The sequence below is a fragment of the Pongo abelii genome, chromosome 15 (genome assembly GCF_028885655.2).
Source record: "Pongo abelii isolate AG06213 chromosome 15, NHGRI_mPonAbe1-v2.0_pri, whole genome shotgun sequence".
Classification (NCBI taxonomy): domain Eukaryota; kingdom Metazoa; phylum Chordata; class Mammalia; order Primates; family Hominidae; genus Pongo; species Pongo abelii.
This window is the reverse complement of record NC_072000.2, coordinates 21,589,674-21,661,273: the sequence shown is the minus strand read 5'-3', so window position 1 is coordinate 21,661,273 and position 71,600 is coordinate 21,589,674.

The following is a 71,600-nucleotide window of genomic DNA, read 5'->3' as shown; positions in this document are numbered from 1 at the left end:
CAAAACTATTCTATCAAAAGGAAGGTTCAACTCTGTGAGTTGAATGAATGCGTCATGAAGAACTTTCTGAGAATGCTTCTCTGTAGTTTTTAGGTGAAGATATTCCAAAACCCAGCACAGGCCTCGAAGTGCTCCAAATAACCACCTGCAGATTTTACCAAAAGAGTGTTTCAAAACTGCTCTTTCTATAGGTAAGTTCAAGTCTGTGAGTTGAATGCACTCAACAAAAAGAAGTTTCTGAGAATGCTTCTGTTCAGTTTTTATGTGAAGATATTTCCTTTTCCAGCATAGGCCTCAAATGGCTCCAAATATCCACTTGCAGATTCAACAAAAAGAGTGTTTCCAAACTTCTCTATCAATTGGTAGGTTCAACTCTCTGAGTTGAATGAACTCATCAGAAAGAAGTTTCTGAGAATGCTTCCATCTATCTAGTTTTTATATGAAGATATTTCCTTTTCCAGCATAGGCCTCAAAGAACTCCAAATAAACACATGCAGATTCTACAAAAGGAGTGTTTCAAAACTGTTCTATCAAAGGGAACGTTCAAGTCTGTGAGTTGAATGCACTCATAACACAGAAGTTTCTCAGAATGCTTCTGTCTAGTTTTTAGGTGAAGAGATTTCATTTCCCAGCATAGGCCTCAAAGCGCTCCAAATATCCACTTGCAGATTCTACGAAAAGTGTGTTTCAAAGCTGCTCTTTCAAAAGCAAGGTTCAAGTCTGTGTGTTGAATGCACTCATCAGAAAGAAGTTTCTGAGAATGCTTCTGTCTAGTTCTTAGGTGAAGATATTTCCTTTTCCAGCAGAGGCCTCAAAACGCTCCAAATATCCTCTTGCAGATTCTACAAAAAGAGTGTTTCAAAACTATTCTATCAAAAGGAAGGTTCAACTCTGTGAGTTGAATGAATGCGTCATGAAGAAATTTCTGAGAATGCTTCTCTGTAGTTTTTAGGTGAAGATATTCCAAAACCCAGCACAGGCCTCGAAGTGCTCCAAATAACCTCTTGCTGATTTTACCAAAATAGTGTTTCAGAACTGCTCTTTCTATAGGCAAGTTCAAGTCTGTGAGTTGAATGCACTCAACACAAAGAAGTTTCTGAGAATGCTTCTGTTCAGTTTTTATGTGAAGATATTTCCTTTTCCAGCATAGGCCTCAAACGGCTCCAAGTATCCACTTGCAGATTCTACAAAAAGAGTGTTTCCAAACTTCTCTATCAATTGGTAGGTTCAACTCTGTGAGTTGAATGAACTCATCACAAAGAAGTTTCTGAGAATGCTTCCATCTAGTTTTTATATGAAGATATTTCCTTTTCCAGCTTAGGCCTCAAAGAATTCCAAATAAACACATGCAGATTCTACAAAAGGAGGGTTTGCAAACTGTTCTATCAAAGGGAACGTTCAAGTCTGTGAGTTGAATGCACTCATCACACAGAAGTTTCTCAGAATGCTTCTGTCTAGTTTTTAGGTGAAGAGATTTCATTTCCCAGCATAGGCCTCAAAGCGCTCCAAATATCCACTTGCAGATTCTACGAAAAGTGTGTTTCAAAGCTGCTCTTTCAAAAGCAAGGTTCAAGTCTGTGTGTTGAATGCACTCATCAGAAAGAAGTTTCTGAGAATGCTTCTGTCTAGTTCTTAGGTGAAGATATTTCCTTTTCCAGCTTAGGCCTCAAAGCGCTCCAAATAAACACTTGCAAATTCTACAAAAGGAGTGTTTCAAAAGAGTTCTATCAAAAGGAACGTTCAAGTCTGTGAGTTGAATGCACTTATCATACAGAAGTTTCCTGGAATGTTTCTGTCTAGGTTTTATGTGAAGACATTTCCTTTTCCAGCATAGGCCTCAAAGCGCTCCAAATATCCACTTGCAGATTCTACAAAAAGAGTGTTTCAAAACTGCTCTATCAAAAGCAAGCTTCAAGACTGTGAATAGAATGAACTCATCACAAAGAAGTTTCTGAGAATGCTTCTGTCTAGTTCTTACGTGAAGATATTTCCTTTTCCAGCTTAGGCGTCAATGCGCTCCAAATAAACACTTGCAAATTCTACAAAAGGAGTGTTTCAAAATAGTTCTAGCAAAAGGAACGTTCAAGTCTGTGAGTTGAATGCACTTATCATACAGAAGTTTCCTGGAATGCTACTGTCTAGTTTTTATGTGAAGACATTTCCTTTTCCAGCATAGGCCTCAAAGCGCTCCAAATATCCACTTGCAGATTCTACAAAAACAGTGTTTCAAAACTGCTCTATCAAAAGCAAGCTTCAACACTGTGAGTAGAATGCACTCATCACAAAGAAGTTTCTGAGAATGCTTCTGTCTAGTTTTTATGTGAAGATATTTCCTTTTCCAACATAGGCCTCAAAGCGCTCCAAATAAACACTTGCAGATTCTACAAAAGGAGTGTTTCAAAACTGCTCTTTCGAGAGGAACGTTCAAGTCTGTGAGTTGAATGCACTCATCACACAGAAGTTTCTGAGAATGCTTCTGTCTAGTTTTTATGTGAAGATATTTCCTTTTCCAGCATAGGCCTCAAAACGCTCCAAATATCCTCTTGCAGACTCTACAAAAAGAGTGTTTCAAAACTGTTCTATCAAAAGGAAGGTTCAACTCTGTGAGTTGAATGAATGCATCATGAAGAACTTTCTCAGAATGCTTCTCTGTAGTTTTTAGGTGAAGATATTCCAAAACCCAGCACAGGCCTCGAAGTGCTCAAAATAACCACTTGCAGATTTTACCAAAAGTGTGTTTCAAAACTGCTCTTTCTATAGGTAAGTTCAAGTCTGTGAGTTGAATGCACTCAACACAAAGAAGTTTCTGATAATGCTTCTGTACAGTTTTTATGTGAAGATATTTCCTTTTCCAGCACAGGCCTCAAACGGCTCCAAATATCCACTTGCAGCTTCTACAAAAAGAGTGTTTCCAAACTTCTCTATCAATTGGTAGGTTCAACTCTGTGAGTTGAATGAACTCATCACAAAGAAGTTTCTGAGAATGCTTCCATCTAGTTTTTATATGACGATATTTCCTTTTCCAGCTTAGGCCTCAAAGAACTCCAAATAAACACATGCAGATTCTACAAAAGGAGAGTTTCAAAACTGTTCTATCAAAGGGAACGTTCAAGTCTGTGAGTTGAATTCACTCATCACACAGAAGTTTCTCAGAATGCTTCTGTGTAGTTTTTAGGTGAAGAGATTTCATTTCCCAGCATAGGCCTCAAAGCGCTGCAAATATCCACTTGTAGATTCTACGAAAAGTGTGTTTCAAAGCTGCTCTTTCAAAAGAAAGGTTTAAGTCTGTGTGTTGAATGCACTCATCAGAAAGAAGTTTCTGAGAATGCTTCTGTCTAGTTCTTAGGTGAAGATATTTCCTTTTCCAGCTTAGGCCTCAAATCGCTCCAAATAAACACTTGCAAATTCTACAAAAGGAGTGTTTCAAAAGAGTTCTATCAAAAGAAACGTTCAAGTCTGTGAGTTGAATGCACTTATCATACAGAAGTTTCCTGGAATGTTTCTGTCTAGTTTTTATGTGAAGACATTTCCTTTTCCAGCATAGGCCTCAAAGCGCTCCAAATATCCACTTGCAGATTCTACAAAAAGAGTGTTTCAAAACTGCTCTATCAAAAGCAAGCTTCAACACTGTGAGTAGAATGCACTCATCACAAAGAAGTTTCTGATAATGCTTCTGTCTAGTTTTTATGTGAAGATATTTCCTTTTCCAGCTTAGGCCTCAAAGCGCTCCAAATAAACACTTGCAAATTCTACAAAAGGAGTGTTTCAAAAGAGTTCTATCCAAAGGAACGTTCAAGTCTGTCAGTTGAATGCACTTATCATACAGAAGTTTCCTGGAATGCTTCTGTCTAGTTTTTATGTGAAGACATTTCCTTTTCCAGCATAGGCCTCAAAGCGCTCCAAACATCCACTTGCAGATTCTACAAAAAGAGTGTTTCAAAACTGCTCTATCAAAAGCAAGCTTCAACACTTTGAGTAGAATGCACTCATCAGAAAAAAGTTTCTGAGAATGCTTCCGTTCAGTTTTTATGTGAAGATATTTCCTTTTCCAGCATAGGCCTCAAAACACTCCAAATATCCTCTTGCAGATTCTACAAAAAGAGTGTTTCAAAACTGTTCTATCAAAAGGAAGGTTCAACTCTGTGAGTTGAATGAATGCATCATGAAGAACTTTCTGAGAATGCTTCTCGGTAGTTTTTAGGTGAAGGTATTCCAAAACCCAGCACAGGCCTCGAAGTGCTCCAAATAACCACTTGCACATTTTACCAAAAGAGTGTTTCAAAACTGCTCTTTCTATAGGTAAGTTCAAGTCTGTGAGTTGAATGCACTCAACACAAAGAAGTTTCTGAGAATGCTTCTGTTCAGTTTTTATGTGAAGATATTTCCTTTTCCAGCATAGGCCTCAAACGGCTCCAAATATCCACTTGCAGATTCTACAAAAAGAGTGTTTCCAAACTTCTCTATCAATTGGTAGGTTCAACTCTGTGAGTTGAATGAACTCATCACAAAGAAGTTTCTGAGAATGCTTCCATCTAGTTTTTATATGAAGATATTTCCTTTTCCAGCTTAGGCCTCAAAGAACTCCAAATAAACACATGCAGATTCTACAAAAGGAGTGTTTCAAAACTGTTCTATCAAAGGGAACGTTCAAGTCTGTGAGTTGAATGCACTCATCACACAGAAGTTTCTCAGAATGCCTCTGTTTAGTTTTCAGGTGAAGAGATTTCATTTCCCAGCATAGGCCTCAGAGCGCTGCAAATATCCACTTGCAGATTCTACGAAAAGTGTGTTTCAAAGCTGCTCTTTCAAAAGCAAGGTTCAAGTCTGTGTGTTGAATGCCCTCATCAGAAAAAAGTTTCTGAGAATGCTTCTGTCTAGTTCTTAGGTGAAGATATTTCCTTATCCAGCTTAGTCCTCAAAGCGCTCCAAATAAACACTTGCAAATTCTACAAAAGGAGTGTTTCAAAAGAGTTCTATCAAAAGAAACGTTCAAGTCTGTGAGTTGAATGCACTTATCATAGAGAAGTTTCCTGGAATGTTTCTGTCTAGTTTTTATGTGAAGACATTTCCTTTTCCAGCATAGGCCTCAAAGTGCTCCAAATATCCACTTGCAGATTCTACAAAAAGAGTGTTTCAAAACTGCTCTATCAAAAGCAAGCTTCAACACTGTGAGTAGAATGCACTCATCACAAAGAAGTTTCTGAGAATGCTTCTGTCTATTTCTTACGTGAAGATATTTCCTTTTCCAGCTTAGGCCTCAAAGCGCTCCAAATAAACACTTGCAAATTCTACAAAAGGAGTGTTTCAAAAGAGTTCTAACAAAAGGAACGTTCAAGTCTGTGAGTTGAATGCACTCATCACACAGAAGTTTCTGAGAATGCTTCTGTCTAGTTTTTATGTGAAGATATTTCCTTTTCCAACATAGGCCTCAAGGTGCTCCGAATAAACACTTGCAGATTCTACAAACGTAATGTTTCAAAACTGTTCTGTCAAAAGGAACGTTCAAGTCTGTGAGTTGAATGCACTCATTGCAAAGAAGTTTCTCAGAATGCTTCTGTCTAGTTTTTAGGGGAAGAGATTTCATTTCCCAGCATAGGCCTCAAAGCGCTCCAAATATCCACTTGAAGATTCTATAAGAAGAGTGTTTCCAAACTGCTCTTTCAAAAGGAAGCTTCAAGTCTGTGAGTTGAATGCACTCCTCACAAAGAAGTTTCTGAGAATGCTTCCGTCTAGTTTCTATATGAAGATATTTCCTTTTCCAACATAGGCCTCAAAGTGCTCCAAATAAATCCTTGCAGATTCTACAAAAGGAGTGTCTCAAAACTGCTCTTTCTATAGGTAAGTCCAAGTCTGTGAGTTGAATGCACTCAACACAAAGAAGTTTCTGAGAATGCTTCTGTTCAGTTTTTATGTGAAGATATTTCCTTTTCCAGCATAGGCCTCAAACGGCTCCAAATATCCACTTGCAGATTCTACAAAAAGAGTGTTTCCAAACTTCTCTATCAATTGGTAGGTTCAACTCTGTGAGTTGAATGAACTCATCACAAAGAAGTTTCTGAGAATGCTTCCATCTAGTTTTTATATGAAGATATTTCCTTTTCCAGCATAGGCCTCAAAGAACTCCAAATAAACACATGCAGATTCTACAAAAGGAGTGTTTCAAAACTGTTCTATCAAAGGGAACGTTCAAGTCTGTGAGTTGAATGCACTCATAACACAGAAGTTTCTCAGAATGCTTCTGTCTAGTTTTTAGGTGAAGAGATTTCATTTCCCAGCATAGGCCTCAAAGCGCTCCAAATATCCACTTGCAGATTCTACGAAAAGTGTGTTTCAAAGCTGCTCTTTCAAAAGCAAGGTTCAAGTCTGTGTGTTGAATGCACTCATCAGAAAGAAGTTTCTGAGAATGCTTCTGTCTAGTTCTTAGGTGAAGATATTTCCTTTTCCAGCTTAGGCCTCAAAGCGCTCCAAATAAACACTTGCAAATTCTACAAAAGGAGTGTTTCAAAAGAGTTCTATCAAAAGGAACGTTCAAGTCTGTGAGTTGAATGCACTTATCATACAGAAGTTTCCTGGAATGTTTCTGTCTAGTTTTTATGTGAAGACATTTCCTTTTCCAGCATAGGCCTCAAAGCGCTCCAAATATCCACTTGAAGATTCTACAAAAAGAGTGTTTCAAAACTGCCCTAACAAAAGCAAGCTTCAACACTGTGAGTAGAATGCACTCATCACAAAGAAGTTTCTGAGAATGCTTCTGTCTAGTTCTTACGTGAAGATATTTCCTTTTCCAGCTTAGGCATCAAAGCGCTCCAAATAAACACTTGCAAATTCTACAAAAGGAGTGTTTCAAAAGAGTTCTATTGAAAGGAACGTTCAAGTCTGTGAGTTGAATGCACTTATCATACAGAAGTTTCCTGGAATGCTTCTGTCTAGTTTTTATGTGGAGACATTTCCTTTTCCAGCTTAGGCCTCAAAGCGTTCCAAATATGCACTTCCAGATTCTACAAAAAGAGTGTTTCAAAACTGCTCTATCAAAAGCAAGCTTCAACACTGTGAGTAGAATGCACTCATCACAAAGAAGTTTCTGAGAATGCTTCTGTCTAGTTTTTATGTGAAGATATTTCCTTTTCCAACATAGGCCTCAAAGCGCTCCAAATAAACACTTGCAGATTCTACAAAAGGAGTGTTTCAAAACTGCTCTCTCGAGAGGAACGTTCAAGTCTGTGAGTTGAATGCACTCATCACACAGAAGTTTCTGAGAATGCTTCTGTCTAGTTTTTATGTGAAGATATTTCCTTTTCCAGCATAGGCCTCAAAACGCTCCAAATATCCTCTTGCAGATTCTACAAAAAGAGTGTTTCAAAACTATTCTATCAAAAGGAAGGTTCAACTCTGTGAGTTGAATGAATGCATCATGAAGAACGTTCTGAGAATACTTCTCTGTAGTTTTTAGGTGAAGATATTCCAAAACCCAGCACAGGCCTCGAAGTGCTCCAAATAACCTCTTGCTGATTTTACCAAAAGAGTGTTTCAGAACTGCTCTTTCTATAGGCAAGTTCAAGTCTGTGAGTTGAATGCACTCAACACAAAGAAGTTTCTGAGAATGCTTCTGTTCAGTTTTTATGTGAAGATATTTCCTTTTCCAGCATAGGCCTCAAACGGCTCCAAGTATCCACTTGCAGATTCTACAAAAAGAGTGTTTCCAAACTTCTCTATCAATTGGTAGGTTCAACTCTGTGAGTTGAATGAACTCATCACAAAGAAGTTTCTGAGAATGCTTCCATCTAGTTTTTATATGAAGATATTTCCTTTTCCAGCATAGGCCTCAAAGAACTCCAAATAAACACATGCAGATTCTACAAAAGGAGGGTTTGCAAACTGTTCTATCAAAGGGAACGTTCAAGTCTGTGAGTTGAATGCACTCATCACACAGAAGTTTCTCAGAATGCTTCTGTCTAGTTTTTAGGTGAAGAGATTTCATTTCCCAGCATAGGCCTCAAAGCGCTCCAAATATCCACTTGCAGATTCTACGAAAAGTGTGTTTCAAAGCTGCTCTTTCAAAAGCAAGGTTCAAGTCCGTGTGTTGAATGCACTCATCAGAAAGAAGTTTCTGAGAATGCTTCTGTCTAGTTCTTAGGTGAAGATATTTCCTTTTCCAGCTTAGGCCTCAAAGCGCTCCAAATAAGCACTTGCAAATTCTACAAAAGGAGTGTTTCAAAAGAGTTCTATCAAAAGGAACGTTCAAGTCTGTGAGTTGAATGCACTTGTCCTACAGAAGTTTCCTGGAATGCTTCTGTCTAGTTTTTATGTGAAGACATTTCCTTTTCCAGCATAGGCCTCAAAGCGCTCCAAATATCCACTTGCAGATTCTACGAAAAGAGTGTTTCAAAACTGCTCTATCAAAAGCAAGCTTCAACACTGTGAGTAGAATGCACTCATCACAAAGAAGTTTCTGAGAATGCTTCTGTCTAGTTTTTATGTGAAGATATTTCCTTTTCCAACATAGGCCTCAAAGCGCTCCAAATAAACACTTGCAGATTCTACAAAAGGAGTGTTTCAAAACTGCTCTTTCGAGAGGAACGTTCAAGTCTGTGAGTTGAATGCACTCATCACACAGAAGTTTCTGAGAATGCTTCTGTCTAGTTTTTATGTGAAGATATTTCCTTTTCCAGCATAGGCCTCAAAACGCTCCAAATATCCTCTTGCAGATTCTACAAAAAGAGTGTTTCAAAACTATTCTATCAAAAGGAAGGTTCAATTCTGTGAGTTGAATGAATGCGTCATGAAGAACTTTCTGAGAATACTTCTCTGTAGTTTTTAGGTGAAGATATTCAAAAACCCAGCACAGGCCTCGAAGTGCTCCAAATAACCACCTGCAGATTTTACCAAAAGAGTGTTTCAAAACTGCTCTTTCCATAGGTAAGTTCAAGTCTGTGAGTTGAATGCACTCAACAAAAAGAAGTTTCTGAGAATGCTTCTGTTCAGTTTTTATGTGAAGATATTTCCTTTTCCAGCATAGGCCTCAAACGGCTCCAAATATCCACTTGCAGATTCTACAAAAAGAGTGTTTCCAAACTTCTCTATCAATTGGTAGGTTCAACTCTGTGAGTTGAATGAACTCATCACAAAGAAGTTTCTGAGAATGCTTCCATCTATATAGTTTTTATATGAAGATATTTCCTTTTCCAGCATAGGCCTCAAAGAACTCCAAATAAACACATGCAGATTCTACAAAAGGAGTGTTTCAAAACTGTTCTATCAAAGGGAACGTTCAAGTCTGTGAGTTGAATGCACTGATCACACAGAAGTTTCTCAGAATGCTTCTGTCTAGTTTTGAGGTGAAGAGATTTCATTTCCCAGCATAGGCCTCAAAGCGCTCCAAATATCCACTTGCAGATTCTACGAAAAGTGTGTTTCAAAGCTGCTCTTTCAAAAGCAAGGTTCAAGTCTGTGTGTTGAATGCACTCATCAGAAAGAAGTTTCTGAGAATGCTTCTGTCTAGTTCTTAGGTGAAGATATTTCCTTTTCCAGCTTAGGCCTCAAAGCGCTCCAAATAAACACTTGCAAATTCTACAAAAGGAGTGTTTCAAAAGAGTTCTATCAAAAGGAACGTTCAAGTCTGTGAGTTGAATGCACTTATCATACAGAAGATTCCTGGAATGCTTCTGTCTAGTTTTTATGTGAAGACATTTCCTTTTCCAGCATAGGCCTCAAAGCGCTCCAAATATCCACTTGAAGATTCTACAAAAAGAGTGTTTCAAAACTGCCCTATCAAAAGCAAGCTTCAACACTGTGAGTAGAATGCACTCATCACAAAGAAGTTTCTGAGAATGCTTCTGTCTAGTTCTTACGTGAAGATATTTCCTTTTCCAGCTTAGGCATCAAAGCGCTCCAAATAAACACTTGCAAATTCTACAAAAGGAGTGTTTCAAAAGAGTTCTATTGAAAGGAACGTTCAAGTCTGTGAGTTGAATGCACTTATCATACAGAAGTTTCCTGGAATGCTTCTGTCTAGTTTTTATGTGAAGACATTTCCTTTTCCAGCGTAGGCCTCAAAGCGCTCCAAATATGCACTAACAGATTCTACAAAAAGAGTGTTTCAAAACTGCTCTATCAAAAGCAAGCTTCAACACAGTGAGTAGAATGCACTCATCACAAAGAAGTTTCTGAGAATGCTTCTGTCTAGTTTTTATGTGAAGATATTTCCTTTTCCAACATAGGCCTTAAGGTGCTCCGAGTAAACACTCGCAGATTCTACAAACGTAATGTTTCAAAACTGTTCTGTCAAAAGGAAGGTTGAAGTCTGTGAGTTCAATGCACTCATTGCAAAGAGGTTGCTCAGAATGCTTCTGTCTAGTTTTTAGGTGAAGAGATTTCATTTCCCAGCTTAGGCCTCAAAGCGCTCCAAATAAACACTTGCAAATTCTACAAAAGGAATGTTTCAAAAGAGTTCTATCAAAAGGAACGTTCAAGTCTGTGAGTTGAATGCACTTATCATACAGAAGTTTCCTGGATTGTTTCTGTCTAGTTTTTATGTGAAGACATTTCCTTTTCCAGCATAGGCCTCAAAGCGCTCCAAACATCCACTTGAAGATTCTACAAAAAGAGTGTTTCAAAACTGCCCTATCAAAAGCAAGCTTCAACACTGTGAGTAGAATGCACTCATCACAAAGAAGTTTCTGAGAATGCTTCTGTCTAGTTTTTATGTGAAGATATTTCCTTTTCCAACATAGGCCTCAAAGCGCTCCAAATAAACACTTGCAGATTCTACAAAAGGAGTGTTTCAAAACTGCTCTTTCGAGAGGAACGTTCAAGTCTGTGAGTTGAATGCACTCATCACACAGAAGTTTCTGAGAATGCTTCTGTCTAGTTTTTATGTGAAGATATTTCCTTTTCCAGCAGAGGCCTCAAAACGCTCCAAATATCCTCTTGCAGATTCTACAAAAAGAGTGTTTCAAAACTATTCTATCAAAAGGAAAGTTCAACTCTGTGAGTTGAACGAATGCGTCATGAAGAACTTTCTGAGAATGCTTCTCTGTAGTTTTTAGGTGAAGATATTCCAAAACCCAGCACAGGCCTCGAAGTGCTCCAAATAACCACCTGCAGATTTTACCAAAAGAGTGTTTCAAAACTGCTCTTTCTATAGGTAAGTTCAAGTCTGTGAGTTGAATGCACTCAACACAAAGAAGTTTCTGAGAATGCTTCTGTTCAGTTTTTATGTGAAGATATTTCCTTTTCCAGCATAGGCCTCAAACGGCTCCAAATATCCACTTGCAGATTCTACAAAAAGAGTGTTTCCAAACTTCTCTATCAATTGGTAGGTTCAACTCTGTGAGTTGAATGACCTCATCACAAAGAAGTTTCTGAGAATGCTTCCATCTAGTTTTTATATGAAGATATTTCCTTTTCCAGCATAGGCCTCAAAGAACTCCAAATAAACACATGCAGATTCTACAAAAGGAGTGTTTCCAAACTGTTCTATCAAAGGGACCGTTCAAGTCTGTGAGTTGAATGCACTCATCACTCAGAAGTTTCTCAGAATGCTTCTGTCTAGTTTTTAGGTGAAGAGATTTCATTTCCCTGCATAGGCCTCAAAGCGCTCCAAATATCCACTTGCAGATTCTACGAAAAGTGTGTTTCAAAGCTGCTCTTTCAAAAGCAAGGTTCAAGTCTGTGTGTTGAATGCACTCATCAGAAAGAAGTTTCTGAGAATGCTTCTGTCTAGTTCTTCGGTGAAGATGTTTCCCTTTCCAGCTTAGGCCTCAAAGCGCTCCAAATAAACACTTGCAAATTCTACAAAAGGAGTGTTTCAAAAGAGTTCTATCAAAAGGAACGTTCAAGTCTGTGAGTTGAATGCACTTATCATACAGAAGTTTCCTGGAATGTTTCTGTCTAGTTTTTATGTGAAGACATTTCCTTTTCCAGCATAGGCCTCAAAGAGCTCCAAATATCCACTTGCAGATTCTACAAAAAGAGTGTTTCAAAACTGCTCTATCAAAAGCAAGCTTCAACACTGTGAGTAGAATGCACTCATCACAAAGAAGTTTCTGAGAATGCTTCTGTCTAGTTCTTCCGTGAAGATATTTCCTTTTCCAGCTTAGGCCTCAAAGCGCTCCAAATAAACACTTGCAAATTCTACAAAAGGAGTGTTTCAAAAGAGTTCTAGCAAAAGGAACGTTCAAGTCTGTGAGTTGAATGCACTTATCATACAGAAGTTTCCTGGAATGCTTCTGTCTAGTTTTTATGTGAAGACATTTCCTTTTCCAGCATAGGCCTCAAAGCGCTCCAAATATGCACTTACAGATTCTACAAAAAGAGTGTTTCAAAACTGCTCTATCCAAAGCAAGCTTCAACACTGTGAGTAGAATGCACTCATCACAAAGAAGTTTCTGAGAATGCTTCTGTATAGTTTTTATGTGAAGATATTTCCTTTTCCAACATAGGCCTCAAAGCGCTCCAAATAAACACTTGCAGATTCTACAAAAGGAGTGTTTCAAAACTGCTCTTTCGAGAGGAACGTTCAAGTCTGTGAGTTGAATGCACTCATCACACAGAAGTTTCTGAGAATGCTTCTGTCTAGTTTTTATGTGAAGATATTTCCTTTTCCAGCATAGGCCTCAAAACGCTCCAAATATCCTCTTGCAGATTCTACAAAAAGAGTGTTTCAAAACTGTTCTATCAAAAGGAAGGTTCAACTCTGTGAGTTGAATGAATGCATCATGAAGAACTTTCTGAGAATGCTTCTCTGTAGTTTTTAGGTGAAGATATTCCAAAACCCAGCACAGGCCTCGAAGTGCTCCAAATAACCACTTGCAGATTTTACCAAAAGAGTGATTCAAAACTGCTCTTTCTATAGATAAGTTCAAGTCTGTGAGTTGAATGCACTCAACACAAAGAAGTTTCTGAGAATGCTTCTGTTCAGTTTTTATGTGAAGATATTTCCTTTTCCAGCAGAGGCCTCAAACGGCTCCAATTATCCACTTGCAGATTCTACAAAAAGAGTGTTTCCAAACTTCTCTATCAATTGGTAGGTTCAACTCTGTGAGTTGAATGAACTCATCACAAAGAAGTTTCTGAGAATACTTCTCTCTAGTTTTTATGTGAAGATATTTCCTTTTCCAACATAGGCCTTAAGGTGCTCCGAGTAAACACTCGCAGATTCTACAAACGTAATGTTTCAAAACTGTTCTGTCAAAAGGAACGTTCAAGTCTGTGAGTTCAATGCACTCATTGCAAAGAGGTTGCTCAGAATGCTTCTGTCTAGTTTTTAGGTGAAGAGATTTCATTTCCCAGCTTAGGCCTCAAAGCGCTCCAAATAAACACTTGCAAATTCTACAAAAGGAGTGTTTCAAAAGAGTTCTATCAAAAGGAACGTTCAAGTCTGTGAGTTGAATGCACTTATCATACAGAAGTTTCCTGGAATGTTTCTGTCTAGTTTTTATGTGAAGACATTTCCTTTTCCAGCATAGGCCTCAAAGCGCTCCAAATATCCACTTGAAGACTCTACAAAAAGAGTGTTTCAAAACTGCCCTATCAAAAGCAAGCTTCAACACTGTGAGTAGAATGCACTCATCACAAAGAAGTTTCTGAGAATGCTTCTGTCTAGTTTTTATGTGAAGATATTTCCTTTTCCAACATAGGCCTCAAAGCGCTCCAAATAAACACTTGCAGATTCTACAAAAGGAGTGTTTCAAAACTGCTCTTTCGAGAGGAACGTTCAAGTCTGTGAGTTGAATGCACTCATCACACAGAAGTTTCTGAGAATGCTTCTGTCTAGTTTTTATGTGAAGATATTTCCTTTTCCAGCAGAGGCCTCAAAACGCTCCAAATATCCTCTTGCAGATTCTACAAAAAGAGTGTTTCAAAACTATTCTATCAAAAGGAAAGTTCAACTCTGTGAGTTGAACGAATGCATCATGAAGAACTTTCTGAGAATGCTTCTCTGTAGTTTTTAGGTGAAGATATTCCAAAACCCAGCAGAGGCCTCGAAGTGCTCCAAATAACCAACTGCAGATTTTACCAAAAGAGTGTTTCAAAACTGCTCTTTCTATAGGTAAGTTCAAGTCTGTGAGTTGAATGCACTCAACACAAAGAAGTTTCTGAGAATGCTTCTGTTCAGTTTTTATGTGAAGATATTTCCTTTTCCAGCATAGGCCTCAAACGGCTCCAAATATCCACTTGCAGATTCTACAAAAAGAGTGTTTCCAAACTTCTCTATCAATTGGTAGGTTCAACTCTGTGAGCTGAATGACCTCATCACAAAGAAGTTTCTGAGAATGCTTCCATCTAGTTTTTATATGAAGATATTTCCTTTTCCAGCATAGGCCTCAAAGAACTCCAAATAAACACATGCAGATTGTACAAAAGGAGTGTTTCCAAACTGTTCTATCAAAGGGACAGTTCAAGTCTGTGAATTGAATGCAGTCATCACTCAGAAGTTTCTCAGAATGCTTCTGTCTAGTTTTTAGGTGAAGAGATTTCATTTCCCAGCATAGGCCTCAAAGCGCTCCAAATATCCACTTGCAGATTCTACGAAAAGTGTGTTTCAAAGCTGCTCTTTCAAAAGCAAGGTTCAAGTCTGTGTGTTGAATGCACTCATCAGAAAGAAGTTTCTGAGAATGCTTCTGTCTAGTTCTTAGGTGAAGATGTTTCCCTTTCCAGCTTAGGCCTCAAAGCGCTCCAAATTAACACTTGCAAATTCTACAAAAGGAGTGTTTCAAAAGAGTTCTATCAAAAGGAATGTTCAAGTTTGTGAGTTGAATGCACTTATCATACAGAAGTTTCCTGGAATGTTTCTGTCTAGTTTTTATGTGAAGACATTTCCTTTTCCAGCATAGGCCTCAAAGAGCTCCAAATATCCACTTGCAGATTCTACAAAAAGAGTGTTTCCAAACTGCTCTATCAAAAGCAAGCTTCAACACTGTGAGTAGAATGCACTCATCACAAAGAAGTTTCTGAGAATGCTTCTGTCTAGTTCTTCCGTGAAGATATTTCCTTTTCCAGCTTAGGCCTCAAAGCGCTCCAAATAAACACTTGCAAATTCTACAAAAGGAGTGTTTCAAAAGAGTTCTAGCAAAAGGAACGTTCAAGTCTGTGAGTTGAATGCACTTATCATACAGAAGTTTCCTGGAATGCTTCTGTCTAGTTTTTATGTGAAGACATTTCCTTTTCCAGCATAGGCCTCAAAGCGCTCCAAATATCCACTTGCAGATTATACAAAAAGAGTGTTTCAAAACTGCTCTATCAAAAGCAAGCTTCAACACTGTGAGTAGAATGCACTCATCTCAAAGAAGTTTCTGAGAATGCTTCTGTCTAGTTTTTATGTGAAGATATTTCCTTTTCCAACATAGGCCTCAAAACGCTCCAAATATCCTCTTGCAGATTCTACAAAAAGAGTGTTTCAAAACTGTTCTATCAAAAGGAAGGTTCAACTCTGTGAGTTCAATGAATGCATCATGAAGAACTTTCTGAGAATGCTTCTCTGTAGTTTTTAGGTGAAGATATTCCAAAACCCAGCACAGGCCTCGAAGTGCTCCAAATAACCTCTTGCTGATTTTACCAAAATAGTGTTTCAGAACTGCTCTTTCTATAGGCAAGTTCAAGTCTGTGAGTTGAATGCACTCAAAACAAAGAAGTTTCTGAGAATGCTTCTGTTCAGTTTTTATGTGAAGATATTTCCTTTTCCAGCATAGGCCTCAAACGGCTCCAAGTATCCACTTGCAGATTCTACATAAAGAGTGTTTCCAAACTTCTCTATCAATTGGTAGGTTCAACTCTGTGAGTTGAATGAACTCATCACAAAGAAGTTTCTGAGAATGCTTCCATCTAGTTTTTATATGAAGATATTTCCTTTTCCAGCATAGGCCTCAAAGAACTCCAAATAAACACATGCAGATTCTACAAAAGGAGGGTTTGCAAACTGTTCTATCAAAGGGAACGTTCAAGTCTGTGAGTTGAATGCACTCATCACACAGAAGTTTCTCAGAATGCTTCTGTCTAGTTTTTAGGTGAAGAGATTTCATTTCCCAGCATAGGCCTCAAAGCGCTCCAAATATCCACTTGCAGATTCTACGAAAAGTGTGTTTCAAAGCTGCTCTTTCAAAAGCAAGGTTCAAGTCCGTGTGTTGAATGCACTCATCAGAAAGTAGTTTCTGAGAATGCTTCTGTCTAGTTCTTAGGTGAAGATATTTCCTTTTCCAGCTTAGGCCTCCAAGCGCTCCAAATAAACACTTGTAAATTCTACAAAAGGAGTGTTTCAAAAGAGTTCTATCAAAAGGAACGTTCAAGTCTGTGAGTTGAATGCACTTATCCTACAGAAGTTTCCTGGAATGCTTCTGTCTAGTTTTTATGTGAAGACATTTCCTTTTCCAGCATAGGCCTCAAAGCGCTCCAAATATCCACTTGCAGATTCTACGAAAAGAGTGTTTCAAAAGTGCTCTATCAAAAGCAAGCTTCAACACTGTGAGTAGAATGCACTCATCACAAAGAAGTTTCTGAGAATGCTTCTGTCTACTTCATACGTGAAGATATTTCCTTTTCCAGCTTAGGCCTCAAAGCGCTCCAAATAAACACTTGCAAATTCTACAAAAGGAGTGTTTCAAAAGAGTTCTATCAAAAGGAACGTTCAATTCTGTGAGTTGAATGCACTTATCATACAGAAGTTTCCTGGAATATTTCTGTCTAGTTTTTATGTGAAGACATTTCCTTTTCCAGCATAGGCCTCAAAGCGCTCCAAATATCCACTTGCAGATTCTACAAAAAGAGTGTTTCAAAACTGCCTTATCAAAAGCAAGCTTCAACACTGTGAGTAGAATGCACTCATCACAAAGAAGTTTCTGAGAATGCTTCTGTCTAGTTCTTACGTGAAGATATTTCCTTTTCCAGCTTAGGCAACAAAGCGCTCCAAATAAACACTTGCAAATTCTACAAAAGGAGTGTTTCAAAAGAATTCTATTGAAAGGAACGTTCAAGTCTGTGAGTTGAATGCACTTATCATACAGAAGTTTCCTGGAATGCTTCTGTCTAGTTTTTATGTGAAGACATTTCCTTTTCCAGCATAGGCCTCAAAGCGCTCCAAATATGCACTTCCAGATTCTACCAAAAGAGTGTTTCAAAACTGCTCTATCAAAAGCAAGCTTCAACACTGTGAGTAGAATGCACTCATCACAAAGAAGTTTCTGAGAATGCTTCTGTCTAGTTTTTATGTGAAGATATTTCCTTTTCCAACATAGGCCTCAAAGCGCTCCAAATAAACACTTGCAGATTCTACAAAAGGAGTGTTTCAAAACTGCTCTTTCGAGAGGAACGTTCAAGTCTGTGAGTTGAATGCACTCATCACACAGAAGTTTCTGAGAATGCTTCTGTCTAGTTTTTATGTGAAGATATTTCCTTTTCCAGCAGAGGCCTCAAAACGCTCCAAATATCCTCTTGCAGATTCTACAAAAAGAGTGTTTCAAAACTGTTCTATCAAAAGGAAGGTTCAACTCTGTGAGTTGAATGAATGCATCATGAAGAACTTTCTGAGAATGCTTCTCTGTAGTTTTTAGGTGAAGATATTCCAAAACCCAGCACAGGCCTCGAAGTGCTCCAAATAACCACTTGCAGATTTTACCAAAAGAGTGATTCAAAACTGCTCTTTCTATATATAAGTTCAAGTCTGTGAGTTGAATGCACTCAACACAAAGAAGTTTCTGAGAATGCTTCTGTTCAGTTTTTATGTGAAGATATTTCCTTTTCCAGCAGAGGCCTCAAACGGCTCCAATTATCCACTTGCAGATTCTACAAAAAGAGTGTTTCCAAACTTCTCTATCAATTGGTAGGTTCAACTCTGTGAGTTGAATGAACTCATCACCAAGAAGTTTCTGAGAATACTTCTCTCTAGTTTTTATGTGAAGATATTTCCTTTTCCAACATAGGCCTTAAGGTGCTCCGAGTAAACACTCGCAGATTCTACAAACGTAATGTTTCAAAACTGTTCTGTCAAAAGGAACGTTCAAGTCTGTGAGTTCAATGCACTCATTGCAAAGAGGTTTCTCAGAATGCTTCTGTCTAGTTTTTAGGTGAAGAGATTTCATTTCCCAGCTTAGGCCTCAAAGCGCTCCAAATAAACACTTGCAAATTCTACAAAAGGAGTGTTTCAAAAGAGTTCTATCAAAAGGAACGTTCAAGTCTGTGAGTTGAATGCACTTATCATACAGAAGTTTCCTGGAATGTTTCTGTCTAGTTTTTATGTGAAGACATTTCCTTTTCCAGCATAGGCCTCAAAGCGCTTCAAGTATCCACTTGAAGATTCTACAAAAAGAGTGTTTCAAAACTGCCCTATCAAAAGCAAGCTTCAACACTGTGAGTAGAATGCACTCATCACAAAGAAGTTTCTGAGAATGCTTCTGTCTAGTTTTTATGTGAAGATATTTCCTTTTCCAACATAGGCCTCAAAGCGCTCCAAATAAACACTTGCAGATTCTACAAAAGGAGTGTTTCAAAACTGCTCTTTCGAGAGGAACGTTCAAGTCTGTGAGTTGAATGCACTCATCACACAGAAGTTTCTGAGAATGCTTCTGTCTACTTTTTATGTGAAGATATTTCCTTTTCCAGCATAGGCCTCAAAACGCTCCAAATATCCTCTTGCAGATTCTACAAAAAGAGTGTTTCAAAACTGTTCTATCAAAACGAAGGTTCAACTCTGTGAGTTGAATGAATGCATCATGAAGAACTTTCTGAGAATGCTTCTCTGTAGTTTTTAGTTGAAGATATTCCAAAACCCAGCACAGGCCTCGAAGTGCTCCAAATAACCACTTGCAGATTTTACCAAAAGAGTGTTTCAAAACTGCTCTTTCCATAGGTAAGTTCAAGTCTGTGAGTTGAATGCACTCAACACAAAGAAGTTTCTGAGAATGCTTCTGTTCAGTTTTTATGTGAAGATATTTCCTTTTCCAGCATAGGCCTCAAACGGCTCCAAATATCCACTTGCAGATACTACAAAAAGAGTGTTTCCAAATTTCTCTATCAATTGGTAGGTTCAACTCTGTGAGTTGAATGACCTCAACACAAAGAAGTTTCTGAGGATGCTTCCATCTAGTTTTTATATGAAGATATTTCCTTTTCCAGCATAGGCCTCAAAGAACTCCAAATAAACACATGCAGATTCTACAAAAGGAGTGTTTCCAAACTGTTCTATCAAAGGGACCGTTCAAGTCTGTGAGTTGAATGCACTCATCACTCAGAAGTTTCTCAGAATGCTTCTGTCTAGTTTTTAGGTGAAGAGATTTCATTTCCCAGCATAGGCCTCAAAGCGCTCCAAATATCCACTGGCAGATTCTACGAAAAGTGTGTTTCAAAGCTGCTCTTTCAAAAGCAAGGTTCAAGTCTGTGTGTTGAATGCACTCATCAGAAAGAAGTTTCTGAGAATGCTTCTGTCTAGTTCTTAGGTGAAGATGTTTCCCTTTTCAGCTTAGGCCTCAAAGCGCTCCAAATAAACACTTGCAAATTCTACAAAAGGAGTGTTTCAAAAGAGTTCTATCAAAAGGAACGTTCAAGTCTGTGAGTTGAATGCACTTATCCTACAGAAGTTTCCTGGAATGCTTCTGTCTAGTTTTTATGTGAAGACATTTCCTTTTCCAGCATAGGCCTCAAAGCGCTCCAAATATCCACTTGCAGATTCTACGAAAAGAGTGTTTCAAAACTGCTCTATCAAAAGCAAGCTTCAACACTGTGAGTAGAATGCACTCATCACAAAGAAGTTTCTGAGAATGCTTCTGTCTAGTTTTTATGTGAAGATATTTCCTTTTCCAACATAGGCCTCAAAGCGCTCCAAATAAACACTTGCAGATTCTACAAAAGGAGTGTTTCAAAACTGCTCTTTCGAGAGGAACGTTCAAGTCTGTGAGTTGAATGCACTCATCACACAGAAGTTTCTGAGAATGCTTCTGTCTAGTTTTTATGTGAAGATATTTCCTTTTCCAGCATAGGCCTCAAAACGCTCCAAATATCCTCTTGCAGATTCTACAAAAAGAGTGTTTCAAAACTATTCTATCAAAAGGAAGGTTCAACTCTGTGAGTTGAATGAATGCGTCATGAAGAACTTTCTGAGAATACTTCTCTGTAGTTTTTAGGTGAAGATATTCCAAAACCCAGCACAGGCCTCGAAGTGCTCCAAATAACCACCTGCAGATTTTACCAAAAGAGTGTTTCAAAACTGCTCTTTCCATAGGTAAGTTCAAGTCTGTGAGTTGAATGCACTCAACAAAAAGAAGTTTCTGAGAATGCTTCTGTTCAGTTTTTATGTGAAGATATTTCCTTTTCCAGCATAGGCCTCAAACGGCTCCAAATATCCACTTGCAGATTCTACAAAAAGAGTGTTTCCAAACTTCTCTATCAATTGGTAGGTTCAACTCTGTGAGTTGAATGAACTCATCACAAAGAAGCTTCTGAGAATGCTTCCATCTATCTAGTTTTTATATGAAGATATTTCCTTTTCCAGCATAGGCCGCAAAGAACTCCAAATAAACACATGCAGATTCTACAAAAGGAGTGTTTCCAAACTGTTCTATCAAAGGGAACGTTCAAGTCTGTGAGTTGAATGCACTCATCACACAGAAGTTTCTCAGAATGCTTCTGTCTAGTTTTTAGGTGAAGAGACTTCATTTCCCAGCATAGGCCTCAAAGCGCTCCAAATATCCACTTGCAGATTCTACGAAAAGTGTGTTTCAAAGCTGCTCTTTCAAAAGCAAGGTTCAAGTCTGTGTGTTGAATGCACTCATCAGAAAGAAGTTTCTGAGAATGCTTCTGTCTAGTTCTTAGGTGAAGATGTTTCCCTTTCCAGCTTAGGCCTCAAAGCGCTCCAAATTAACACTTGCAAATTCTACAAAAGGAGTGTTTCAAAAGAGTTCTATCAAAAGGAATGTTCAAGTTTGTGAGTTGAATGCACTTATCATACAGAAGTTTCCTGGAATGTTTCTGTCTAGTTTTTATGTGAAGACATTTCCTTTTCCAGCATAGGCCTCAAAGAGCTCCAAATATCCACTTGCAGATTCTACAAAAAGAGTGTTTCCAAACTGCTCTATCAAAAGCAAGCTTCAACACTGTGAGTAGAATGCACTCATCACAAAGAAGTTTCTGAGAATGCTTCTGTCTAGTTCTTCCGTGAAGATATTTCCTTTTCCAGCTTAGGCCTCAAAGCGCTCCAAATAAACACTTGCAAATTCTACAAAAGGAGTGTTTCAAAAGAGTTCTAGCAAAAGGAACGTTCAAGTCTGTGAGTTGAATGCACTTATCATACAGAAGTTTCCTGGAATGCTTCTGTCTAGTTTTTATGTGAAGACATTTCCTTTTCCAGCATAGGCCTCAAAGCGCTCCAAATATCCACTTGCAGATTATACAAAAAGAGTGTTTCAAAACTGCTCTATCAAAAGCAAGCTTCAACACTGTGAGTAGAATGCACTCATCTCAAAGAAGTTTCTGAGAATGCTTCTGTCTAGTTTTTATGTGAAGATATTTCCTTTTCCAACATAGGCCTCAAAACGCTCCAAATATCCTCTTGCAGATTCTACAAAAAGAGTGTTTCAAAACTGTTCTATCAAAAGGAAGGTTCAACTCTGTGAGTTCAATGAATGCATCATGAAGAACTTTCTGAGAATGCTTCTCTGTAGTTTTTAGGTGAAGATATTCCAAAACCCAGCACAGGCCTCGAAGTGCTCCAAATAACCTCTTGCTGATTTTACCAAAATAGTGTTTCAGAACTGCTCTTTCTATAGGCAAGTTCAAGTCTGTGAGTTGAATGCACTCAAAACAAAGAAGTTTCTGAGAATGCTTCTGTTCAGTTTTTATGTGAAGATATTTCCTTTTCCAGCATAGGCCTCAAACGGCTCCAAGTATCCACTTGCAGATTCTACATAAAGAGTGTTTCCAAACTTCTCTATCAATTGGTAGGTTCAACTCTGTGAGTTGAATGAACTCATCACAAAGAAGTTTCTGAGAATGCTTCCATCTAGTTTTTATATGAAGATATTTCCTTTTCCAGCATAGGCCTCAAAGAACTCCAAATAAACACATGCAGATTCTACAAAAGGAGGGTTTGCAAACTGTTCTATCAAAGGGAACGTTCAAGTCTGTGAGTTGAATGCACTCATCACACAGAAGTTTCTCAGAATGCTTCTGTCTAGTTTTTAGGTGAAGAGATTTCATTTCCCAGCATAGGCCTCAAAGCGCTCCAAATATCCACTTGCAGATTCTACGAAAAGTGTGTTTCAAAGCTGCTCTTTCAAAAGCAAGGTTCAAGTCCGTGTGTTGAATGCACTCATCAGAAAGTAGTTTCTGAGAATGCTTCTGTCTAGTTCTTAGGTGAAGATATTTCCTTTTCCAGCTTAGGCCTCCAAGCGCTCCAAATAAACACTTGTAAATTCTACAAAAGGAGTGTTTCAAAAGAGTTCTATCAAAAGGAACGTTCAAGTCTGTGAGTTGAATGCACTTATCCTACAGAAGTTTCCTGGAATGCTTCTGTCTAGTTTTTATGTGAAGACATTTCCTTTTCCAGCATAGGCCTCAAAGCGCTCCAAATATCCACTTGCAGATTCTACGAAAAGAGTGTTTCAAAAGTGCTCTATCAAAAGCAAGCTTCAACACTGTGAGTAGAATGCACTCATCACAAAGAAGTTTCTGAGAATGCTTCTGTCTACTTCATACGTGAAGATATTTCCTTTTCCAGCTTAGGCCTCAAAGCGCTCCAAATAAACACTTGCAAATTCTACAAAAGGAGTGTTTCAAAAGAGTTCTATCAAAAGGAACGTTCAAGTCTGTGAGTTGAATGCACTTATCATACAGAAGTTTCCTGGAATGCTTCTGTCTAGTTTTTATGTGAAGACATTTCCTTTTCCAGCATAGGCCTCAAAGCGCTCCAAATATCCACTTTCAGATTCTTCAAAAAGAGTGTTTCAAAGCTGCTTTTTCAAAAGCAAGGTTCGAGTCTGTGTGTTGAATGCACTCATCAGAAAGAAGTTTCTGAGAATGCTTCTGTCTCGTTCGTACGTGAAGATATTTCCTTTTCCAGCTTAGGCCTCAAAGCGCTCCAAATAAACACTTGCAAATTCTACAAAAGGAGTGTTTCAAAAGAGTTCTATCAAAAGGAACGTTCAAGTCTGTGAGTTTGAATGCACTTATCGTACAGAAGTTTCCTGGAATGCTTCTGTCTAGTTTTTATGTGAAGACATTTCCTTTTCCAACATAGGCCTCAATGCGCTCCAAATAAACACTTGCAGATTCTACAAAAGGAGTGTTTCAAAACTGCTCTTTGGAGAGGAACGTTCAAGTCTCTGAGTTGAATGCACTCATCACACAGAAGTTTCTGAGAATGCTTCTGTCTACTTTTTATGCGAAGATATTTCCTTTTCCAGCATAGGCCTCAAAACGCTCCAAATATCCTCTTGCAGATTCTACAAAAAGAGTGTTTCAAAACTGTTCTATCAAAACGAAGGTTCAACTCTGTGAGTTGAATGAATGCATCATGAAGAACTTTCTGAGAATGCTTCTCTGTAGTTTTTAGGTGAAGATATTCCAAAACCCAGCACAGGCCTCGAAGTGCTCCAAATAACCACTTGCAGATTTTACCAAAAGAGTGTTTCAAAACTGCTCTTTCCATAGGTAAGTTCAAGTCTGTGAGTTGAATGCACTCAACACAAACAAGTTTCTGAGAATGCTTCTGTTCAGTTTTTATGTGAAGATATTTCCTTTTCCAGCATAGGCCTCAAACGGCTCCAAATATCCACTTGCAGATTCTACAAAAAGAGTGTTTCCAAACTTCTCTATCAATTGGTAGGTTCAACTCTGTGAGTTGAATGAACTCATCACAAAGAAGTTTCTGAGAATGCTTCCATCTATCTAGTTTTTATACGAAGATATTTCCTTTTCCAGCATAGGCCTCAAAGAACTCCAAATAAACACATGCAGATTCTACAAAAGGAGTGTTTCAAAACTGTTCTATCAAAGGGAACGTTCAAGTCTGTGAGTTGAATGCACTCATCACACAGAAGTTTCTCAGAATGCTTCTGTCTAGTTTTTAGGTGAAGAGATTTCATTTCCCAGCATAGGCCTCAAAGCGCTCCAAATATCCACTTGCAGATTCTACGAAAAGTGTGTTTCAAAGCTGCTCTTTCAAAAGCAAGGTTCAAGTCTGTGTGTTGAATGCACTCATCAGAAAGAAGTTTCTGAGAATGCTTCTGTCTAGTTCTTAGGTGAAGATATTTCCTTTTCCAGCTTAGGCCTCAAAGCGCTCCAAATAAACACTTGCAAATTCTACAAAAGGAGTGTTTCAAAAGAGTTCTATCAAAAGGAACGTTCAATTCTGTGAGTTGAATGCACTTATCATACAGAAGTTTCCTGGAATATTTCTGTCTAGTTTTTATGTGAAGACATTTCCTTTTCCAGCATAGGCCTCAAAGCGCTCCAAATATCCACTTGCAGATTCTACAAAAAGAGTGTTTCAAAACTGCCTTATCAAAAGCAAGCTTCAACACTGTGAGTAGAATGCACTCATCACAAAGAAGTTTCTGAGAATGCTTCTGTCTAGTTCTTACGTGAAGATATTTCCTTTTCCAGCTTAGGCAACAAAGCGCTCCAAATAAACACTTGCAAATTCTACAAAAGGAGTGTTTCAAAAGAATTCTATTGAAAGGAACGTTCAAGTCTGTGAGTTGAATGCACTTATCATACAGAAGTTTCCTGGAATGCTTCTGTCTAGTTTTTATGTGAAGACATTTCCTTTTCCAGCATAGGCCTCAAAGCGCTCCAAATATGCACTTCCAGATTCTACCAAAAGAGTGTTTCAAAACTGCTCTATCAAAAGCAAGCTTCAACACTGTGAGTAGAATGCACTCATCACAAAGAAGTTTCTGAGAATGCTTCTGTCTAGTTTTTATGTGAAGATATTTCCTTTTCCAACATAGGCCTCAAAGCGCTCCAAATAAACACTTGCAGATTCTACAAAAGGAGTGTTTCAAAACTGCTCTTTCGAGAGGAACGTTCAAGTCTGTGAGTTGAATGCACTCATCACACAGAAGTTTCTGAGAATGCTTCTGTCTAGTTTTTATGTGAAGATATTTCCTTTTCCAGCAGAGGCCTCAAAACGCTCCAAATATCCTCTTGCAGATTCTACAAAAAGAGTGTTTCAAAACTGTTCTATCAAAAGGAAGGTTCAACTCTGTGAGTTGAATGAATGCATCATGAAGAACTTTCTGAGAATGCTTCTCTGTAGTTTTTAGGTGAAGATATTCCAAAACCCAGCACAGGCCTCGAAGTGCTCCAAATAACCACTTGCAGATTTTACCAAAAGAGTGATTCAAAACTGCTCTTTCTATATATAAGTTCAAGTCTGTGAGTTGAATGCACTCAACACAAAGAAGTTTCTGAGAATGCTTCTGTTCAGTTTTTATGTGAAGATATTTCCTTTTCCAGCAGAGGCCTCAAACGGCTCCAATTATCCACTTGCAGATTCTACAAAAAGAGTGTTTCCAAACTTCTCTATCAATTGGTAGGTTCAACTCTGTGAGTTGAATGAACTCATCACCAAGAAGTTTCTGAGAATACTTCTCTCTAGTTTTTATGTGAAGATATTTCCTTTTCCAACATAGGCCTTAAGGTGCTCCGAGTAAACACTCGCAGATTCTACAAACGTAATGTTTCAAAACTGTTCTGTCAAAAGGAACGTTCAAGTCTGTGAGTTCAATGCACTCATTGCAAAGAGGTTTCTCAGAATGCTTCTGTCTAGTTTTTAGGTGAAGAGATTTCATTTCCCAGCTTAGGCCTCAAAGCGCTCCAAATAAACACTTGCAAATTCTACAAAAGGAGTGTTTCAAAAGAGTTCTATCAAAAGGAACGTTCAAGTCTGTGAGTTGAATGCACTTATCATACAGAAGTTTCCTGGAATGTTTCTGTCTAGTTTTTATGTGAAGACATTTCCTTTTCCAGCATAGGCCTCAAAGCGCTTCAAGTATCCACTTGAAGATTCTACAAAAAGAGTGTTTCAAAACTGCCCTATCAAAAGCAAGCTTCAACACTGTGAGTAGAATGCACTCATCACAAAGAAGTTTCTGAGAATGCTTCTGTCTAGTTTTTATGTGAAGATATTTCCTTTTCCAACATAGGCCTCAAAGCGCTCCAAATAAACACTTGCAGATTCTACAAAAGGAGTGTTTCAAAACTGCTCTTTCGAGAGGAACGTTCAAGTCTGTGAGTTGAATGCACTCATCACACAGAAGTTTCTGAGAATGCTTCTGTCTACTTTTTATGTGAAGATATTTCCTTTTCCAGCATAGGCCTCAAAACGCTCCAAATATCCTCTTGCAGATTCTACAAAAAGAGTGTTTCAAAACTGTTCTATCAAAACGAAGGTTCAACTCTGTGAGTTGAATGAATGCATCATGAAGAACTTTCTGAGAATGCTTCTCTGTAGTTTTTAGTTGAAGATATTCCAAAACCCAGCACAGGCCTCGAAGTGCTCCAAATAACCACTTGCAGATTTTACCAAAAGAGTGTTTCAAAACTGCTCTTTCCATAGGTAAGTTCAAGTCTGTGAGTTGAATGCACTCAACACAAAGAAGTTTCTGAGAATGCTTCTGTTCAGTTTTTATGTGAAGATATTTCCTTTTCCAGCATAGGCCTCAAACGGCTCCAAATATCCACTTGCAGATACTACAAAAAGAGTGTTTCCAAATTTCTCTATCAATTGGTAGGTTCAACTCTGTGAGTTGAATGACCTCAACACAAAGAAGTTTCTGAGGATGCTTCCATCTAGTTTTTATATGAAGATATTTCCTTTTCCAGCATAGGCCTCAAAGAACTCCAAATAAACACATGCAGATTCTACAAAAGGAGTGTTTCCAAACTGTTCTATCAAAGGGACCGTTCAAGTCTGTGAGTTGAATGCACTCATCACTCAGAAGTTTCTCAGAATGCTTCTGTCTAGTTTTTAGGTGAAGAGATTTCATTTCCCAGCATAGGCCTCAAAGCGCTCCAAATATCCACTGGCAGATTCTACGAAAAGTGTGTTTCAAAGCTGCTCTTTCAAAAGCAAGGTTCAAGTCTGTGTGTTGAATGCACTCATCAGAAAGAAGTTTCTGAGAATGCTTCTGTCTAGTTCTTAGGTGAAGATGTTTCCCTTTTCAGCTTAGGCCTCAAAGCGCTCCAAATAAACACTTGCAAATTCTACAAAAGGAGTGTTTCAAAAGAGTTCTATCAAAAGGAACGTTCAAGTCTGTGAGTTGAATGCACTTATCCTACAGAAGTTTCCTGGAATGCTTCTGTCTAGTTTTTATGTGAAGACATTTCCTTTTCCAGCATAGGCCTCAAAGCGCTCCAAATATCCACTTGCAGATTCTACGAAAAGAGTGTTTCAAAACTGCTCTATCAAAAGCAAGCTTCAACACTGTGAGTAGAATGCACTCATCACAAAGAAGTTTCTGAGAATGCTTCTGTCTAGTTTTTATGTGAAGATATTTCCTTTTCCAACATAGGCCTCAAAGCGCTCCAAATAAACACTTGCAGATTCTACAAAAGGAGTGTTTCAAAACTGCTCTTTCGAGAGGAACGTTCAAGTCTGTGAGTTGAATGCACTCATCACACAGAAGTTTCTGAGAATGCTTCTGTCTAGTTTTTATGTGAAGATATTTCCTTTTCCAGCATAGGCCTCAAAACGCTCCAAATATCCTCTTGCAGATTCTACAAAAAGAGTGTTTCAAAACTATTCTATCAAAAGGAAGGTTCAACTCTGTGAGTTGAATGAATGCGTCATGAAGAACTTTCTGAGAATACTTCTCTGTAGTTTTTAGGTGAAGATATTCCAAAACCCAGCACAGGCCTCGAAGTGCTCCAAATAACCACCTGCAGATTTTACCAAAAGAGTGTTTCAAAACTGCTCTTTCCATAGGTAAGTTCAAGTCTGTGAGTTGAATGCACTCAACAAAAAGAAGTTTCTGAGAATGCTTCTGTTCAGTTTTTATGTGAAGATATTTCCTTTTCCAGCATAGGCCTCAAACGGCTCCAAATATCCACTTGCAGATTCTACAAAAAGAGTGTTTCCAAACTTCTCTATCAATTGGTAGGTTCAACTCTGTGAGTTGAATGAACTCATCACAAAGAAGCTTCTGAGAATGCTTCCATCTATCTAGTTTTTATATGAAGATATTTCCTTTTCCAGCATAGGCCGCAAAGAACTCCAAATAAACACATGCAGATTCTACAAAAGGAGTGTTTCCAAACTGTTCTATCAAAGGGAACGTTCAAGTCTGTGAGTTGAATGCACTCATCACACAGAAGTTTCTCAGAATGCTTCTGTCTAGTTTTTAGGTGAAGAGACTTCATTTCCCAGCATAGGCCTCAAAGCGCTCCAAATATCCACTTGCAGATTCTACGAAAAGTGTGTTTCAAAGCTGCTCTTTCAAAAGCAAGGTTCAAGTCTGTGTGTTGAATGCACTCATCAGAAAGAAGTTTCTGAGAATGCTTCTGTCTAGTTCTTAGGTGAAGATATTTCCTTTTCCAGCTTAGGCCTCAAAGCGCTCCAAATAAACACTTGCAAATTCTACAAAAGGAGTGTTTCAAAAGAGTTCTATCAAAAGGAACGTTCAAGTCTGTGAGTTGAATGCACTTATCCTACAGAAGTTTCCTGGAATGCTTCTGTCTAGTTTTTATGTGAAGACATTTCCTTTTCCAGCATAGGCCTCAAAGCGCTCCAAATATCCACTTGCAGATTCTACGAAAAGAGTGTTTCAAAACTGCTCTATCAAAAGCAAGCTTCAACACTGTGAGTAGAATGCACTCATCACAAAGAAGTTTCTGAGAATGCTTCTGTCTACTTCATACGTGAAGATATTTCCTTTTCCAGCTTAGGCCTCAAAGTGCTCCAAATAAACACTTGCAAATTCTACAAAAGGAGTGTTTCAAAAGAGTTCTATCAAAAGGAACGTTCAAGTCTGTGAGTTGAATGCACTTATCATACAGAAGTTTCCTGGAATGGTTCTGTCTAGTTTTTATGTGAAGACATTTCCTTTTCCAGCATAGGCCTCAAAGCGCTCCAAATATCCACTTGCAGATTCTTCAAAAAGAGTGTTTCAAAGCTGCTCTTTCAAAAGCAAGGTTCGAGTCTGTGTGTTGAATGCACTCATCAGAAAGAAGTTTCTGAGAATGCTTCTGTCTCGTTCGTACGTGAAGATATTTCCTTTTCCAGCTTAGGCCTCAAAGCGCTCCAAATAAACACTTGCAAATTCTACAAAAGGAGTGTTTCAAAAGAGTTCTATCAAAAGGAACGTTCAAGTCTGTGAGTTGAATGCACTTATCATACAGAAGTTTCCTGGAATTTTTCTGTCTAGTTTTTATGTGAAGACATTTCCTTTTCCAGCATAGGCCTCAAAGCGCTCCAAATATCCACTTGCAGATTCTACAAAAAGAGTGTTTCAAAACTGCCTTATCAAAAGCAAGCTTCAACACTGTGAGTAGAATGCACTCATCACAAAGAAGTTTCTGAGAATGCTTCTGTCTAGTTCTTACGTGAAGATATTTCCTTTTCCAGCTTAGGCCTCAAAGCGCTCCAAATAAACACTTGCAAATTCTACAAAAGGAGTGTTTCAAAAGAATTCTATTGAAAGGAACGTTCAAGTCTGTGAGTTGAATGCACTTATCATACAGAAGTTTCCTGGAATGCTTCTGTCTAGTTTTTATGTGAAGACATTTCCTTTTCCAGCATAGGCCTCAAAGCGCTCCAAATATGCACTTCCAGATTCTACCAAAAGAGTGTTTCAAAACTGCTCTATCAAAAGCAAGCTTCAACACTGTGAGTAGAATGCACTCATCACAAAGAAGTTTCTGAGAATGCTTCTGTCTAGTTTTTATGTGAAGATATTTCCTTTTCCAACATAGTCCTCAAAGCGCTCCAAATAAACACTTGCAGATTCTACAAAAGGAGTGTTTCAAAACTGCTCTTTCGAGAGGAACGTTCAAGTCTGTGAGTTGAATGCACTCATCACACAGAAGTTTCTGAGAATGCTTCTGTCTAGTTTTTATGTGAAGATATTTCCTTTTCCAGCATAGGCCTCAAAACGCTCCAAATATCCTCTTGCAGATTCTACAAAAAGAGTGTTTCAAAACTGTTCTATCAAAAGGAAGGTTCAACTCTGTGAGTTGAATGAATGCATCATGAAGAACTTTCTGAGAATGCTTCTCTGTAGTTTTTAGGTGAAGATATTCCAAAACCCAGCACAGGCCTCGAAGTGCTCCAAATAACCACTTGCAGATTTTACCAAAAGAGTGATTCAAAACTGCTCTTTCTATAGATAAGTTCAAGTCTGTGAGTTGAATGCACTCAACACAAAGAAGTTTCTGAGAATGCTTCTGTTCAGTTTTTATGTGAAGATATTTCCTTTTCCAGCAGAGGCCTCAAACGGCTCCAATTATCCACTTGCAGATTCTACAAAAAGAGTGTTTCCAAACTTCTCTATCAATTGGTAGGTTCAACTCTGTGAGTTGAATGAACTCATCACAAAGAAGTTTCTGAGAATACTTCTCTCTAGTTTTTATGTGAAGATATTTCCTTTTCCAACATAGGCCTTAAGGTGCTCCGAGTAAACACTCGCAGATTCTACAAACGTAATGTTTCAAAACTGTTCTGTCAAAAGGAACGTTCAAGTCTGTGAGTTCAATGCACTCATTGCAAAGAGGTTTCTCAGAATGCTTCTGTCTAGTTTTTAGGTGAAGAGATTTCATTTCCCAGCTTAGGCCTCAAAGCGCTCCAAATAAACACTTGCAAATTCTACAAAAGGAGTGTTTCAAAAGAGTTCTATCAAAAGGAACGTTCAAGTCTGTGAGTTGAATGCACTTATCATACAGAAGTTTCCTGGAATGTTTCTGTCTAGTTTTTATGTGAAGACATTTCCTTTTCCAGCATAGGCCTCAAAGCGCTCCAAATATCCACTTGAAGATTCTACAAAAAGAGTGTTTCAAAACTGCCCTATCAAAAGCAAGCTTCAACACTGTGAGTAGAATGCACTCATCACAAAGAAGTTTCTGAGAATGCTTCTGTCTAGTTTTTATGTGAAGATATTTCCTTTTGCAACATAGGCCTCAAAGCGCTCCAAATAAACACTTGCAGATTCTACAAAAGGAGTGTTTCAAAACTGCTCTTTCGAGAGGAACGTTCAAGTCTGTGAGTTGAATGCACTCATCACACAGAAGTTTCTGAGAATGCTTCTGTCTAGTTTTTATGTGAAGATATTTCCTTTTCCAGCAGAGGCCTCAAAACGCTCCAAATATCCTCTTGCAGATTCTACAAAAAGAGTGTTTCAAAACTATTCTATCAAAAGGAAAGTTCAACTCTGTGAGTTGAACGAATGCGTCACGAAGAACTTTCTGAGAATGCTTCTCTGTAGTTTTTAGGTGAAGATATTCCAAAACCCAGCACAGGCCTCGAAGTGCTCCAAATAACCACCTGCAGATTTTACCAAAAGAGTGTTTCAAAACTGCTCTTTCTATAGGTAAGTTCAAGTCTGTGAGTTGAATGCACTCAACACAAAGAAGTTTCTGAGAATGCTTCTGTTCAGTTTTTATGTGAAGATATTTCCTTTTCCAGCATAGGCCTCAAACGGCTCCAAATATCCACTTGCAGATTCTACAAAAAGAGTGTTTCCAAACTTCTCTATCAATTGGTAGGTTCAACTCTGTGAGTTGAATGACCTCATCACAAAGAAGTTTCTGAGAATGCTTCCATCTAGTTTTTATATGAAGATATTTCCTTTTCCAGCATAGGCCTCAAAGAACTCCAAATAAACACATGCAGATTCTACAAAAGGAGTGTTTCCAAACTGTTCTATCAAAGGGACCGTTCAAGTCTGTGAGTTGAATGCACTCATCACTCAGAAGTTTCTCAGAATGCTTCTGTCTAGTTTTTAGGTGAAGAGATTTCATTTCCCAGCATAGGCCTCAAAGCGCTCCAAATATCCACTTGCAGATTCTACGAAAAGTGTGTTTCAAAGCTGCTCTTTCAAAAGCAAGGTTCAAGTCTGTGTGTTGAATGCACTCATCAGAAAGAAGTTTCTGAGAATGCTTCTGTCTAGTTCTTAGGTGAAGATGTTTCCCTTTCCAGCTTAGGCCTCAAAGCGCTCCAAATAAACACTTGCAAATTCTACAAAAGGAGTGTTTCAAAAGAGTTCTATCAAAAGGAACGTTCAAGTCTGTGAGTTGAATGCACTTATCATACAGAAGTTTCCTGGAATGTTTCTGTCTAGTTTTTATGTGAAGACATTTCCTTTTCCAGCATAGGCCTCAAAGAGCTCCAAATATCCACTTGCAGATTCTACAAAAAGAGTGTTTCAAAACTGCTCTATCAAAAGCAAGCTTCAACACTGTGAGTAGAATGCACTCATCACAAAGAAGTTTCTGAGAATGCTTCTGTCTAGTTCTTCCGTGAAGATATTTCCTTTTCCAGCTTAGGCCTCAAAGCGCTCCAAATAAACACTTGCAAATTCTACAAAAGGAGTGTTTCTAAAGAGTTCTAGCAAAAGGAACGTTCAAGTCTGTGAGTTGAATGCACTTATCATACAGAAGTTTCCTGGAATGCTTCTGTCTAGTTTTTATATGAAGACATTTCCTTTTCCAGCATAGGCCTCAAAGCGCTCCAAATATCCACTTGCAGATTCTACAAAAAGAGTGTTTCAAAACTGCTCTATCAAAAGCAAGCTTCAACACTGTGAGTAGAATGCACTCATCACAAAGAAGTTTCTGAGAATGCTTCTGTCTAGTTTTTATGTGAAGACATTTCCTTTTCCAGCATAGGCCTCAAAGCGCTCCAAATATCCACTTGCAGATTCTACGAAAAGAGTGTTTCAAAACTGCTCTATCAAAAGCAAGCTTCAACACTGTGAGTAGAATGCACTCATCACAAAGAAGTTTCTGAGAATGCTTCTGTCTACTTCATACGTGAAGATATTTCCTTTTCCAGCTTAGGCCTCAAAGCGCTCCAAATAAACACTTGCAAATTCTACAAAAGGAGTGTTTCAAAAGAGTTCTATCAAAAGGAACGTTCAAGTCTGTGAGTTGAATGCACTTATCATACAGAAGTTTCCTGGAATGCTTCTGTCTAGTTTTTATGTGAAGACATTTCCTTTTCCAGCATAGGCCTCAAAGCGCTCCAAATATCCACTTGCAGATTCTTCAAAAAGAGTGTTTCAAAGCTGCTCTTTCAAAAGCAAGGTTCGAGTCTGTGTGTTGAATGCACTCATCAGAAAGAAGTTTCTGAGAATGCTTCTGTCTAGTTCTTACGTGAAGATATTTCCTTTTCCAGCTTAGGCCTCAAAGCGCTCCAAATAAACACTTGCAAATTCTACAAAAGGAGTGTTTCAAAAGAGTTCTATTGAAAGGAATGTTCAAGTCTGTGAGTTGAATGCACTTATCATACAGAAGTTTCCTGGAATGCTTCTGTCTAGTTTTTATGTGAAGACATTTCCTTTTCCAGCATAGGCCTCAAAGCGCTCCAAATATGCACTTCCAGATTCTACCAAAAGAGTGTTTCAAAACTGCTCTATCAAAAGCAAGCTTCAACACTGTGAGTAGAATGCACTCATCACAAAGAAGTTTCTGAGAATGCTTCTGTCTAGTTTTTATGTGAAGATATTTCCTTTTCCAACATAGGCCTCAAAGCGCTCCAAATAAACACTTGCGGATTCTACAAAAGGAGTGTTTCAAAACTGCTCTTTCGAGAGGAACGTTCAAGTCTGTGAGTTGAATGCACTCATCACACAGAAGTTTCTGAGAATGCTTCTGTCTAGTTTTTATGTGAAGATATTTCCTTTTCCAGCATAGGCCTCAAAGCGCTCCAAACATCCACTTGCAGATTCTACAAAAAGAGGGTTTCAAAACTGCTCTATCAAAAGCAATCTTCAACACTTTGAGTAGAATGCACTCATCAGAAAGAAGTTTCTGAGAATGCTTCTGTTCAGTTTTTATGTGAAGATATTTCCTTTTCCAGCATAGGCCTCAAAACGCTCCAAATATCCTCTTGCAGATTCTACAAAAAGAGTGTTTCAAAACTGTTCTATCAAAAGGAAGGTTCAACTCTGTGAGTTGAATGAATGCATCATGAAGAACTTTCTGAGAATGCTTCTCTGTAGTTTTTAGGTGAAGGTATTCCAAAACCCAGCACAGGCCTCGAAGTGCTCCAAATAACCACTTGCAGATTTTACCAAAAGAGTGTTTCAAAACTGCTCTTTCTATAGGTAAGTTCAAGTCTGTGAGTTGAATGCACTCAACACAAAGAAGTTTCTGAGAATGCTTCTGTTCAGTTTTTATGTGAAGATATTTCCTTTTCCAGCATAGGCCTCAAACGGCTCCAAATATCCACTTGCAGATTCTACAAAAAGAGTGTTTCCAAACTTCTCTATCAATTGGTAGGTTCAACTCTGTGAGTTGAATGAACTCATCACAAAGAAGTTTCTGAGAATGCTTCCATCTAGTTTTTATATGAAGATATTTCCTTTTCCAGCTGAGGCCTCAAAGAACTCCAAGTAAACACATGCAGATTCTACAAAAGGAGAGTTTCAAAACTGTTCTATCAAAGGGAACGTTCAAGTCTGTGAGTTGAATGCACTCATCACACAGAAGTTTCTCAGAATGCCTCTGTTTAGTTTTTAGGTGAAGAGATTTCATTTCCCAGCATAGGCCTCAAAGCGCTCCAAATATCCACTTGCAGATTCTACGAAAAGTGTGTTTCAAAGCTGCTCTTTCAAAAGCAAGGTTCAAGTCTGTGTGTTGAATGCACTCATCAGAAAGAAGTTTCTGAGAATGCTTCTGTCTAGTTCTTAGGTGAAGATATTTCCTTATCCAGCTTAGTCCTCAAAGCGCTCCAAATAAACACTTGCAAATTCTACAAAAGGAGTGTTTCAAAAGAGTTCTATCAAAAGAAACGTTCAAGTCTGTGAGTTGAATGCACTTATCATAGAGAAGTTTCCTGGAATGTTTCTGTCTAGTTTTTATGTGAAGACATTTCCTTTTCCAGCATAGGCCTCAAAGCGCTCCAAATATCCACTTGCAGATTCTACAAAAAGAGTGTTTCAAAACTGCTCTATCAAAAGCAAGCTTCAAGACTGTGAATAGAATGCACTCATCACAAAGAAGTTTCTGAGAATGCTTCTGTCTAGTTCTTACGTGAAGATATTTCCTTTTCCAGCTTAGGCAACAAAGCGCTCCATATAAACACTTGCAAATTCTACAAAAGGAGTGTTTCAAAAGAGTTCTATCAAAAGGAACGTTCAAGTCTGTGATTTGAATGCACTTATCATACAGAAGTTGCCTGGAATGTTTCTGTCTAGTTTTTATGTGAAGACATTTCCTTTTCCAGCATAGGCCTCAAAGCGCTCCAAATATCCACTTGCAGATTCTACAAAAAGTGTGTTTCAAAACTGCTCTATCAAAAGCAAGCTTCAACACTGTGAGTAGAATGCACTCATCACAAAGAAGTTTCTGAGAATGCTTCTGTCTAGTTTTTATGTGAAGATATTTCCTTTTCCAACATAGGCCTCAAAACGCTCCAAATATCCTCTTGCAGATTCTACAAAAAGAGTGTTTCAAAACTGTTCTATCAAAAGGAAGGTTCAACTCTGTGAGTTGAATGAATGCATCATGAAGAACTTTCTGAGAATGCTTCTCTGTAGTTTTTAGGTGAAGATATTCCAAAACCCAGCACAGGCCTCGAAGTGCTCCAAATAACCTCTTGCTGATTTTACCAAAATAGTGTTTCAGAACTGCTCTTTCTATAGGCAAGTTCAAGTCTGTGAGTTGAATGCACTCAACACAAAGAAGTTTCTGAGAATGCTTCTGTTCAGTTTTTATGTGAAGATATTTCCTTTTCCAGCATAGGCCTCAAAGAACTCCAAATAAACACATGCAGATTCTACAAAAGGAGGGTTTGCAAACTGTTCTATCAAAGGGAACGTTCAAGTCTGTGAGTTGAATGCACTCATCACACAGAAGTTTCTCAGAATGCTTCTGTCTAGTTTTTAGGTGAAGAGATTTCATTTCCCAGCATAGGCCTCAAAGCGCTCCAAATATCCACTTGCAGATTCTACGAAAAGTGTGTTTCAAAGCTGCTCTTTCAAAAGCAAGGTTCAACTCCGTGTGTTGAATGCACTCATCAGAAAGAAGTTTCTGAGAATGCTTCTGTCTAGTTCTTAGGTGAAGATATTTCCTTTTCCAGCTAAGGCCTCCAAGCGCTCCAAATAAACACTTGCAAATTCTACAAAAGGAGTGTTTCAAAAGAGTTCTATCAAAAGGAACGTTCAAGTCTGTGAGTTGAATGCACTTATCCTACAGAAGTTTCCTGGAATGCTTCTGTCTAGTTTTTATGTGAAGACATTTCCTTTTCCAGCATAGGCCTCAAAGCGCTCCAAATATCCACTTGCAGATTCTACGAAAAGAGTGTTTCAAAACTGCTCTATCAAAAGCAAGCTTCAACACTGTGAGTAGAATGCACTCATCACAAAGAAGTTTCTGAGAATGCTTCTGTCTACTTCATACGTGAAGATATTTCCTTTTCCAGCTTAGGCCTCAAAGCGCTCCAAATAAACACTTGCAAATTCTACAAAAGGAGTGTTTCAAAAGAGTTCTATCAAAAGGAACGTTCAAGTCTGTGAGTTGAATGCACTTATCATACAGAAGTTTCCTGGAATGCTTCTGTCTAGTTTTTATGTGAAGACATTTCCTTTTCCAGCATAGGCCTCAAAGCGCTCCAAATATCCACTTGCAGATTCTTCAAAAAGAGTGTTTCAAAGCTGCTCTTTCAAAAGCAAGGTTCGAGTCTGTGTGTTGAATGCACTCATCAGAAAGAAGTTTCTGAGAATGCTTCTGTCTAGTTCTTACGTGAAGATATTTCCTTTTCCAGCTTAGGCCTCAAAGCGCTCCAAATAATCACTTGCAAATTCTACAAAAGGAGTGTTTCAAAAGAGTTCTATCAAAAGGAACGTTCAAGTCTGTGAGTTTGAATGCACTTATCGTACAGAAGTTTCCTGGAATGCTTCTGTCTAGTTTTTATGTGAAGACATTTCCTTTTCCAACATAGGCCTCAATGCGCTCCAAATAAACACTTGCAGATTCTACAAAAGGAGTGTTTCAAAACTGCTCTTTGGAGAGGAACGTTCAAGTCTCTGAGTTGAATGCACTCATCACACAGAAGTTTCTGAGAATGCTTCTGTCTACTTTTTATGTGAAGATATTTCCTTTTCCAGCATAGGCCTCAAAACGCTCCAAATATCCTCTTGCAGATTCTACAAAAAGAGTGTTTCAAAACTGTTCTATCAAAACGAAGGTTCAACTCTGTGAGTTGAATGAATGCATCATGAAGAACTTTCTGAGAATGCTTCTCTGTAGTTTTTAGGTGAAGATATTCCAAAACCCAGCACAGGCCTCGAAGTGCTCCAAATAACCACTTGCAGATTTTACCAAAAGAGTGTTTCAAAACTGCTCTTTCAATAGGTAAGTTCAAGTCTGTGAGTTGAATGCACTCAACACAAAGAAGTTTCTGAGAATGCTTCTGTTCAGTTTTTATGTGAAGATATTTCCTTTTCCAGCATAGGCCTCAAACGGCTCCAAATATCCACTTGCAGATTCTACAAAAAGAGTGTTTCCAAACTTCTCTATCAATTGGTAGGTTCAACTCTGTGAGTTGAATGAACTCATCACAAAGAAGTTTCTGAGAATGCTTCCATCTATCTAGTTTTTATATGAAGATATTTCCTTTTCCAGCATAGGCCTCAAAGAACTCCAAATAAACACATGCAGATTCTACAAAAGGAGTGTTTCCAAACTGTTCTATCAAAGGGAACGTTCAAGTCTGTGAGTTGAATGCACTCATCACACAGAAGTTTCTCAGAATGCTTCTGTCTAGTTTTTAGGTGAAGAGATTTCATTTCCCAGCATAGGCCTCAAAGCGCTCCAAATATCCACTTGCAGATTCTACGAAAAGTGTGTTTCAAAGCTGCTCTTTCAAAAGCAAGGTTCAAGTCTGTGTGTTGAATGCACTCATCAGAAAGAAGTTTCTGAGAATGCTTCTGTCTAGTTCTTAGGTGAAGATATTTCCTTTTCCAGCTTAGGCCTGAAAGCGCTCCAAATAAACACTTGCAAATTCTACAAAAGGAGTGTTTCAAAAGAGTTCTATCAAAAGGAACGTTCAAGTCTGAGAGATGAATGCACTTATCATACAGAAGTTTCCTGGAATTTTTCTGTCTAGTTTTTATGTGAAGACATTTCCTTTTCCAGCATAGGCCTCAAAGCGCTCCAAATATCCACTTGCAGATTCTACAAAAAGAGTGTTTCAGAACTGCCTTATCAAAAGCAAGCTTCAACACTGTGAGTAGAATGCACTCATCACAAAGAAGTTTCTGAGAATGCTTCTGTCTAGTTCTTACGTGAAGATATTTCCGTTTCCATCTTAGGCATCAAAGCGCTCCAAATAAACACTTGCAAATTCTACAAAAGGAGTGTTTCAAAAGAGTTCTATTGAAAGGAACGTTCAAGTCTGTGAGTTGAATGCACTTATCATACAGAAGTTTCCTGGAATGCTTCTGTCTAGTTTTTATGTGAAGACATTTCCTTTTCCAACATAGGCCTCAATGCGCTCCAAATAAACACTTGCAGACTCTACAAAAGGAGTGTTTCAAAACTGCTCTTTCGAGAGGAACGTTCAAGTCTGTGAGTTGAATGCACTCATCACACAGAAGTTTCTGAGAATGCTTCTGTCTAGTTTTTATGTGAAGATATTTCGTTTTCCAGCATACGCCTCAAAACGCTCCAAATATCCTCTTGCAGATTCTACAAAAAGAGTGTTTCAAAACTGTTCTATCAAAAGGAAGGTTCAACTCTGTGAGTTGAATGAATGCATCATGAAGAACTTTCTGAGAATGCTTCTCTGTAGTTTTTAGGTGAAGATATTCCAAAACCCAGCACAGGCCTCGAAGTGCTCCAAATAACCACTTGCAGATTTTACCAAAAGAGTGATTCAAAACTGCTCTTTCTATAGATAAGTTCAAGTCTGTGAGTTGAATGCACTCAACACAAAGAAGTTTCTGAGAATGCTTCTGTTCAGTTTTTATGTGAAGATATTTCCTTTTCCAGCATAGGCCTCAAACGGCTCCAAATATCCACTTGCAGATTCTACAAAAAGAGTGTTTCCAAACTTCTCTATCAATTGGTAGGTTCAACTCTGGGAGTTGAATGAGCTCATCACAAAGAAGTTTCTGAGAATACTTCTCTCTAGTTTTTATGTGAAGATATTTCCTTTTCCAACATAGGCCTTAAGGTGCTCCGAGTAAACACTCGCAGATTCTACAAACGTAATGTTTCAAAACTGTTCTGTCAAAAGGAACGTTCAAGTCTGTGAGTTCAATGCACTCATTGCAAAGAGGTTTCTCAGAATGCTTCTGTCTAGTTTTTAGGTGAAGAGATTTCATTTCCCAGCTTAGGCCTCAAAGCGCTCCAAATAAACACTTGCAAATTCTACAAAAGGAGTGTTTCAAAAGAGTTCTATCAAAAGGAACGTTCAAGTCTGTGAGTTGAATGCACTTATCATACAGAAGTTTCCTGGAATGTTTCTGTCTAGTTTTTATGTGAAGATATTTCCTTTTCCAGCATAGGCCTCAAAGCGCTCCAAATATCCACTTGAAGATTCTACAAAAAGAGTGTTTCAAAACTGCCCTATCAAAAGCAAGCTTCAACACTGTGAGTAGAATGCACTCATCACAAAGAAGTTTCTGAGAATGCTTCTGTCTAGTTTTTATGTGAAGATATTTCCTTTTCCAACATAGGCCTCAAAGCGCTCCAAATAAACACTTGCAGATTCTACAAAAGGAGTGTTTCAAAACTGCTCTTTCGAGAGGAACGTTCAAGTCTGTGAGTTGAATGCACTCATCACACAGAAGTTTCTGAGAATGCTTCTGTCTAGTTTTTATGTGAAGATATTTCCTTTTCCAGCAGAGGCCTCAAAACGCTCCAAATATCCTCTTGCAGATTCTACAAAAAGAGTGTTTCAAAACTATTCTATCAAAAGGAAAGTTCAACTCTTTGAGTTGAACGAATGCGTCATGAAGAACTTTCTGAGAATGCTTCTCTGTAGTTTTTAGGTGAAGATATTCTAAAACCCAGCAGAGGCCTCGAAGTGCCCCAAATAACCACCTGCAGATTTTACCAAAAGAGTGTTTCAAAACTGCTCTTTCCATAGGTAAGTTCAAGTCTGTGAGTTGAATGCACTCAACACAAAGAAGTTTCTGAGAATGCTTCTGTTCAGTTTTTATGTGAAGATATTTCCTTTTCCAGCATAGGCCTCAAACGGCTCCAAATATCCACTTGCAGATTCTACAAAAAGAGTGTTTCCAAACTTCTCTATCAATTGGTAGGTTCAACTCTGTGAGTTGAATGAACTCATCACAAAGAAGTTTCTGAGAATGCTTCCATCTATCTAGTTTTTATATGAAGATATTTCCTTTTCCAGCATAGGCCTCAAAGAACTCCAAATAAACACATGCAGATTCTACAAAAGGAGTGTTTCCAAACTGTTCTATCAAAGGGAACGTTCAAGTCTGTGAGTTGAATGCACTCATCACACAGAAGTTTCTCAGAATGCTTCTGTCTAGTTTTTAGGTGAAGAGATTTCATTTCCCAGCATAGGCCTCAAAGCGCTCCAAATATCCACTTGCAGATTCTACGAAAAGTGTGTTTGAAAGCTGCTCTTTCAAAAGCAAGGTTCAAGTCTGTGTGTTGAATGCACTCATCAGAAAGAAGTTTCTGAGAATGCTTCTGTCTAGTTCTTAGGTGAAGATATTTCCTTTTCCAGCTTAGGCCTCAAAGCGCTCCAAATAAACACTTGCAAATTCTACAAAAGGAGTGTTTCAAAAGAGTTCTATCAAAAGGAACGTTCAAGTCTGTGAGTTGAATGCACTTATCATACAGAAGTTTCCTGGAATATTTCTGTCTAGTTTTTATGTGAAGACATTTCCTTTTCCAGCATAGGCCTCAAAGCGCTCCAAATATCCACTTGCAGATTCTACAAAAAGAGTGTTTCAAAACTCCCTTATCAAAAGCAAGCTTCAACACTGTGAGTAGAATGCACTCATCACAAAGAAGTTTCTGAGAATGCTTCTGTCTAGTTCTTACGTGAAGATATTTCCTTTTCCAGCTTAGGCATCAAAGCGCTCCAAATAAACACTTGCAAATTCTACAAAAGGAGTGTTTCAAAAGAGTTCTATTGAAAGGAATGTTCAAGTCTGTGAGTTGAATGCACTTATCATACAGAAGTTTCCTGGAATGCTTCTGTCTAGTTTTTATGTGAAGACATTTCCTTTTCCAGCATAGGCCTCAAAGCGCTCCAAATATGCACTTCCAGATTCTACCAAAAGAGTGTTTCAAAACTGCTCTATCAAAAGCAAGCTTCAACACTGTGAGTAGAATGCACTCATCACAAAGAAGTTTCTGAGAATGCTTCTGTCTAGTTTTTATGTGAAGATATTTCCTTTTCCAACATAGGCCTCAAAGCGCTCCAAATAAACACTTGCGGATTCTACAAAAGGAGTGTTTCAAAACTGCTCTTTCGAGAGGAACGTTCAAGTCTGTGAGTTGAATGCACTCATCACACAGAAGTTTCTGAGAATGCTTCTGTCTAGTTTTTATGTGAAGATATTTCCTTTTCCAGCATAGGCCTCAAAGCGCTCCAAACATCCACTTGCAGATTCTACAAAAAGAGGGTTTCAAAACTGCTCTATCAAAAGCAATCTTCAACACTTTGAGTAGAATGCACTCATCAGAAAGAAGTTTCTGAGAATGCTTCTGTTCAGTTTTTATGTGAAGATATTTCCTTTTCCAGCATAGGCCTCAAAACGCTCCAAATATCCTCTTGCAGATTCTACAAAAAGAGTGTTTCAAAACTGTTCTATCAAAAGGAAGGTTCAACTCTGTGAGTTGAATGAATGCATCATGAAGAACTTTCTGAGAATGCTTCTCTGTAGTTTTTAGGTGAAGGTATTCCAAAACCCAGCACAGGCCTCGAAGTGCTCCAAATAACCACTTGCAGATTTTACCAAAAGAGTGTTTCAAAACTGCTCTTTCTATAGGTAAGTTCAAGTCTGTGAGTTGAATGCACTCAACACAAAGAAGTTTCTGAGAATGCTTCTGTTCAGTTTTTATGTGAAGATATTTCCTTTTCCAGCATAGGCCTCAAACGGCTCCAAATATCCACTTGCAGATTCTACAAAAAGAGTGTTTCCAAACTTCTCTATCAATTGGTAGGTTCAACTCTGTGAGTTGAATGAACTCATCACAAAGAAGTTTCTGAGAATGCTTCCATCTAGTTTTTATATGAAGATATTTCCTTTTCCAGCTGAGGCCTCAAAGAACTCCAAGTAAACACATGCAGATTCTACAAAAGGAGAGTTTCAAAACTGTTCTATCAAAGGGAACGTTCAAGTCTGTGAGTTGAATGCACTCATCACACAGAAGTTTCTCAGAATGCCTCTGTTTAGTTTTTAGGTGAAGAGATTTCATTTCCCAGCATAGGCCTCAAAGCGCTCCAAATATCCACTTGCAGATTCTACGAAAAGTGTGTTTCAAAGCTGCTCTTTCAAAAGCAAGGTTCAAGTCTGTGTGTTGAATGCACTCATCAGAAAGAAGTTTCTGAGAATGCTTCTGTCTAGTTCTTAGGTGAAGATATTTCCTTATCCAGCTTAGTCCTCAAAGCGCTCCAAATAAACACTTGCAAATTCTACAAAAGGAGTGTTTCAAAAGAGTTCTATCAAAAGAAACGTTCAAGTCTGTGAGTTGAATGCACTTATCATAGAGAAGTTTCCTGGAATGTTTCTGTCTAGTTTTTATGTGAAGACATTTCCTTTTCCAGCATAGGCCTCAAAGCGCTCCAAATATCCACTTGCAGATTCTACAAAAAGAGTGTTTCAAAACTGCTCTATCAAAAGCAAGCTTCAAGACTGTGAATAGAATGCACTCATCACAAAGAAGTTTCTGAGAATGCTTCTGTCTAGTTCTTACGTGAAGATATTTCCTTTTCCAGCTTAGGCCTCAAAGCGCTCCATATAAACACTTGCAAATTCTACAAAAGGAGTGTTTCAAAAGAGTTCTATCAAAAGGAACGTTCAAGTCTGTGATTTGAATGCACTTATCATACAGAAGTTGCCTGGAATGTTTCTGTCTAGTTTTTATGTGAAGACATTTCCTTTTCCAGCATAGGCCTCAAAGCGCTCCAAATATCCACTTGCAGATTCTACAAAAAGAGTGTTTCAAAACTGCTCTATCAAAAGCAAGCTTCAACACTGTGAGTAGAATGCACTCATCACAAAGAAGTTTCTGAGAATGCTTCTGTCTAGTTTTTATGTGAAGATATTTCCTTTTCCAACATAGGCCTCAAAACGCTCCAAATATCCTCTTGCAGATTCTACAAAAAGAGTGTTTCAAAACTGTTCTATCAAAAGGAAGGTTCAACTCTGTGAGTTGAATGAATGCATCATGAAGAACTTTCTGAGAATGCTTCTCTGTAGTTTTTAGGTGAAGATATTCCAAAACCCAGCACAGGCCTCGAAGTGCTCCAAATAACCTCTTGCTGATTTTACCAAAATAGTGTTTCAGAACTGCTCTTTCTATAGGCAAGTTCAAGTCTGTGAGTTGAATGCACTCAACACAAAGAAGTTTCTGAGAATGCTTCTGTTCAGTTTTTATGTGAAGATATTTCCTTTTCCAGCATAGGCCTCAAAGAACTCCAAATAAACACATGCAGATTCTACAAAAGGAGGGTTTGCAAACTGTTCTATCAAAGGGAACGTTCAAGTCTGTGAGTTGAATGCACTCATCACACAGAAGTTTCTCAGAATGCTTCTGTCTAGTTTTTAGGTGAAGAGATTTCATTTCCCAGCATAGGCCTCAAAGCGCTCCAAATATCCACTTGCAGATTCTACGAAAAGTGTGTTTCAAAGCTGCTCTTTCAAAAGCAAGGTTCAACTCCGTGTGTTGAATGCACTCATCAGAAAGAAGTTTCTGAGAATGCTTCTGTCTAGTTCTTAGGTGAAGATATTTCCTTTTCCAGCTAAGGCCTCCAAGCGCTCCAAATAAACACTTGCAAATTCTACAAAAGGAGTGTTTCAAAAGAGTTCTATCAAAAGGAACGTTCAAGTCTGTGAGTTGAATGCACTTATCCTACAGAAGTTTCCTGGAATGCTTCTGTCTAGTTTTTATGTGAAGACATTTCCTTTTCCAGCATAGGCCTCAAAGCGCTCCAAATATCCACTTGCAGATTCTACGAAAAGAGTGTTTCAAAACTGCTCTATCAAAAGCAAGCTTCAACACTGTGAGTAGAATGCACTCATCACAAAGAAGTTTCTGAGAATGCTTCTGTCTACTTCATACGTGAAGATATTTCCTTTTCCAGCTTAGGCCTCAAAGCGCTCCAAATAAACACTTGCAAATTCTACAAAAGGAGTGTTTCAAAAGAGTTCTATCAAAAGGAACGTTCAAGTCTGTGAGTTGAATGCACTTATCATACAGAAGTTTCCTGGAATGCTTCTGTCTAGTTTTTATGTGAAGACATTTCCTTTTCCACATAGGCCTCAAAGCGCTCCAAATATCCACTTGCAGATTCTTCAAAAAGAGTGTTTCAAAGCTGCTCTTTCAAAAGCAAGGTTCGAGTCTGTGTGTTGAATGCACTCATCAGAAAGAAGTTTCTGAGAATGCTTCTGTCTCGTTCGTACGTGAAGATATTTCCTTTTCCAGCTTAGGCCTCAAAGCGCTCCAAATAAACACTTGCAAATTCTACAAAAGGAGTGTTTCAAAAGAGTTCTATCAAAAGGAACGTTCAAGTCTGTGAGTTCAATGCACTTATCCTAAAGAAGTTTCCTGGAATGCTTCTGTCTAATTTTTATGTGAAGACATTTCCTTTTCCAGCATAGGCCTCAAAGCGCTCCAAATATCCACTTGCAGATTCTACGAAAAGAGTGTTTCAAAACTGCTCTATCAAAAGCAAGCTTCAACACTGTGAGTAGAATGCACTCATCACAAAGAAGTTTCTGAGAATGCTTTTGTCTAGTTCTTACGTGAAGATATTTCCTTTTCCAGCTTAGGCCTCAAAGCGCTCCAAATAAACACTTGCAAATTCTACAAAAGGAGTGTTTCAAAAGAGTTCTATCAAAAGGAACGTTCAAGTCTGTGAGTTTGAATGCACTTATCGTACAGAAGTTTCCTGGAATGCTTCTGTCTAGTTTTTATGTGAAGACATTTCCTTTTCCAACATAGGCCTCAAAGCGCTCCAAATAAACACTTGCAGATTCTACAAAAGGAGTGTTTCAAAACTGCTCTTTGGAGAGGAACGTTCAAGTCTCTGAGTTGAATGCACTCATCACACAGAAGTTTCTGAGAATGCTTCTGTCTACTTTTTATGTGAAGATATTTCCTTTTCCAGCATAGGCCTCAAAACGCTCCAAATATCCTCTTGCAGATTCTACAAAAAGAGTGTTTCAAAACTGTTCTATCAAAACGAAGGTTCAACTCTGTGAGTTGAATGAATGCATCATGAAGAACTTTCTGAGAATGCTTCTCTGTAGTTTTTAGGTGAAGATATTCCAAAACCCAGCACAGGCCTCGAAGTGCTCCAAATAACCACTTGCAGATTTTACCAAAAGAGTGTTTCAAAACTGCTCTTTCCATAGGTAAGTTCAAGTCCGTGAGTTGAATGCACTCAACACAAACAAGTTTCTGAGAATGCTTCTGTTCAGTTTTTATGTGAAGATATTTCCTTTTCCAGCATAGGCCTCAAACGGCTCCAAATATCCACTTGAAGATTCTACAAAAAGAGTGTTTCCAAACTTCTCTATCAATTGGTAGGTTCATCTCTGTGAGTTGAATGAACTCATCACAAAGAAGTTTCTGAGAATGCTTCCATCTATCTAGTTTTTATATGAAGATATTTCCTTTTCCAGCATAGGCCTCAAAGAACTCCAAATAAACACATGCAGATTCTACAAAAGGAGTGTTTCAAAACTGTTCTATCAAAGGGAACGTTCAAGTCTGTGAGTTGAATGCACTCATCACACAGAAGTTTCTCAGAATGCTTCTGTCTAGTTTTTAGGTGAAGAGATTTCATTTCCCAGCATAGGCCTCAAAGCGCTCCAAATATCCACTTGCAGATTCTACGAAAAGTGTGTTTCAAAGCTGCTCTTTCAAAAGCAAGGTTCAAGTCTGTGTGTTGAATGCACTCATCAGAAAGAAGTTTCTGAGAATGCTTCTGTCTAGTTCTTAGGTGAAGATATTTCCTTTTCCAGCTTAGGCCTCAAAGCGCTCCAAATAAACACTTGCAAATTCTACAAAAGGAGTGTTTCAAAAGAGTTCTATCAAAAGGAACGTTCAAGTCTGTGAGTTGAATGCACTTATCATACAGAAGTTTCCTGGAATGTTTCTGTCTAGTTTTTATGTGAAGACATTTCCTTTTCCAGCATAGGCCTCAAAGCGCTCCAAATATCCACTTGAAGATTCTACAAAAAGAGTGTTTCAAAACTGCTCTATCAAAAGCAAGCTTCAACACTGTGAGTAGAATGCACTCATCACAAAGAAGTTTCTGAGAATGCTTCTGTCTAGTTTTTATGTGAAGATATTTCCTTTTCCAACATAGGCCTCAAAGCGCTCCAAATAAACACTTGCAGATTCTACAAAAGGAGTGTTTCAAAACTGCTCTTTCGAGAGGAACGTTCAAGTCTGTGAGTTGAATGCACTCATCACACAGAAGTTTCTGAGAATGCTTCTGTTCAGTTTTTATGTGAAGATATTTCCTTTTCCAGCATAGGCCTCAAACGGCTCCAAATATCCACTTGCAGATTCTACAAAAAGAGTGTTTCCAAACTTCTCTATCAATTGGTAGGTTCAACTCTGTGAGTTGAATGAACTCATCACAAAGAAGTTTCTGAGAATGCTTCCATCTAGTTTTTATATGAAGATATTTCCTTTTCCAGCTGAGGCCTCAAAGAACTCCAAGTAAACACATGCAGATTCTACAAAAGGAGAGTTTCAAAACTGTTCTATCAAAGGGAACGTTCAAGTCTGTGAGTTGAATGCACTCATCACACAGAAGTTTCTCAGAATGCCTCTGTTTAGTTTTTAGGTGAAGAGATTTCATTTCCCAGCATAGGCCTCAAAGCGCTCCAAATATCCACTTGCAGATTCTACGAAAAGTGTGTTTCAAAGCTGCTCTTTCAAAAGCAAGGTTCAAGTCTGTGTGTTGAATGCACTCATCAGAAAGAAGTTTCTGAGAATGCTTCTGTCTAGTTCTTAGGTGAAGATATTTCCTTATCCAGCTTAGTCCTCAAAGCGCTCCAAATAAACACTTGCAAATTCTACAAAAGGAGTGTTTCAAAAGAGTTCTATCAAAAGAAACGTTCAAGTCTGTGAGTTGAATGCACTTATCATAGAGAAGTTTCCTGGAATGTTTCTGTCTAGTTTTTATGTGAAGACATTTCCTTTTCCAGCATAGGCCTCAAAGCGCTCCAAATATCCACTTGCAGATTCTACAAAAAGAGTGTTTCAAAACTGCTCTATCAAAAGCAAGCTTCAAGACTGTGAATAGAATGCACTCATCACAAAGAAGTTTCTGAGAATGCTTCTGTCTAGTTCTTACGTGAAGATATTTCCTTTTCCAGCTTAGGCCTCAAAGCGCTCCATATAAACACTTGCAAATTCTACAAAAGGAGTGTTTCAAAAGAGTTCTATCAAAAGGAACGTTCAAGTCTGTGATTTGAATGCACTTATCATACAGAAGTTGCCTGGAATGTTTCTGTCTAGTTTTTATGTGAAGACATTTCCTTTTCCAGCATAGGCCTCAAAGCGCTCCAAATATCCACTTGCAGATTCTACAAAAAGAGTGTTTCAAAACTGCTCTATCAAAAGCAAGCTTCAACACTGTGAGTAGAATGCACTCATCACAAAGAAGTTTCTGAGAATGCTTCTGTCTAGTTTTTATGTGAAGATATTTCCTTTTCCAACATAGGCCTCAAAACGCTCCAAATATCCTCTTGCAGATTCTACAAAAAGAGTGTTTCAAAACTGTTCTATCAAAAGGAAGGTTCAACTCTGTGAGTTGAATGAATGCATCATGAAGAACTTTCTGAGAATGCTTCTCTGTAGTTTTTAGGTGAAGATATTCCAAAACCCAGCACAGGCCTCGAAGTGCTCCAAATAACCTCTTGCTGATTTTACCAAAATAGTGTTTCAGAACTGCTCTTTCTATAGGCAAGTTCAAGTCTGTGAGTTGAATGCACTCAACACAAAGAAGTTTCTGAGAATGCTTCTGTTCAGTTTTTATGTGAAGATATTTCCTTTTCCAGCATAGGCCTCAAAGAACTCCAAATAAACACATGCAGATTCTACAAAAGGAGGGTTTGCAAACTGTTCTATCAAAGGGAACGTTCAAGTCTGTGAGTTGAATGCACTCATCACACAGAAGTTTCTCAGAATGCTTCTGTCTAGTTTTTAGGTGAAGAGATTTCATTTCCCAGCATAGGCCTCAAAGCGCTCCAAATATCCACTTGCAGATTCTACGAAAAGTGTGTTTCAAAGCTGCTCTTTCAAAAGCAAGGTTCAACTCCGTGTGTTGAATGCACTCATCAGAAAGAAGTTTCTGAGAATGCTTCTGTCTAGTTCTTAGGTGAAGATATTTCCTTTTCCAGCTAAGGCCTCCAAGCGCTCCAAATAAACACTTGCAAATTCTACAAAAGGAGTGTTTCAAAAGAGTTCTATCAAAAGGAACGTTCAAGTCTGTGAGTTGAATGCACTTATCCTACAGAAGTTTCCTGGAATGCTTCTGTCTAGTTTTTATGTGAAGACATTTCCTTTTCCAGCATAGGCCTCAAAGCGCTCCAAATATCCACTTGCAGATTCTACGAAAAGAGTGTTTCAAAACTGCTCTATCAAAAGCAAGCTTCAACACTGTGAGTAGAATGCACTCATCACAAAGAAGTTTCTGAGAATGCTTCTGTCTACTTCATACGTGAAGATATTTCCTTTTCCAGCTTAGGCCTCAAAGCGCTCCAAATAAACACTTGCAAATTCTACAAAAGGAGTGTTTCAAAAGAGTTCTATCAAAAGGAACGTTCAAGTCTGTGAGTTGAATGCACTTATCATACAGAAGTTTCCTGGAATGCTTCTGTCTAGTTTTTATGTGAAGACATTTCCTTTTCCACATAGGCCTCAAAGCGCTCCAAATATCCACTTGCAGATTCTTCAAAAAGAGTGTTTCAAAGCTGCTCTTTCAAAAGCAAGGTTCGAGTCTGTGTGTTGAATGCACTCATCAGAAAGAAGTTTCTGAGAATGCTTCTGTCTCGTTCGTACGTGAAGATATTTCCTTTTCCAGCTTAGGCCTCAAAGCGCTCCAAATAAACACTTGCAAATTCTACAAAAGGAGTGTTTCAAAAGAGTTCTATCAAAAGGAACGTTCAAGTCTGTGAGTTCAATGCACTTATCCTAAAGAAGTTTCCTGGAATGCTTCTGTCTAATTTTTATGTGAAGACATTTCCTTTTCCAGCATAGGCCTCAAAGCGCTCCAAATATCCACTTGCAGATTCTACGAAAAGAGTGTTTCAAAACTGCTCTATCAAAAGCAAGCTTCAACACTGTGAGTAGAATGCACTCATCACAAAGAAGTTTCTGAGAATGCTTTTGTCTAGTTCTTACGTGAAGATATTTCCTTTTCCAGCTTAGGCCTCAAAGCGCTCCAAATAAACACTTGCAAATTCTACAAAAGGAGTGTTTCAAAAGAGTTCTATCAAAAGGAACGTTCAAGTCTGTGAGTTTGAATGCACTTATCGTACAGAAGTTTCCTGGAATGCTTCTGTCTAGTTTTTATGTGAAGACATTTCCTTTTCCAACATAGGCCTCAAAGCGCTCCAAATAAACACTTGCAGATTCTACAAAAGGAGTGTTTCAAAACTGCTCTTTGGAGAGGAACGTTCAAGTCTCTGAGTTGAATGCACTCATCACACAGAAGTTTCTGAGAATGCTTCTGTCTACTTTTTATGTGAAGATATTTCCTTTTCCAGCATAGGCCTCAAAACGCTCCAAATATCCTCTTGCAGATTCTACAAAAAGAGTGTTTCAAAACTGTTCTATCAAAACGAAGGTTCAACTCTGTGAGTTGAATGAATGCATCATGAAGAACTTTCTGAGAATGCTTCTCTGTAGTTTTTAGGTGAAGATATTCCAAAACCCAGCACAGGCCTCGAAGTGCTCCAAATAACCACTTGCAGATTTTACCAAAAGAGTGTTTCAAAACTGCTCTTTCCATAGGTAAGTTCAAGTCCGTGAGTTGAATGCACTCAACACAAACAAGTTTCTGAGAATGCTTCTGTTCAGTTTTTATGTGAAGATATTTCCTTTTCCAGCATAGGCCTCAAACGGCTCCAAATATCCACTTGAAGATTCTACAAAAAGAGTGTTTCCAAACTTCTCTATCAATTGGTAGGTTCAACTCTGTGAGTTGAATGAACTCATCACAAAGAAGTTTCTGAGAATGCTTCCATCTATCTAGTTTTTATATGAAGATATTTCCTTTTCCAGCATAGGCCTCAAAGAACTCCAAATAAACACATGCAGATTCTACAAAAGGAGTGTTTCAAAACTGTTCTATCAAAGGGAACGTTCAAGTCTGTGAGTTGAATGCACTCATCACACAGAAGTTTCTCAGAATGCTTCTGTCTAGTTTTTAGGTGAAGAGATTTCATTTCCCAGCATAGGCCTCAAAGCGCTCCAAATATCCACTTGCAGATTCTACGAAAAGTGTGTTTCAAAGCTGCTCTTTCAAAAGCAAGGTTCAAGTCTGTGTGTTGAATGCACTCATCAGAAAGAAGTTTCTGAGAATGCTTCTGTCTAGTTCTTAGGTGAAGATATTTCCTTTTCCAGCTTAGGCCTCAAAGCGCTCCAAATAAACACTTGCAAATTCTACAAAAGGAGTGTTTCAAAAGAGTTCTATCAAAAGGAACGTTCAAGTCTGTGAGTTGAATGCACTTATCATACAGAAGTTTCCTGGAATGTTTCTGTCTAGTTTTTATGTGAAGACATTTCCTTTTCCAGCATAGGCCTCAAAGCGCTCCAAATATCCACTTGAAGATTCTACAAAAAGAGTGTTTCAAAACTGCTCTATCAAAAGCAAGCTTCAACACTGTGAGTAGAATGCACTCATCACAAAGAAGTTTCTGAGAATGCTTCTGTCTAGTTTTTATGTGAAGATATTTCCTTTTCCAACATAGGCCTCAAAGCGCTCCAAATAAACACTTGCAGATTCTACAAAAGGAGTGTTTCAAAACTGCTCTTTCGAGAGGAACGTTCAAGTCTGTGAGTTGAATGCACTCATCACACAGAAGTTTCTGAGAATGCTTCTGTCTAGTTTTTATGTGAAGATATTTCCTTTTCCAGCATAGGCCTCAAAACGCTCCAAATATCCTCTTGCAGATTCTACAAAAAGAGTGTTTCAAAACTGTTCTATCAAAAGGAAGGTTCAACTCTGTGAGTTGAATGAATGCATCATGAAGAACTTTCTGAGAATGCTTCTCTGTAGTTTTTAGGTGAAGATATTCCAAAACCCAGCACAGGCCTCGAAGTGCTCCAAATAACCACTTGCAGATTTTACCAAAAGAGTGATTCAAAACTGCTCTTTCTATAGATAAGTTCAAGTCTCTGAGTTGAATGCACTCAACACAAAGAAGTTTCTGAGAATGCTTCTGTTCAGTTTTTATGTGAAGATATTTCCTTTTCCAGCAGAGGCCTCAAACGGCTCCAATTATCTACTTGCAGATTCTACAAAAAGAGTGTTTCCAAACTTCTCTATCAATTGGTAGGGTCAACTCTCTGAGTTGAATGAACTCATCACAAAGAAGTTTCTGAGAATACTTCTCTCTAGTTTTTATGTGAAGATATTTCCTTTTCCAACATAGGCCTTAAGGTGCTCCGAGTAAACACTCGCAGATTCTACAAACGTAATGTTTCAAAACTGTTCTGTCAAAAGGAACGTTCAAGTCTGTGAGTTCAATGCACTCATTGCAAAGAGGTTGCTCAGAATGCTTCTGTCTAGTTTTTAGGTGAAGAGATTTCATTTCCCAGCTTAGGCCTCAAAGCGCTCCAAATAAACACTTGCAAATTCTACAAAAGGAGTGTTTCAAAAGAGTTCTATCAAAAGGAACGTTCAAGTCTGTGAGTTGAATGCACTTATCATACAGAAGTTTCCTGGAATGTTTCTGTCTAGTTTTTATGTGAAGACATTTCCTTTTCCAGCATAGGCCTCAAAGCGCTCCAAATATCCACTTGAAGATTCTACAAAAAGAGTGTTTCAAAACTGCCCTATCAAAAGCAAGCTTCAACACTGTGAGTAGAATGCACTCATCACAAAGAAGTTTCTGAGAATGCTTCTGTCTAGTTTTTATGTGAAGATATTTCCTTTTCCAACATAGGCCTCAAAGCGCTCCAAATAAACACTTGCAGATTCTACAAAAGGAGTGTTTCAAAACTGCTCTTTCGAGAGGAATGTTCAAGTCTGTGAGTTGAATGCACTCATCACACAGAAGTTTCTGAGAATGCTTCTGTCTAGTTTTTATGTGAAGATATTTCCTTTTCCAGCAGAGGCCTCAAAACGCTCCAAATATCCTCTTGCAGATTCTACAAAAAGAGTGTTTCAAAACTATTCTATCAAAAGGAAAGTTCAACTCTGTGAGTTGAACGAATGCGTCATGAAGAACTTTCTGAGAATGCTTCTCTGTAGTTTTTAGGTGAAGATATTCCAAAACCCAGCAGAGGCCTCGAAGTGCTCCAAATAACCACCTGCAGATTTTACCAAAAGAGTGTTTCAAAAGTGCTCTTTCTATAGGTAAGTTCAAGTCTGTGAGTTGAATGCACTCAACACAAAGAAGTTTCTGAGAATGCTTCTGTTCAGTTTTTATGTGAAGATATTTCCTTTTCCAGCATAGGCCTCAAACGGCTAAAAATATCCACTTGCAGATTCTACAAAAAGAGTGTTTCCAAACTTCTCTATCAATTGGTAGGTTCAACTCTGTGAGTTGAATGACCTCATCAAAGAAGTTTCTGAGAATGCTTCCATCTAGTTTTTATATGAAGATATTTCCTTTTCCAGCATAGGCCTCAAAGAACTCCAAATAAACACATGCAGATTCTACAAAAGGAGTGTTTCCAAACTGTTCTATCAAAGGGACCGTTCAAGTCTGTGAGTTGAATGCACTCATCACTCAGAAGTTTCTCAGAATGCTTCTGTCTAGTTTTTAGGTGAAGAGATTTCATTTCCCAGCATAGGCCTCAAAGCGCTCCAAATATCCACTTGCAGATTCTACGAAAAGTGTGTTTCAAAGCTGCTCTTTCAAAAGCAAGGTTCAAGTCTGTGTGTTGAATGCACTCATCAGAAAGAAGTTTCTGAGAATGTTTCTGTCTAGTTCTTAGGTGAAGTTGTTTCCCTTTCCAGCTTAGGCCTCAAAGCGCTCCAAATAAACACTTGCAAATTCTACAAAAGGAGTGTTTCAAAAGAGTTCTATCAAAAGGAACGTTCAAGTCTGTGAGTTGAATGCACTTATCATACAGAAGTTTCCTGGAATGTTTCTGTCTAGTTTTTATGTGAAGACATTTCCTTTTCCAGCATAGGCCTCAAAGAGCTCCAAATATCCACTTGCAGATTCTACAAAAAGAGTGTTTCAAAACTGCTCTATCAAAAGCAAGCTTCAACACTGTGAGTAGAATGCACTCATCACAAAGAAGTTTCTGAGAATGCTTCTGTCTAGTTCTTCCGTGAAGATATTTCCTTTTCCAGCTTAGGCCTCAAAGCGCTCCAAATAAACACTTGCAAATTCTACAAAAGGAGTGTTTCAAAAGAGTTCTAGCAAAAGGAACGTTCAAGTCTGTGAGTTGAATGCACTTATCATACAGAAGTTTCCTGGAATGCTTCTGTCTAGTTTTTATGTGAAGACATTTCAATTTCCAGCATAGGCCTCAAAGCGCTCCAAATATCCACTTGCAGATTCTACAAAAAGAGTGTTTCAAAACTGCTCTATCAAAAGCAAGCTTCAACACTGTGAGTAGAATGCACTCATCACAAAGAAGTTTCTGAGAATGCTTCTGTCTAGTTTTTATGTGAAGATATTTCCTTTTCCAACATAGGCCTCAAAACGCTCCAAATATCCTCTTGCAGATTCCACAAAAAGAGTGTTTCAAAACTGTTCTATCAAAAGGAAGGTTCAACTCTGTGAGTTGAATGAATGCATCATGAAGAACTTTCTGAGAATGCTTCTCTGTAGTTTTTAGGTGAAGATATTCCAAAACCCAGCACAGGCCTCGAAGTGCTCCAAATAACCTCTTGCTGATTTTACCAAAATAGTGTTTCAGAACTGCTATTTCTATAGGCAAGTTCAAGTCTGTGAGTTGAATGCACTCAACACAAAGAAGTTTCTGAGAATGCTTCTGTTCAGCTTTTATGTGAAGATATTTCCTTTTCCAGCATAGGCCTCAAACGGCTCCAAGTATCCACTTGCAGATTCTACAAAAAGAGTGTTTCCAAACTTCTCTATCAATTGGTAGGTTCAACTCTGTGAGTTGAATGAACTCATCACAAAGAAGTTTCTGAGAATGCTTCCATCTAGTTTTTATATGAAGATATTTCCTTTTCCAGCATAGGCCTCAAAGAACTCCAAACAAACACATGCAGATTCTACAAAAGGAGGGTTTGCAAACTGTTCTATCAAAGGGAACGTTCAAGTCTGTGAGTTGAATGCACTCATCACACAGAAGTTTCTCAGAATGCTTCTGTCTAGTTTTTAGGTGAAGAGATTTCATTTCCCAGCATAGGCCTCAAAGCGCTCCAAATATCCACTTGCAGATTCTACGAAAAGTGTGTTTCAAAGCTGCTCTTTCAAAAGCAAGGTTCAAGTCCGTGTGTTGAATGCACTCATCAGAAAGAAGTTTCTGAGAATGCTTCTGTCTAGTTCTTAGGTGAAGATATTTCCTTTTCCAGCTTAGGCCTCCAAGCGCTCCAAATAAACACTTGCAAATTCTACAAAAGGAGTGTTTCAAAAGAGTTCTATCAAAAGGAACGTTCAAGTCTGTGAGTTGAATGCACTTATCCTACAGAAGTTTCCTGGAATGCTTCTGTCTAGTTTTTATGTGAAGACATTTCCTTTTCCAGCATAGGCCTCAAAGCGCTCCAAATATCCACTTGCAGATTCTACGAAAAGAGTGTTTCAAAACTGCTCTATCAAAAGCAAGCTTCAACACTGTGAGTAGAATGCACTCATCACAAAGAAGTTTCTGAGAATGCTTCTGTCTACTTCATACGTGAAGATATTTCCTTTTCCAGCTTAGGCCTCAAAGCGCTCCAAATAAACACTTGCAAATTCTACAAAAGGAGTGTTTCAAAAGAGTTCTATAAAAAGGAACGTTCAAGTCTGTGAGTTCAATGCACTTATCATACAGAAGTTTCCTGGAATGGTTCTGTCTAGTTTTTATGTGAAGACATTTCCTTTTCCAGCATAGGCCTCAAAGCGCTCCAAATATCCACTTGCAGATTCTTCAAAAAGAGTGTTTCAAAGCTGCTCTTTCAAAAGCAAGGTTCGAGTCTGTGTGTTGAATGCACTCATCAGAAAGAAGTTTCTGAGAATGCTTCTGTCTCGTTCGTACGTGAAGATATTTCCTTTTCCAGCTTAGGCCTCAAAGCGCTCCAAATAAACACTTGCAAATTCTACAAAAGGAGTGTTTCAAAAGAGTTCTATCAAAAGGAACGTTCAAGTCTGTGAGTTGAATGCACTTATCATACAGAAGTTTCCTGGAATTTTTCTGTCTAGTTTTTATGTGAAGACATTTCCTTTTCCAGCATAGGCCTCAAAGCGCTCCAAATATCCACTTGCAGATTCTACAAAAAGAGTGTTTCAAAACTGCCTTATCAAAAGCAAGCTTCAACACTGTGAGTAGAATGCACTCATCACAAAGAAGTTTCTGAGAATGCTTCTGTCTAGTTCTTACGTGAAGATATTTCCTTTTCCAGCTTAGGCATCAAAGCGCTCCAAATAAACACTTGCAAATTCTACAAAAGGAGTGTTTCAAAAGAGTTCTATTGAAAGGAACGTTCAAGTCTGTGAGTTGAATGCACTTATCATACAGAAGTTTCCTGGAATGCTTCTGTCTAGTTTTTATGTGAAGACATTTCCTTTTCCAACATAGGCCTCAATGCGCTCCAAATAAACACTTGCAGATTCTACAAAAGGAGTGTTTCAAAACTGCTCTTTCGAGAGGAACGTTCAAGTCTGTGAGTTGAATGCACTCATCACACAGAAGGTTCTGAGAATGCTTCTGTCTAGTTTTTATGTGAAGATATTTCCTTTTCCAGCATACGCCTCAAAACGCTCCAAATATCCTCTTGCAGATTCTACAAAAAGAGTGTTTCAAAACTGTTCTATCAAAAGGAACGTTCAACTCTGTGAGTTGAATGAATGCATCGTGAAGAACTTTCTGAGAATGCTTCTCTGTAGTTTTTAGGTGAAGATATTCCAAAACCCAGCACAGGCCTCGAAGTGCTCCAAATAACCACTTGCAGATTTTACCAAAAGAGTGATTCAAAACTGCTCTTTCTATAGATAATTTCAAGTCTGTGAGTTGAATGCACTCAACACAAAGAAGTTTCTGAGAATGCTTCTGTTCAGTTTTTATGTGAAGATATTTCCTTTTCCAGCAGAGGCCTCAAACGGCTCCAATTATCCACTTGCAGATTCTACAAAAAGAGTGTTTCCAAACTTCTCTATCAATTGGTAGGTTCAACTCTGTGAGTTGAATGACCTCATCACAAAGAAGTTTCTGAGAATGCTTCCATCTAGTTTTTATATGAAGATATTTCCTTTTCCAGCATAGGCCTCAAAGAACTCCAAATAAACACATGCAGATTCTACAAAAGGAGTGTTTCCAAACTGTTCTATCAAAGGGACCGTTCAAGTCTGTGAGTTGAATGCACTCATCACTCAGAAGTTTCTCAGAATGCTTCTGTCTAGTTTTTAGGTGAAGAGATTTCATTTCCCAGCATAGGCCTGAAAGCGCTCCAAATATCCACTTGCAGATTCTACGAAAAGTGTGTTTCAAAGCTGCTCTTTCAAAAGCAAGGTTCAAGTCTGTGTGTTGAATGCACTCATCAGAAAGAAGTTTCTGAGAATGTTTCTGTCTAGTTCTTAGGTGAAGTTGTTTCCCTTTCCAGCTTAGGCCTCAAAGCGCTCCAAATAAACACTTGCAAATTCTACAAAAGGAGTGTTTCAAAAGAGTTCTATCAAAAGGAACGTTCAAGTCTGTGAGTTGAATGCACTTATCATACAGAAGTTTCCTGGAATGTTTCTGTCTAGTTTTTATGTGAAGACATTTCCTTTTCCAGCATAGGCCTCAAAGAGCTCCAAATATCCACTTGCAGATTCTACAAAAAGAGTGTTTCAAAACTGCTCTATCAAAAGCAAGCTTCAACACTGTGAGTAGAATGCACTCATCACAAAGAAGTTTCTGAGAATGCTTCTGTCTAGTTCTTCCGTGAAGATATTTCCTTTTCCAGCTTAGGCCTCAAATCGCTCCAAATAAACACTTGCAAATTCTACAAAAGGAGTGTTTCAAAAGAGTTCTAGCAAAAGGAACGTTCAAGTCTGTGAGTTGAATGCACTTATCATACAGAAGTTTCCTGGAATGCTTCTGTCTAGTTTTTATGTGAAGACATTTCAATTTCCAGCATAGGCCTCAAAGCGCTCCAAATATCCACTTGCAGATTCTACAAAAAGAGTGTTTCAAAACTGCTCTATCAAAAGCAAGCTTCAACACTGTGAGTAGAATGCACTCATCACAAAGAAGTTTCTGAGAATGCTTCTGTCTAGTTTTTATGTGAAGATATTTCCTTTTCCAACATAGGCCTCAAAACGCTCCAAATATCCTCTTGCAGATTCCACAAAAAGAGTGTTTCAAAACTGTTCTATCAAAAGGAAGGTTCAACTCTGTGAGTTGAATGAATGCATCATGAAGAACTTTCTGAGAATGCTTCTCTGTAGTTTTTAGGTGAAGATATTCCAAAACCCAGCACAGGCCTCGAAGTGCTCCAAATAACCTCTTGCTGATTTTACCAAAATAGTGTTTCAGAACTGCTCTTTCTATAGGCAAGTTCAAGTCTGTGAGTTGAATGCACTCAACACAAAGAAGTTTCTGAGAATGCTTCTGTTCAGCTTTTATGTGAAGATATTTCCTTTTCCAGCATAGGCCTCAAACGGCTCCAAGTATCCACTTGCAGATTCTACAAAAAGAGTGTTTCCAAACTTCTCTATCAATTGGTAGGTTCAACTCTGTGAGTTGAATGAACTCATCACAAAGAAGTTTCTGAGAATGCTTCCATCTAGTTTTTATATGAAGATATTTCCTTTTCCAGCATAGGCCTCAAAGAACTCCAAACAAACACATGCAGATTCTACAAAAGGAGGGTTTGCAAACTGTTCTATCAAAGGGAACGTTCAAGTCTGTGAGTTGAATGCACTCATCACACAGAAGTTTCTCAGAATGCTTCTGTCTAGTTTTTAGGTGAAGAGATTTCATTTCCCAGCATAGGCCTCAAAGCGCTCCAAATATCCACTTGCAGATTCTACGAAAAGTGTGTTTCAAAGCTGCTCTTTCAAAAGCAAGGTTCAAGTCCGTGTGTTGAATGCACTCATCAGAAAGAAGTTTCTGAGAATGCTTCTGTCTAGTTCTTAGGTGAAGATATTTCCTTTTCCAGCTTAGGCCTCCAAGCGCTCCAAATAAACACTTGCAAATTCTACAAAAGGAGTGTTTCAAAAGAGTTCTATCAAAAGGAACGTTCAAGTCTGTGAGTTGAATGCACTTATCCTACAGAAGTTTCCTGGAATGCTTCTGTCTAGTTTTTATGTGAAGACATTTCCTTTTCCAGCATAGGCCTCAAAGCGCTCCAAATATCCACTTGCAGATTCTACGAAAAGAGTGTTTCAAAACTGCTCTATCAAAAGCAAGCTTCAACACTGTGAGTAGAATGCACTCATCACAAAGTAGTTTCTGAGAATGCTTCTGTCTACTTCATACGTGAAGATATTTCCTTTTCCAGCTTAGGCCTCAAAGCGCTCCAAATAAACACTTGCAAATTCTACAAAAGGAGTGTTTCAAAAGAGTTCTATAAAAAGGAACGTTCAAGTCTGTGAGTTCAATGCACTTATCATACAGAAGTTTCCTGGAATGGTTCTGTCTAGTTTTTATGTGAAGACATTTCCTTTTCCAGCATAGGCCTCAAAGCGCTCCAAATATCCACTTGCAGATTCTTCAAAAAGAGTGTTTCAAAGCTGCTCTTTCAAAAGCAAGGTTCGAGTCTGTGTGTTGAATGCACTCATCAGAAAGAAGTTTCTGAGAATGCTTCTGTCTCGTTCGTACGTGAAGATATTTCCTTTTCCAGCTTAGGCCTCAAAGCGCTCCAAATAAACACTTGCAAATTCTACAAAAGGAGTGTTTCAAAAGAGTTCTATCAAAAGGAACGTTCAAGTCTGTGAGTTGAATGCACTTATCATACAGAAGTTTCCTGGAATGTTTCTGTCTAGTTTTTATGTGAAGACATTTCCTTTTCCAGCATAGGCCTCAAAGCGCTCCAAATATCCACTTGCAGATTCTACAAAAAGAGTGTTTCAAAACTGCCTTATCAAAAGCAAGCTTCAACACTGTGAGTAGAATGCACTCATCACAAAGAAGTTTCTGAGAATGCTTCTGTCTAGTTCTTACGTGAAGATATTTCCTTTTCCAGCTTAGGCATCAAAGCGCTCCAAATAAACACTTGCAAATTCTACAAAAGGAGTGTTTCAAAAGAGTTCTATTGAAAGGAACGTTCAAGTCTGTGAGTTGAATGCACTTATCATACAGAAGTTTCCTGGAATGCTTCTGTCTAGTTTTTATGTGAAGACATTTCCTTTTCCAACATAGGCCTCAATGCGCTCCAAATAAACACTTGCAGATTCTACAAAAGGAGTGTTTCAAAACTGCTCTTTCGAGAGGAACGTTCAAGTCTGTGAGTTGAATGCACTCATCACACAGAAGGTTCTGAGAATGCTTCTGTCTAGTTTTTATGTGAAGATATTTCCTTTTCCAGCATACGCCTCAAAACGCTCCAAATATCCTCTTGCAGATTCTACAAAAAGAGTGTTTCAAAACTGTTCTATCAAAAGGAAGGTTCAACTCTGTGAGTTGAATGAATGCATCGTGAAGAACTTTCTGAGAATGCTTCTCTGTAGTTTTTAGGTGAAGATATTCCAAAACCCAGCACAGGCCTCGAAGTGCTCCAAATAACCACTTGCAGATTTTACCAAAAGAGTGATTCAAAACTGCTCTTTCTATAGATAATTTCAAGTCTGTGAGTTGAATGCACTCAACACAAAGAAGTTTCTGAGAATGCTTCTGTTCAGTTTTTATGTGAAGATATTTCCTTTTCCAGCAGAGGCCTCAAACGGCTCCAATTATCCACTTGCAGATTCTACAAAAAGAGTGTTTCCAAACTTCTCTATCAATTGGTAGGTTCAACTCTGTGAGTTGAATGAACTCATCACAAAGAAGTTTCTGAGAATACTTCTCTCTAGTTTTTATGTGAAGATATTTCCTTTTCCAACATAGGCCTTAAGGTGCTCCGAGTAAACACTCGCAGATTCTACAAACGTAATATTTCAAAACTGTTCTGTCAAAAGGAACGTTCAAGTCTGTGAGTTCAATGGACTCATTGCAAAGAGGTTTCTCAGAATGCTTCTGTGTAGTTTTTAGGTGAAGAGATTTCATTTCCCAGCTTAGGCCTCAAAGCGCTCCAAATAAACACTTGCAAATTCTACAAAAGGAGTGTTTCAAAAGAGTTCTATCAAAAGGAACGTTCAAGTCTGTGAGTTGAATGCACTTATCATACAGAAGTTTCCTGGAATGTTTCTGTCTAGTTTTTATGTGAAGACATTTCCTTTTCCAGCATAGGCCTCAAAGCGCTCCAAATATCCACTTGAAGATTCTACAAAAAGAGTGTTTCAAAACTGCCCTATCAAAAGCAAGCTTCAACACTGTGAGTAGAATGCACTCATCACAAAGAAGTTTCTGAGAATGCTTCTGTCTAGTTTTTATGTGAAGATATTTCCTTTTCCAACATAGGCCTCAAAGCGCTCCAAATAAACACTTGCAGATTCTACAAAAGGAGTGTTTCAAAACTGCTCTTTCGAGAGGAACGTTCAAGTCTGTGAGTTGAATGCACTCATCACACAGAAGTTTCTGAGAATGCTTCTGTCTAGTTTTTATGTGAAGATATTTCCTTTTCCAGCAGAGGCCTCAAAACGCTCCAAATATCCTCTTGCAGATTCTACAAAAAGAGTGTTTCAAAACTATTCTATCAAAAGGAAAGTTCAACTCTGTGAGTTGAACGAATGCGTCATGAAGAACTTTCTGAGAATGCTTCTCTGTAGTTTTTAGGTGAAGATATTCCAAAACCCAGCAGAGGCCTCGAAGTGCCCCAAATAACCACCTGCAGATTTTACCAAAAGAGTGTTTCAAAACTGCTCTTTCTATAGGTAAGTTCAAGTCTGTGAGTTGAATGCACTCAACACAAAGAAGTTTCTGAGAATGCTTCTGTTCAGTTTTTATGTGAAGATATTTCCTTTTCCAGCATAGGCCTCAAACGGCTCCAAATATCCACTTGCAGATTCTACAAAAAGAGTGTTTCCAAACTTCTCTATCAATTGGTAGGTTCAACTCTGTGAGTTGAATGACCTCATCACAAAGAAGTTTCTGAGAATGCTTCCATCTAGTTTTTATATGAAGATATTTCCTTTTCCAGCATAGGCCTCAAAGAACTCCAAATAAACACATGCAGATTCTACAAAAGGAGTGTTTCCAAACTGTTCTATCAAAGGGACCGTTCAAGTCTGTGAGTTGAATGCACTCATCACTCAGAAGTTTCTCAGAATGCTTCTGTCTAGTTTTTAGGTGAAGAGATTTCATTTCCCAGCATAGGCCTCAAAGCGCTCCAAATATCCACTTGCAGATTCTACGAAAAGTGTGTTTCAAAGCTGCTCTTTCAAAAGCAAGGTTCAAGTCTGTGTGTTGAACGCACTCATCAGAAAGAAGTTTCTGAGAATGCTTCTGTCTAGTTCTTAGGTGAAGATGTTTCCCTTTCCAGCTTAGGCCTCAAAGCGCTCCAAATAAACACTTGCAAATTCTACAAAAGGAGTGTTTCAAAAGAGTTCTATCAAAAGGAACGTTCAAGTCTGTGAGTTGAATGCACTTATCATACAGAAGTTTCCTGGAATGTTTCTGTCTAGTTTTTATGTGAAGACATTTCCTTTTCCAGCATAGGCCTCAAAGAGCTCCAAATATCCACTTGCAGATTCTACAAAAAGAGTGTTTCAAAACTGCTCTATCAAAAGCAAGCTTCAACACTGTGAGTAGAATGCACTCATCACAAAGAAGTTTCTGAGAATGCTTCTGTCTAGTTCTTCCGTGAAGATATTTCCTTTTCCAGCTTAGGCCTCAAAGCGCTCCAAATAAACACTTGCAAATTCTACAAAAGGAGTGTTTCAAAAGAGTTCTAGCAAAAGGAACGTTCAAGTCTGTGAGTTGAATGCACTTATCATACAGAAGTTTCCTGGAATGCTTCTGTCTAGTTTTTATATGAAGACATTTCCTTTTCCAGCATAGGCCTCAAAGCGCTCCAAATATCCACTTGCAGATTCTACAAAAAGAGTGTTTCAAAACTGCTCTATCAAAAGCAAGCTTCAACACTGTGAGTAGAATGCACTCATCACAAAGAAGTTTCTGAGAATGCTTCTGTCTAGTTTTTATGTGAAGATATTTCCTTTTCCAACATAGGACTCAAAACGCTCCAAAAATCCTCTTGCAGATTCTACAAAAAGAGTGTTTCAAAACTATTCTATCAAAAGGAAGGTTCAACTCTGTGAGTTGAATGAATGCATCATGAAGAACTTTCTGAGAATGCTTCTCTGTAGTTTTTAGGTGAAGATATTCCAAAACCCAGCACAGGCCTCGAAGTGCTCCAAATAACCTCTTGCTGATTTTACCAAAATAGTGTTTCAGAACTGCTCTTTCTATAGGCAAGTTCAAGTCTGTGAGTTGAATGCACTCAACACAAAGAAGTTTCTGAGAATGCTTCTGTTCAGTTTTTATGTGAAGATATTTCCTTTTCCAGCATAGGCCTCAAACGGCTCCAAGTATCCACTTGCAGATTCTACAAAAAGAGTGTTTCCAAACTTCTCTATCAATTGGTAGGTTCAACTCTGTGAGTTGAATGAACTCATCACAAAGAAGTTTCTGAGAATGCTTCCATCTAGTTTTTATATGAAGATATTTCCTTTTCCAGCATAGGCCTCAAAGAACTCCAAATAAACACATGCAGATTCTACAAAAGGAGGGTTTGCAAACTGTTCTATCAAAGGGAACGTTCAAGTCTGTGAGTTGAATGCACTCATCACACAGAAGTTTCTCAGAATGCTTCTGTCTAGTTTTTAGGTGAAGAGATTTCATTTCCCAGCATAGGCCTCAAAGCGCTCCAAATATCCACTTGCAGATTCTACGAAAAGTGTGTTTCAAAGCTGCTCTTTCAAAAGCAAGGTTCAAGTCCGTGTGTTGAATGCACTCATCAGAAAGAAGTTTCTGAGAATGCTTCTGTCTAGTTCTTAGGTGAAGATATTTCCTTTTCCAGCTTAGGCCTCAAAGCGCTCCAAATAAACACTTGCAAATTCTACAAAAGGAGTGTTTCAAAAGAGTTCTATCAAAAGGAACGTTCAAGTCTGTGAGTTGAATGCACTTATCCTACAGAAGTTTCCTGGAATGCTTCTGTCTAGTTTTTATGTGAAGACATTTCCTTTTCCAGCATAGGCCTCAAAGCGCTCCAAATATCCACTTGCAGATTCTACGAAAAGAGTGTTTCAAAACTGCTCTATCAAAAGCAAGCTTCAACACAGTGAGTAGAATGCACTCATCACAAAGAAGTTTCTGAGAATGCTTCTGTCTACTTCATACGTGAAGATATTTCCTTTTCCAGCTTAGGCCTCAAAGCGCTCCAAATAAACACTTGCAAATTCTACAAAAGGAGTGTTTCAAAAGAGTTCTATCAAAAGGAACGTTCAAGTCTGTGAGTTGAATGCACTTATCATACAGAAGTTTCCTGGAATGCTTCTGTCTAGTTTTTATGTGAAGACATTTCCTTTTCCAGCATAGGCCTCAAAGCGCTCCAAATATCCACTTGCAGATTCTTCAAAAAGAGTGTTTCAAAGCTGCTCTTTCAAAAGCAAGGTTCGAGTCTGTGTGTTGAATGCACTCATCAGAAAGAAGTTTCTGAGAATGCTTCTGTCTCGTTCGTACGTGAAGATATTTCCTTTGCCAGCTTAGGCCTCAAAGCGCTCCAAATAAACACTTGCAAATTCTACAAAAGGAGTGTTTCAAAAGAGTTCTATCAAAAGGAACGTTCAAGTCTGTGAGTTGAATGCACTTATCCTACAGAAGTTTCCTGGAATGGTTCTGTCTAGTTTTTATGTGAAGACATTTCCTTTTCCAGCATAGGCCTCAAAGCGCTCCAAATATCCACTTGCAGATTCTACGAAAAGAGTGTTTCAAAACTGCTCTATCAAAAGCAAGCTTCAACACTGTGAGTAGAATGCACTCATCACAAAGAAGTTTCTGAGAATGCTTCTGTCTAGTTCTTACGTGAAGATATTTCCTTTTCCAGCTTAGGCCTCAAAGCGCTCCAAATAAACACTTGCAAATTCTACAAAAGGAGTGTTTCAAAAGAGTTCTATCAAAAGGAACGTTCAAGTCTGTGAGTTTGAATGCACTTATCGTACAGAAGTTTCCTGGAATGCTTCTGTCTAGTTTTTATGTGAAGACATTTCCTTTTCCAACATAGGCCTCAATGCGCTCCAAATAAACACTTGCAGATTCTACAAAAGGAGTGTTTCAAAACTGCTCTTTGGAGAGGAACGTTCAAGTCTCTGAGTTGAATGCACTCATCACACAGAAGTTTCTGAGAATGCTTCTGTCTACTTTGTATGTGAAGATATTTCGTTTTCCAGCATAGGCCTCAAAACGCTCCAAATATCCTCTTGCAGATTCTACAAAAAGAGTGTTTCAAAACTGTTCTATCAAAACGAAGGTTCAACTCTGTGAGTTGAATGAATGCATCATGAAGAACTTTCTGAGAATGCTTCTCTGTAGTTTTTAGGTGAAGATATTCCAAAACCCAGCACAGGCCTCGAAGTGCTCCAAATAACCACTTGCAGATTTTACCAAAAGAGTGTTTCAAAACTGCTCTTTCCATAGGTAAGTTCAAGTCTGTGAGTTGAATGCACTCAACACAAAGAAGTTTCTGAGAATGCTTCTGTTCAGTTTTTATGTGAAGATATTTCCTTTTCCAGCATAGGCCTCAAACGGCTCCAAATATCCACTTGCAGATTCTACAAAAAGAGTGTTTCCAAACTTCTCTGTCAATTGGTAGGTTCAACTCTGTGAGTTGAATGAACTCATCACAAAGAAGTTTCTGAGAATGCTTCCATCTATCTAGTTTTTATATGAAGATATTTCCTTTTCCAGCATAGGCCTCAAAGAACTCCAAATAAACACATGCAGATTCTACAAAAGGAGTGTTTCCAAACTGTTCTATCAAAGGGAACGTTCAAGTCTGTGAGTTGAATGCACTCATCACACAGAAGTTTCTCAGAATGCTTCTGTCTAGTTTTTAGGTGAAGAGATTTCATTTCCCAGCATAGGCCTCAAAGCGCTCCAAATATCCACTTGCAGATTCTACGAAAAGTGTGTTTCAAAGCTGCTCTTTCAAAAGCAAGGTTCAAGTCTGTGTGTTGAATGCACTCATCAGAAAGAAGTTTCTGAGAATGCTTCTGTCTAGTTCTTAGGTGAAGATATTTCCTTTTCCAGCTTAGGCCTCAAAGCGCTCCAAATAAACACTTGCAAATTCTACAAAAGGAGTGTTTCAAAAGAGTTCTATCAAAAGGAACGTTCAAGTCTGTGAGTTGAATGCACTTATCCTACAGAAGTTTCCTGGAATTTTTCTGTCTAGTTTTTATGTGAAGACATTTCCTTTTCCAGCATAGGCCTCAAAGCGCTCCAAATATCCACTTGCAGATTCTACAAAAAGAGTGTTTCAAAACTGCTCTATCAAAAGCAAGCTTCAACACTGTGAGTAGAATGCACTCATCACAAAGAAGTTTCTGAGAATGCTTCTGTCTACTTCATACGTGAAGATATTTCCTTTTCCAGCTTAGGCCTCAAAGCGCTCCAAATAAACACTTGCAAATTCTACAAAAGGAGTGTTTCAAAAGAGTTCTATCAAAAGGAACGTTCAAGTCTGTGAGTTGAATGCACTTATCATACAGAAGTTTCCTGGAATGCTTCTGTCTAGTTTTTATGTGAAGACATTTCCTTTTCCAGCATAGGCCTCAAAGCGCTCCAAATATCCACTTGCTGATTCTTCAAAAAGAGTGTTTCAAAGCTGCTCTTTCAAAAGCAAGGTTCGAGTCTGTGTGTTGAATGCACTCATCAGAAAGAAGTTTCTGAGAATGCTTCTGTCTCGTTCGTACGTGAATATATTTCCTTTACCAGCTTAGGCCTCTAAGCGCTCCAAATAAACACTTGCAAATTCTACAAAAGGAGTGTTTCAAAAGAGTTCTATCAAAAGGAACGTTCAAGTCTGTGAGTTGAATGCACTTATCCTACAGAAGTTTCCTGGAATGCTTCTGTCTAGTTTTTATGTGAAGACATTTCCTTTTCCAGCATAGGCCTCAAAGCGCTCCAAATATCCACTTGCAGATTCTACGAAAAGAGTGTTTCAAAACTGCTCTATCAAAAGCAAGCTTCAACACTGTGAGTAGAATGCACTCATCACAAAGAAGTTTCTGAGAATGCTTCTGTCTAGTTCTTACGTGAAGATATTTCCTTTTCCAGCTTAGGCCTCAAAGCGCTCCAAATAAACACTTGCAAATTCTACAAAAGGAGTGTTTCAAAAGAGTTCTATCAAAAGGAACGTTCAAGTCTGTGAGTTTGAATGCACTTATCGTACAGAAGTTTCCTGGAATGCTTCTGTCTAGTTTTTATGTGAAGACATTTCCTTTTCCAACATAGGCCTCAATGAGCTCCAAATAAACACTTGCAGATTCTACAAAAGGAGTGTTTCAAAACTGCTCTTTGGAGAGGAACGTTCAAGTCTCTGAGTTGAATGCACTCATCACACAGAAGTTTCTGAGAATGCTTCTGTATACTTTGTATGTGAAGATATTTCCTTTTCCAGCATAGGCCTCAGAACGCTCCAAATATCCTCTTGCAGATTCTACAAAAAGAGTGTTTCAAAACTGTTCTATCAAAACGAAGGTTCAACTCTGTGAGTTGAATGAATGCATCATGAAGAACTTTCTGAGAATGCTTCTCTGTAGTTTTTAGGTGAAGATATTCCAAAACCCAGCACAGGCCTCGAAGTGCTCCAAATAACCACTTGCAGATTTTACCAAAAGAGTGTTTCAAAACTGCTCTTTCCATAGGTAAGTTCAAGTCTGTGAGTTGAATGCACTCAACACAAAGAAGTTTCTGAGAATGCTTCTGTTCAGTTTTTATGTGAAGATATTTCCTTTTCCAGCATAGGCCTCAAACGGCTCCAAATATCCACTTGCAGATTCTACAAAAAGAGTGTTTCCAAACTTCTCTATCAATTGGTAGGTTCAACTCTGTGAGTTGAATGAACTCATCACAAAGAAGTTTCTGAGAATGCTTCCATCTATCTAGTTTTTATATGAAGATATTTCCTTTTCCAGCATAGGCCTCAAATAACTCCAAATAAACACATGCAGATTCTACAAAAGGAGTGTTTCCAAACTGTTCTATCAAAGGGAACGTTCAAGTCTGTGAGTTGAATGCACTCATCACACAGAAGTTTCTCAGAATGCTTCTGTCTAGTTTTTAGGTGAAGAGATTTCATTTCCCAGCATAGGCCTCAAAGCGCTCCAAATATCCACTTGCAGATTCTACGAAAAGTGTGTTTCAAAGCTGCTCTTTCAAAAGCAAGGTTCAAGTCTGTGTGTTGAATGCACTCATCAGAAAGAAGTTTCTGAGAATGCTTCTGTCTAGTTCTTAGGTGAAGATATTTCCTTTTCCAGCTTAGGCCTCAAAGCGCTCCAAATAAACACTTGCAAATTCTACAAAAGGAGTGTTTCAAAAGAGTTCTATCAAAAGGAACGTACAAGTCTGTGAGTTGAATGCACTTATCATACAGAAGTTTCCTGGAATTTTTCTGTCTAGTTTTTATGTGAAGACATTTCCTTTTCCAGCATAGGCCTCAAAGCGCTCCAAATATCCACTTGCAGATTCAACAAAAAGAGTGTTTCAAAACTGCCTTATCAAAAGCAAGCTTCAACACTGTGAGTAGAATGCACTCATCACAAAGAAGTTTCTGAGAATGATTCTGTCTAGTTCTTACGTGAAGATATTTCCTTTTCCAGCTTAGGCATCAAAGCGCTCCAAATAAACACTTGCAAATTCTACAAAAGGAGTGTTTCAAAAGAGTTCTATTGAAAGGAACGTTCAAGTCTGTGAGTTGAATGCACTTATCATACAGAAGTTTCCTGTAATGCTTCTGTCTAGTTTTTATGTGAAGACATTTCCTTTTCCAACATAGGCCTCAATGCGCTCCAAATAAACACATGCAGACTCTACAAAAGGAGTGTTTCAAAACTGCTCTTTCGAGAGGAACGTTCAAGTCTGTGAGTTGAATGCACTCATCACACAGAAGTTTCTGACAATGCTTCTGTCTAGTTTTTATGTGAAGATATTTCCTTTTCCAGCAGAGGCCTCAAAACGCTCCAAATATCCTCTTGCAGATTCTACAAAAAGAGTGTTTCCAAACTTCTCTATCAATTGGTAGGTTCAACTCTGTGAGTTGAATGAACTCATCACAAAGAAGTTTCTGAGAATACTTCTCTCTAGTTTTTATGTGAAGATATTTCCTTTTCCAACATAGGCCTTAAGGTGCTCCGAGTAAACACTCGCAGATTCTACAAACGTAATGTTTCAAAACTGTTCTGTCAAAAGGAACGTTCAAGTCTGTGAGTTCAATGGACTCATTGCAAAGAGGTTTCTCAGAATGCTTCTGTGTAGTTTTTAGGTGAAGAGATTTCATTTCCCAGCTTAGGCCTCAAAGCGCTCCAAATAAACACTTGCAAATTCTACAAAAGGAGTGTTTCAAAAGAGTTCTATCAAAAGGAACGTTCAAGTCTGTGAGTTGAATGCACTTATCATACAGAAGTTTCCTGGAATGTTTCTGTCTAGTTTTTATGTGAAGACATTTCCTTTTCCAGCATAGGCCTCAAAGCGCTCCAAATATCCACTTGAAGATTCTACAAAAAGAGTGTTTCAAAACTGCCCTATCAAAAGCAAGCTTCAACACTGTGAGTAGAATGCACTCATCACAAAGAAGTTTCTGAGAATGCTTCTGTCTAGTTTTTATGTGAAGATATTTCCTTTTCCAACATAGGCCTCAAAGCGCTCCAAATAAACACTTGCAGATTCTACAAAAGGAGTGTTTCAAAACTGCTCTTTCGAGAGGAACGTTCAAGTCTGTGAGTTGAATGCACTCATCACACAGAAGTTTCTGAGAATGCTTCTGTCTAGTTTTTATGTGAAGATATTTCCTTTTCCAGCAGAGGCCTCAAAACGCTCCAAATATCCTCTTGCAGATTCTACAAAAAGAGTGTTTCAAAACTATTCTATCAAAAGGAAAGTTCAACTCTGTGAGTTGAACGAATGCGTCATGAAGAACTTTCTGAGAATGCTTCTCTGTAGTTTTTAGGTGAAGATATTCCAAAACCCAGCAGAGGCCTCGAAGTGCCCCAAATAACCACCTGCAGATTTTACCAAAAGAGTGTTTCAAAACTGCTCTTTCTATAGGTAAGTTCAAGTCTGTGAGTTGAATGCACTCAACACAAAGAAGTTTCTGAGAATGCTTCTGTTCAGTTTTTATGTGAAGATATTTCCTTTTCCAGCATAGGCCTCAAACGGCTCCAAATATCCACTTGCAGATTCTACAAAAAGAGTGTTTCCAAACTTCTCTATCAATTGGTAGGTTCAACTCTGTGAGTTGAATGACCTCATCACAAAGAAGTTTCTGAGAATGCTTCCATCTAGTTTTTATATGAAGATATTTCCTTTTCCAGCATAGGCCTCAAAGAACTCCAAATAAACACATGCAGATTCTACAAAAGGAGTGTTTCCAAACTGTTCTATCAAAGGGACCGTTCAAGTCTGTGAGTTGAATGCACTCATCACTCAGAAGTTTCTCAGAATGCTTCTGTCTAGTTTTTAGGTGAAGAGATTTCATTTCCCAGCATAGGCCTCAAAGCGCTCCAAATATCCACTTGCAGATTCTACGAAAAGTGTGTTTCAAAGCTGCTCTTTCAAAAGCAAGGTTCAAGTCTGTGTGTTGAACGCACTCATCAGAAAGAAGTTTCTGAGAATGCTTCTGTCTAGTTCTTAGGTGAAGATGTTTCCTTTTCCAGCTTAGGCCTCAAAGCGCTCCAAATAAACACTTGCAAATTCTACAAAAGGAGTGTTTCAAAAGAGTTCTATCAAAAGGAACGTTCAAGTCTGTGAGTTGAATGCACTTATCATACAGAAGTTTCCTGGAATGTTTCTGTCTAGTTTTTATGTGAAGACATTTCCTTTTCCAGCATAGGCCTCAAAGAGCTCCAAATATCCACTTGCAGATTCTACAAAAAGAGTGTTTCAAAACTGCTCTATCAAAAGCAAGCTTCAACACTGTGAGTAGAATGCACTCATCACAAAGAAGTTTCTGAGAATGCTTCTGTCTAGTTCTTCCGTGAAGATATTTCCTTTTCCAGCTTAGGCCTCAAAGCGCTCCAAATAAACACTTGCAAATTCTACAAAAGGAGTGTTTCAAAAGAGTTCTAGCAAAAGGAACGTTCAAGTCTGTGAGTTGAATGCACTTATCATACAGAAGTTTCCTGGAATGCTTCTGTCTAGTTTTTATATGAAGACATTTCCTTTTCCAGCATAGGCCTCAAAGCGCTCCAAATATCCACTTGCAGATTCTACAAAAAGAGTGTTTCAAAACTGCTCTATCAAAAGCAAGCTTCAACACTGTGAGTAGAATGCACTCATCACAAAGAAGTTTCTGAGAATGCTTCTGTCTAGTTTTTATGTGAAGATATTTCCTTTTCCAACATAGGACTCAAAACGCTCCAAAAATCCTCTTGCAGATTCTACAAAAAGAGTGTTTCAAAACTATTCTATCAAAAGGAAGGTTCAACTCTGTGAGTTGAATGAATGCATCATGAAGAACTTTCTGAGAATGCTTCTCTGTAGTTTTTAGGTGAAGATATTCCAAAACCCAGCACAGGCCTCGAAGTGCTCCAAATAACCTCTTGCTGATTTTACCAAAATAGTGTTTCAGAACTGCTCTTTCTATAGGCAAGTTCAAGTCTGTGAGTTGAATGCACTCAACACAAAGAAGTTTCTGAGAATGC